This window comes from Chelonoidis abingdonii, chromosome 4 (genome assembly GCF_003597395.2).
Source record: "Chelonoidis abingdonii isolate Lonesome George chromosome 4, CheloAbing_2.0, whole genome shotgun sequence".
NCBI lineage: Eukaryota > Metazoa > Chordata > Testudines > Testudinidae > Chelonoidis > Chelonoidis abingdonii.
In genome coordinates this window covers 107,622,673-107,694,761 of record NC_133772.1, presented here as the reverse complement: position 1 = coordinate 107,694,761, position 72,089 = coordinate 107,622,673, and the positions used below count along the sequence as shown (strand labels likewise).

Here is a 72,089-nt window from a genome sequence, read left to right as displayed (position 1 = left end):
CCAAGGGAGAGAAACTGTTTGTCAGTTGAGAAGCATTCACCAGCTTTGTGTTAATCCTGAGCTGATGGTATATCAGATGAACTGAGTCATATTCTCTCTGAAGTCTGGTCTTGAGTTTTTTTGCTGCAAAGGCCCCTAAGACTGCTATAGTGCCCCAGGAAGGTTAAGTGTTCGCTACAGTTTTGTATATTGCCATTCCTAAACTGAAGGTCCGTTTATCCTTCTGTAGAGACTGTCTCACGTTTGGCCGATTAATAGCACGAGGGCATGCTGGTACATATATGTGCGTATATTACATTGGTGACATGCAGTAATGAACTGGTTATGGGTGTTGCTGAATCGGTTAGGTTGTGATGGTTGCGGTGTCATGATGTGCGAGAAGTGGCTCGAGGGGGACGGTTTGTGCATGATTGGTTCCTGACTAGAGTTAGTCGCTATGGTGCGGTGTGCAGTTACTGTAGAATAGCTTAGGTGTAAGGTTCCTGGGCGAGACTAGCCTGCACCCCGCCATTGAAAAGGTGGGATCATCGCCAGGATGGTTGTGATCCGATGATGCTTGAGAGTTTTAGCGGGGCTGTATGATGATGCACCATGGAGTCCTGTTGTTTCTTTCTTGGGTTTGTCTTGCAGTCGAGAGGCGTTCGGTACACGTCTGGCTTCTGTTAACTGTTCTTATTTCCTCTGCGGTATTGTATTGTGAGAATTTGTAGGAGATTTATGTGTGTTGGCCTTTCGTCGAGGTTGAGCCGATGCAGTTTGTACCTCAGTGCTTGGCTGTAGACAATGGATCATGTGATGTGCCCGGGATGGAAGCTGGAGGCATGAAGGTAGGCATAGTGGTCTGTAGGTTTTCGGTATAGGGTGGTGTTAATGTGACCATCACTTATTTGCACCGTGGTGTCTAGGAAGTGGACCTCCCGTGTAGATTGGTCCAGGCTGGGGTTGATGGTGGGGTGGAGCCTGTTGAAATCGTGGTGGAATTTTTCCAGAGTCTCCTTCCCATGGGTCCAGATGCAAAACGTCTGTTAGTCTATAAGGTGCCACAGGATTCTTTGCTGCTTTTACAGGTCCAGACTAACACGGCTACCCCTCTGATACTTTTATTAGGATGACTTCAAACCTTTCACCACATAATTGTGGAATTTTCTGCATTAATATGTTTGGGTTCTTCAGTTGAATGTGTACATGTGGGAGGACTTCCTGTGCATAATATTGTTCATTGGATTTTCTCTCTTCTTTGTTTTGTTTTCTCCAAAGGCTCCAGATCAATCTGGGCCTTAGCCTGCCATCAGTCATTATGCAATATTCCCATTCACTTATGTAGGTATTATGCGTGTGTAAAATGATAGAATGTAGCCCCGTCACATAATCCTAAAGATCTCTTGGTAGTGTCCTGCTGTTATCAACTTTGTGGATAGAAATGAGACAGTCACTGTCTCTTAAAATTATTGAATATAACTAAGAAAAACTATGGTTGTATTTAATTTGGAGCTGCAGTACAGAGTCTAAGGTTGAAATTTTGAAACCCTCCTAATGACTTGGATCATGTGCCTTTTTTTCTTTACATCAGCTTGATAAAAGGTGATAAAGTCAGTCTGATGGTTGCTTCTGAGCACAGGTATATAATTAGTAAAAGAGTAGTTTAGGCATTGGGTTATATTCCAGTACTGCCAACCCCAATCATTCAAAAGTCATGAGTCAGACCGGGCCCAAATGATGAGATTGTCTTAAAAATCATTACAAGTTAAAGAATAATGAATGTGAGGATCTCTCTGCCCTCTGTTTTTTTTAGCTGTTTTCTACATACTTTCGTTAGTCATGAGAGCTAAAACATACACCTTTTTGTTTTTGCTAAATGAAGGCTGAGATGCTCACATAATAACATGATTCCTGGTGCTGAGGCTTTAAGAAAAACACAAAATATTACAAGAATCTCAGTAAAATTGCAAGAATTGGCAATGCCGAGATCCTTGGCTTCCCTTAAGTTCCTTTGCATGGCTCCTGTGCATAAAAGGATCTAAAGGATCTAAAGCTGCCTTCATGCCGCAGCAGTATTCCACAGAGGGGGCATTTCAGTGGCAGGAGCGGGCAGGATAGGAATGCAATGTGCTCCAGATATCCTGGCTGATGGAGCACTTCCTGCAAGCTGTTACTAGACAGCACAAGTTATAGCATCCTGCTTAGAGCTCTGTGAAACCCATGGCCATTGGGCTAAAAAGAATCTAAGTATATTCAAAATTCCTTTGGCTTTTCTTAAATATGAGCATGAAACACCAAGGAAGATCACTGTTTTTTTAGATTCTCCTTCCCTTCTTCAGTAGCCCCCACTCACTCTAACAGGCCTCAGGTTACATTCTTCCCATTCAGGTATGCTGGATTGTGAAACTGTTGGTGATCTGGACCACAACGTCCATGCAAAAGACTTTGAGGCTTGAGCAGTAACTAGGGAAACTCCAGCTTTTCTCTTTCACCATCAATGAGGGAGCCTCAACAGGGGGAAGGGCACTTTCTGGTTTCTGGCAGTCTGGTTTCTGGTTTGGTGGTGAATATTTTTCACAGCTCCAATTGTACAGGAAGGGTGACTTCAATTATGAAACTACTGCACTGTTTAAAGATCACCAAGATAAACAAACAAGGCAGAGTTCCTGCTGAGAAGAAATGTAGCATTGTCCACATAGAATAATGTGTTAGCTGGATACGTGTATTTGCATGTAAAAATAAAGCCATTAAAACCAAGGTGTTCTGATGCGATAGTTTACTTTAAAGCTAGGTGTCAGAGACCTGGGTTCACCTTTGAAGAGATTTGATTCTTTGTCTGTCTTTTTCATCTCTTTCTCTCCATCTCTCTTTTTTTCCTTTCTAAAAAGAAAGCTGGTATTTCTGAAGGATGAAAACTTTATAACCCTGAGTTAGCTTGGGCTTGCAGAACAGAAATCAGTGGTGCCAGTACAATGGTTAACAGATGAACTTCTTGGGCAAATGTATATTGTGCATCTGTTCCCAAACATCTTGTTTCAAGTATATTTTTACCTTAAAGTTATTGAGACATATGGCAAGTACTTTGGCTTTTTTCTGTGTAATGTGGATTTAAGTGTATCTTTGCCAGATGGGCAGTATTAGTTATTGTTAGATGTATGAATGCATATATTTTAAATGCACATTTCTTTGGATTTTGTGAGGATAGCTATTAACTTAACATAATTGTATAGTAAAATAAATGACATCACTCAGTGTTATTAAAGGCACTTCAGATGCTCATCCTCTTCAATGTTTGGGGATATAAAAGCTTGTCTATCTAGTTTGAGCCTTTTGACAAAATTATTCACACACAGAGTCATTTTGTTATGTCCAACTAAATTTTATATTAAGTTTTTACCGGCATTGATTATTTTTCTTTTAAAAAAAACAACCCTATTCACATAATGTGAAACAGAGTGACTATTAAGTAGTTCTTTTATTTAGGACTTTAGGAAGGTATCAGTACTTTAAGGTAAAAAAAATTTAAGACCAAAACATTTCTAGGTAGTATATTTCTTCTCTTTTTATGGCCATTTCACAGATTTGGGAGACTATGAAAAATATTAAGGAATAGCAGAAATTCTATGAAAGGTGGGAAGGGTAGCACTCTACAGAAAGACATTGGAGAGAGAATAAAGCAACTTTACAACAATAAGAAATTAATTTAATTCAGTATCATAATGGACCCTGCTGTACTTACAAGTAAAATTGACTTTGGAAATTATGGCATACTGTATGAGAGATGTATTTCATGGTTATTTAACTGAGCAATAAAGATAGTTATAGGTTTATGCCTAACACTTTTATCTTGTTTGATTATTGACAGACCTATTGCATTGATCTTAAATATATTTGCACTAACTATGTGCTGTAGATTGCTGTTAAGTCAATACAGTGTCTGGAAAGCAATTACATTCTAGGAGCTGAATTCTCCTGCTGGGGTATATGAGTCATTCCTGCTGAATACAGAGGAAGCTGTTTGTATCCTGTGGCTGGAGTATCAGGCTCTAAGATTTCACAGATTTAACAGTGTGTGACACCGAGAGATCCCGGTCATCGTTGGGCGGGATTGAACCTGGGGTCTCTAGAGCTTAGTGAATGAGCCTCTACTACATGAGCTAAAAGTCAACTGGCTATTAGCTAAGGCTGTAGAACAGACTCATTAATCTCTAAGTGGTCTTAGTGCCACTAGAAGGGACAGAACATCACACCCAGGAGATGTGTAGATTACATTTGCATCATAGATATGTAATATGCATTTTCTTCTAGCTTTAAGTTTAGCATTGTTACGTTAGCCCATACATGTCCGGTCCTTTGTTGTACCTGACGTGGTTCTAGTAACTTTTCTAGAAATTGAAAAACAGATCTGGTTCAGAAAACACTACCAAATTTGCTGCAGCACAGGACCCTGAATCATGGAAGTCCCCACCTCACCAGGAACAAGTTGAAATGCCAGTGTGGTATTTACTACTCATGCTCCAGTGACGTGTTGTAGAGTAGGAGCTGTTTTATATGCAGAGCTCTGTGATAAACTAAGTCCCTGGAGAATCAGGCTCTCTCCTTTGGCTAGGGCACATTAAAGGTCAATCACCTCCTTGTGTTTAACAGGAAAAGTCCATTCCCTGTGTCTCTCAAGAAACATACATCCGTTCTGGACTCATTTCCCATTGCTTCCCTTGACAGGGCAGAACAGTTTGGCTGCAAGTGAAGGGGCAGGAGAAGATTCCATACAGAATCTTGGCCATGTGGTTGTAATCCAACTGAATAGCTGTCCAAGAGATACCATGTTGGCTTGAATCAGCTTCATAAAAATAATGGAATGCTAGGGCACATTCAGCACTGGAGCAGGAACATTGGGCAGCAGTCCACAAGATAAGAGGTTGTTGGTTACTCAATTTTGAGAGGTGGGTAGGTGGTAACTTTTGCCCCATGTTTCTGATAAATGTTCAGAAAGTCCCAGAATACATCTGTGGTAAAGCCCTGAGAAACTCCATTTTTCATTGCTTTGTTTTTTCCCCCAGTACTGAAAGCCTTATGTCAAAGTCACCATCCTTTGACAGAGAAGTACTAGACACTTGTCTGATATTTATGGGAGACTCAAGTCTGGTGAGCTTTATAGTCCTTCTAAGTCTTGCATATTCTTATCTCTCTCAAAAATATAAAACCATGAAACTTATATGGAATATTACATGTAATATTTTTAGGTTCTGCCTGAAACTTGGACCCCCCTCCTGCCCTCTCTATCCCCGAATGTTCTCTCCTGTCCTAGCTTATCATTCTGGCAGGAGTTTACAGTTCTTAAAGTAGTTACTTTGGATGGCATCAATAGCAGTGATCATGAGATGGTTGAGTTCAGGATCCTGACAAAAGGAAAGCAGCAGAATACGGACCCTGGACTTCAGAAAAGTAGAGTTTAACTCCCTCAGGGAACTGATGAGCAGGATCCCCTGGGAGGTTAATATGAGGGGGAAAGGAGTCCAGGAGAGCTGGCTGTATTTTAAAGAAGGCTTATTGAGGGTGCAGGAACAAACCATCCCGATGTGCGGAAAGAATAGCAAATATGGCAGGCAACCACCTTGGCTTAACAGAGAAATCTTCGGTGAGCTTAAGCACAAAAAGGAAGCTTACAAGAAGTAGAAACTTGGACAGATGACTAGGAAGGAGTATAAAAATATTGCTCAGGCATGCAGGGGTGTAATCAGGAAGGCCAAAACACAACTGGAGTTACAGCTAGCAAGGGATGTGAAAGGTAACAAGAAGGGTTTCTACAGGTATGTTAGCAACAAGAAGTAGTTCAGGGAAAGTGCGGGACCCTTACTGAATGGGGGAGAAAACCTAGTAAGAAATGATGTGGAAAAAGCTGAAGTACTCAATGCTTTTTTTGCCTCGGTCTTCACAGACAAGGTCAGCTCCCAGACTGCTGCACTGGGCAGCACAGTATGAGGAGGAGGTGAGCAGCCCTCATTGGTGAAAGAACAGGTTAAGGACTATTTAGAAAAGCTGGACATGCACGAATCCATGGGGCCAGATTCAATGCATCAGAGGGTGCTGAGGGAGTTGATGTGAGTGTAGAGCCATTGGCCATTATCTTTGAAAACTCATGGCAATCAAGGGAGGTCCTGGACGATTAGAAAAAGGCAAATATAGTGCCCATCTTTAAAAAAGGGAAGAAGGAGAATCCAGGGAACTACAGACTGGTCAGCCTCACCTCAGTCCCTGGAAAAATCATGAAACCATTTTGAAGCACTTGGAGGAGAGGAAGGTGATCAGGAACAGTCAACATGAATTAACCACCAACCTGACCAACCTGACTACCTTTTGTGATGAGATAACTGGCTCTGTGGATATGGGGGAAATGGTGGACGTGAGATATCTTGACTTTAGCAAAGCTTTTCATAGAATCATAGAATTGGAAAGGACCTTGAAAGTTCATCTAGTCCCCTGCACTCAAGGCAGGACTAAGTATTATTTAGACCATCCCTGTCAGGTGTTTGTCCACCCTGCTCTTAAAAATCTCCAATGATAGAGATTCCACCACCTTCCTAGGCAATTTATTCCAGTACTTAACCACTCTGACATTTAGGAAGTTTTTCTTCATGTTCAACCTAAACCGTCCTTGCTGCAATTTAAGCCCATTGCCTCTTGTCCTATCCTCAAAGGTTAAAAAGAACATTTTTTCTCCCTCCTCCTTGTAACAACGTTTTCTGTACTGAAAACTGTTAGCATCCCCTCTCAGTCTCTCTTTCCAACACACAAATCACATTTCAATCTCCTCTAGGTCAGTGTTCTATACTTTAACCATTTTGTCTTTTCTCTGGACTTCCCCAGTTTCCCACTTCTGAAATGTGATGCAGAACAGACACAAACTCAGTTAGGCCTAATCAGCTGTGGGTAGAGCGAATTCCTCTCGGTCTTGCTTCAAACTCCTGCTAATACATCCCAAGAGGTGGGTTTTTTTTTGTTTGGGTTTTGCATCGACAGCATTAACACGTTGATTCAATTTAGCTGTGATCCACTATGACTCCTAATCCTTTCCACATACCCTTCCTAGGCATACCCATTTTGATGGTGTCAGCTGAATTCTTCCTTCTAAGTGGAATACGTTCTTCATTCTCATTAAGAATTTCATCTATGTACTTCAACCCATTTCTCCATTGGTCCAATCCATTTTGAATTTAAGCCTGTTCAAAAAAGCACTGAACCCCTCCCAGTTGGTACACCCACAAATCTTTAAGAAGTGTACTTTCTCATGCTCATATCTATATCATGATGACGATATTAACAGAACTGGCCCAGAACCGGTCCTGCGACCGCCACTTGGTTTGTCCCTCAAAATGACTGTGAACCACTGATAATGACCTCTGGAAATCGATTTTCACAGTTAGCACCACCTTCTAGTACCTCCAGCTAGATTGTGTTTCCCTAGTTTGTTAGAGAAGGTCCAGCGACATAGTTCAAAGCTTTACTAAAGTGAAGATATCACAATCCTACCACTTTTGATACGTCTCAGCACATATTCTTGCCAGCAAGGCAAAAAATTATGGCATTGGATGAATAGACTATAAGGTGGGCTAGAAGCTGCTAGATGTCAGGCTCCACAAGCATCAATGCTTGATGTCTAGTTGGCACCAGTATCAAGCAGAGTGCTCCAGGGCTGTCCTGAGCGGTTTTTGTCAACATCTTCATTAATGATCTGGTGAATGGATGGATGCACCTCAGCAATTGCAGTGACACTCAAGCTGGGGAAGGGTAGACTACTCGGAGGGTAGGGATAGTCCAGAGTGACCTAAGAAATTGGAGGATGGAATTAATAAAAATCGATGAGGTTCAACAAGGACAAGTGCGGAGTCCTGCACTTAGGCCACAAGAATCCATGCACTGCTACAGGCTGGGAACCAAAAGGAAGCACAGTTTCGCAAAAAGAACTGGATAAGTGGAGTGAGAATTGAATTATCAACGTGTGCCCTTGTTGCCAAGAGGGCTAATGGCATATTGGGCTGCATTAGTAGGAACATTTCCAGCAGACGAAGGGAAGTGATTATTCCCTTCTATTCAGCACTGGTGAGGCCTCATCTGGAGTACTGCATCCAATCCCTCCCTTCCCCCCCCCCTTTCTCCCCCTTCCCCAAAAGGATGTGGACAAATTGTAGAGCGTCCAGCAGAGGGAAACAAAAATGATTAGGGGATTGGGGCACATGACTTATGAGGAGAGACTGAGGGAATTGGGCTTATTTAGTCTGCAGAAGAGAAGAGTGAGGAGGGGATTTGATAGCAGCCTTTAACTACCTGAAGGGAGGTTCCAAAGAGGATGGGTCTAGGCCAAGGCCAGTGCAAGGAAGTTTCATGCCCTAGGTGAAATTTCCACCTTGCGCCACCCCTCCCCCAGCTAACCCCTCCCCCTCCTGCGGCAGCTAACCATGTCCTCCTTCACCAGAGGAGCCCCCTTGTGGCAGCTAACCCAGCCTCCCACCCGGGGAGCCTGCCGCCCTCCCACCCGTGAAGCCCCTCCCCCCACGACAGCTAACCCCGCCTGGGAAGCCCGCCCCAGCTCACCTCAGCTCCGCCTCCTCTGCTGAGTACGCCGGCACCGCTCTAATTCTCCTCCCCTCCCAGGCTTGCAGTGCTGATTGGAGAACACTTAGAGCAGGGGCTGTGTGCTCAGTGGAGGAGGCAGAGTGGAGGTGATCTGGGGCAGGAAGCGGTTCCCCTGTGCGCCCCATGTTACTGTGGGCAGCCCTCCCCATGCCACTCCTGCCCCAGCTCACCTCCACTCCTCCTCCTCGCCTGAGCAGGCTTTTAGGCGCCCTCAATCACTAGGTGCCCTAGGCAGCCTCCTAGTTTGCCTAGTGGTTGCACCGGCCCTGGGCTAGGCTGTTCTCAGTGGTGGCAGATGATAGAACAAGGAGCAATGGTCTCAAGTTGCAGTGGGAGAGGTATAGGTTGGCTACTAGGAAAAACTATTTCACTAGATGGGTGGTGAAGCACTGGAATGGGTTACCTAGGGAGGTGGTGGAATCTCCATCCTTAGAGGTTTTTAAGGCCTGACTTGACAAAGTTCCTGGATGGAAGGATTTAGTTGGGGTTGGTCCTGCTTTGAGCAGGGGTCTCAACTAGATGATCTCCTGAGATCTCTTCCAACCAGGGCCGGCTTTAGACCAATTCGCCCGATTCCCCGGAATTGGGCCCCATGCCTAAGAGGGCCCTGTGCCAGGGCCCCATGCCTTAGGCGCCTTTTTAATTATTTTTTTTACTCACCCGGTGGCGGTCCACTCCGGGGTCTTCGGCATTTCGGTGGCGGGGGCTCCGCTCTGGGGGTCTTCGGTGGTCCCTGCTGCCAAAGTGCTGCCAAAGCCCCGGACTGCCACTGGGTATTCGAATTGGGCCCCGTACTTCTTAAAGCTGGCCCTGCTTCCAACACTAATCTTCTATGATTCTATGAAACATTATTTCAGCAGTATATTTGCAAATGTAACAATATGGGGAAATTTAGATGATTTGGAACTTTCTGAATTTACACCCAAGAAGTTGGGAACTGTGGCTGAAATCCGTCTCCATTAAAGTCAATGGGAACTTTGTCAATGACTTCAGTGGGGTCAGGGTTTCTCCCTGTGTATTCTTCTTCCAAGAACAAGGCCCTCCAGTTGTTCTGTCTTTGAATCTGAGAACACTGAACAGTTGATGTGCTGAAACAACCAAGGAAAGTTTTAGGAGGCAATGGCTATTACTCAGTCCTGGATGGCTCGTTACATGGAGGTGCAGGAAAAACGTAATTTCCCATCTCTCCCCTCAAGTTACAATACAAAAGGGCACTGATTGTGAAACTGATCCTCAGAGGAGTTGCAGACGCTCAGCTTTTCTGAGGACCAGCCCGTTAAGCAAAAGTAGACAGTTCTGTGTGAGACTTATTTTTAAAGCCAGGTAGAAATTGAAAGAAAAATATCAGTTCATGGTGGAAGGCTACAGAAAAATACACAACTTCCATTCTGCAATTCTATCTATTTGCATCTCTCTGATGAGAAGTGTACTAATATCAGACAAAAATGGAAAGTGTGGTTAATTTATTACAAAAAAGATTACGTTCGCTATTCTATAACTTACATAAAAATGTCTGAAAATGAGCTGTTAGAGCAAAGGTTAGTAAATTGAAAGCAAGAACTATGTATTGGAAATCTTCTCTTGTGTACAATAGCTCATTGTCTTTATTTCCATTTGTGTTAACATTATTCCTTATTTCCTAATGAAACCATTTGAAGGGCCTGATTCTCCACTACCTTGTAGCGTAGGTAGTCATTTACACTTGTGCAAAGTGTGTGCAATGGTAGTGCTCTGCACTCTCTCTTTCCACAGGTGTATATGACTACAGAGGGTATGAGACAGTGGCGAATCAGGCCTTCATTGTCTCTTTTTTTCAAAATCAGATAAATAACTTATAATAAAATCTTCTAAACAATGCTGAGTTTTAAATGTATTTGTATTTAATTTATAGTTTTTCACCTTTGAACAATACAAGAAATTACTAGGACATGCTTCACTGTCACCAGGATTGGTAAGTGTAAATACATAATTAGGGTTTTTGTTCAATTATGGAAATATTGGATGTATCTCTGCCCCTCCCCAAAAGTAAAAGGACCAAGATACTTAGTGTGATGCCAGAGAGAAATACAACAGAAAATACATGCCAGGTATCTGAGCTGCAGATAACAGATATGGTGTGGCCTTGGAAAACATGGGAAGAGTCCAAAAGCTAATGTATAATGTGTAATATCCTGGAAACATCAATAAGTTACCACAGTAAATACATTTCAGTTGCAGCTGGTCAAAAAAGGAAAAACTCATTTCGTAAAAAAAAATTCAAAGTTTAAAATTTTCAAGTTTCAAAGTTTTCATTTTGAAGTGGTCAAAATGTTTATTTTTAGATATTTTGGGAAATATATTTATTAAAGGCACCATTGAAAATGGTATTGAAACGGTTATTGACATGTTTTGTTTATCAAAACCCAGCTTTTCATTAAATGAAAATCTTCCTAACCTTTCAATAACTTTTTTTGGTTAAAAAAAAAATGTCAACAGCTATTTTTATATAATTTTCTATAATATTTTCAATAACAAATGTGAAAAGGGGCACAATTCTGTTTTCTGGGAAAAATAAAGAATGTCAACTATTCTTATTTTTTAAAAAAAGGCTATTTTTAATAGAGTTTTTGTCTGAAAAAATGTCAACCAGATTTCATTTCAATGTTTCTACTTTTAATCTCTTGCCTCCTGTCTACTCCCTTTTTTTTAAAAATATTGGCATGCATAAAACACCTCACACTTTGTAGAGACACCTGTGTTCTGTTTATAATAATCCACGTATCTGAGTTTTAAGCAAGACTAAAAAAATGTGAATTACTTGGAAAAGGGTATGTAATAAATAATAAAATCCTGAACATCTGGATTATAGATTTTGTGGTCAGGTGAGTTTGGGCTTAGAGCCTAGTTTGGGCTCTTTTTACAATTTTGGTTCCTGGGATGGAAGTTTGTAATAGACAAAGAAAATATCTGATCACTTGTCTTGTAAGAATATGTACCTGTATTAGACTATACTGTGCCTACCAAAGGGTGTAAAATAGAGAGGAAACCTTTAGTTTATCATTACCCCAGGTACTGTCTGTGTGACACAACATGCTGCTGTCCTTCTCATGCAGGACGGAAAACTCTTCAAATGAAACTTCCTCCTCTTAAGTACTCCATTGATGCTATGATTGTTTATAGTCCCCTCATATTGTCAGGAGACTCCCTCTTTCTTAATGTGCAATGGAGAAGCTGTCATTTGCATCCCTGGCAAGTGGAAAGAGCAGGTTTCAGATTTTTTGGTGTATTGCCACCCTTTCCCAAGAACAGCATGCTGAAAACTAGTGAACATACAGCATGTGTTCTTAACAAACAGCAGCTTTGATTGGTATAGCAGCTGTACTGGGCAACAAACATCCCAATAATTTTTTTAATGAATAATGCCGCTTTCATTATATTGCTATCATTTTCAGTTACACTTAGAGCTCTCTTGTGGCTTAAATGCTATAGCCATGGCGGGGAGTGAGGGACAAGGATCTTAGAGGTTTTCTGTGTACCTCGAGGCTGAGGCAGGCAGAATACCTCCAGGTCTTCTGGCGGAGCTCATGTCAAGGAAGCATGTCCCTTTGAAAGGGAGAAACAAGTGTTTCCACCTTCTTCCTCTTGGGTTCAGACCGACAACTGATAATGAAGGAGTGGGACCATGCTCCCATCCCATGAAGGGAATATAGTCCTACCAGCAGCACAGCCAGTATTCCAGGTGCAGAATGGCTGGGATTGAGACTGCCCCTGTATAAGTGAACAAAGAGTTAAACGCTCCTGGCACCTTCTCCCTTCTTGAACACTCATTCAGAGTCTGGCCCCATGTGAGCTGAATGGAATGTTTTCCTGACTATTGCTTTCCTCCCACCATGGTTCTTTTCCTGTTTCAGACAGTATACTCCATATACTATGCAGTGGCTTTAAGGTGGTAGAGGAGCAGGTTGATCCTTATAAGTGGCTGGCACTGGAGACTAAAACAGAGAAACAAACAGCCCAAGATTAATTATTTTGAGTTTTCTTAACTGCTCTGAATATTTAGCTATTATTTATCTTCACTTATGTATCATAGATCATTAGGTTTGGAAGGGACCTCAGGAGATCATCTAGTCCAACCCCCTGCTCAAAGCAAGATCAATCCCTAAATGGTCCCTCAAGGATTGAACTCACAACCCTGGGTTTAGCAGGCCAATGCTCAAACCACTGAGCTATCCCATTATGAACAAAGTAAACCATTTTTATCCTTCTAAATATAGCGTATTCTACCTGAGTGCAAAGCACAGGCCTCACTCAGGGCCATACTGTACCATTGATTTTTGAGCAGATGGGGTGAATTCACCCCAGTGAAGGGGGCCAGCACCAGCCCTCTGCACCACTTAAGTCCCACTTAAATCTTCTCAGGATTGAAATTTACCCATGGAGAATTTTCCTCCTAAGTGGGCATTCTGCTTGAGTAAGTGCTTCACAGTTTAGCCCGGAATATTCATTACTTTTACTATATTTTAAGCGCAATTGATTTAATGCTGAATACACAGAAGTTTTTTTAAGTATTACATAGTTGCATCTATATTTTAAAAAACCAAAATTATTATTCATTGCGTTCAAACTCCACCCAAATATAACATGGGAGTATTATAGTATTTTTCCATGTCTGCATCCTAAATCAGTAACACAGCTTTCCTTCCAGCTAGAGAGAATTTGTTGTTGATAGGACTTCGACGTTTTATTTTGAATGTTTGGAATGTGGTTTTGGTTTTTGTAATTTCTTCTTCATGAACTGTCAACATCTAATCAAGGGCTAAAGCTGTTTAGTAATGGTATACTGCTGCTTTAGTGTAGATCTCTCCATTTTCATCATATCATTCAGCTTCATCATGTGATGTATGGGACATTTTACCACAGTGCACATGAAAACTTGATCTTTAAGTATTGATTGATTTAATTTCCCTAGACGTTTGCAGTTGCTGGTCTGGGATCTGGATTAACAGAAGCGGTTGTGGTTAACCCTTTTGAAGTAGTAAAGGTTAGCTTACAGGCAAATCGGAATGCTTTCACAGAGGTATGGTAACTGTTCCATTCTTTTTTCAAAACTTTGTTAAATATAAGAAATACTTTAAAGTTAATTTTAATATTTAATCAGAATCTCTATGCTTATTGTAGAAAACTTTCTCTGAGGCTGTTTGAATGAAATAATGATATTCCCCCTAAGCAATGCTGCTTTAACAAAGATGGAATAGGAAACTTTGCTGACAAAAATATATATATATATCTACACAGGGAAAGTCCTTACTTGCGCATTAGGAGCCAGATGCTTTACTTCTCTTTGCGATGCTCTTACAACACTCATATGAGATATGAAAATACTGTTATCACCATTTTACAGATGGGTAACTGGAGCATAGAAAGAGGTTAAGTGACTTACCTAAGGTTACACAGAAAGTGTGACAGAGCAGGGATTTGAACCTATGTCTCCTGTAGCCTAGATTAACACGCTAACCACTGGACCCTCCTTCCTCTCTGGTTAATAGGACCACAGAGAATACTGTAGGGAAAGTAAACCGATTAGGGAGCTGGAAAGGTGATCCATGAGACGATCTTTCTTTCTCTCATTCTCTCTTATGACATGGTGAGTAATATGAAAAAATTGTGAACCAGTATTATAATCTGTCAGTTCCGTGAACGAAAAATCAGACCTCCTTTATACCTCTGCAGATACAATTGGCCTGCCTCAATACAAACTTTTACTTTTGAGTATAAATGTATTAAAACCACATTGTGAGCAAACTAGTTCCAGCAGCACTAAATGGGAACACAACATCCTCTCCACACACAAATTCCAGAGACTTTATTCTCCCTCACAGGGTTTTTAATCCACCTCCCTGCTTTTTTTTTTTTTGCAGTGAGTTATAATTAATTATTTCCCCCACATGAAACCTAGATCCTCTACGCTTTTCTCGTCTGATCTTTAAGAAAAAAAAAAATCAGTGATATTCTGCATTGCAATTGTTCTAGAAAATCAGAGCTCTTTGAGTTTAAAAAAAGGAATCAAAATACTCTTATGCTTAATGAAAATGCTACCACCACCCTTATTGCAGTACTATGGTTATGTCATAGTCATTCATGTAAAATTTTCAAAAGCACCTAAGTGAGATCTAATTGAGCATTTAGGGACCTAATTCCCATTGAAAATCAAATAAGTTTTTATTTGTCCTATGGGAAAAAAAAAAGTCAATGGGACTGAGTCACTTAGGTACTTTGTAAATTTTACTAACATTTTATGTAACTAAAAATATAATGCCAGATATTCCACTGGTGTCAATTGGCTGAACTCTATGGACTTCAATAGAGCTGTGTTGATTTCTACCAACTGAGAATCTGTCCCATTCCTGCTTAAATATGCTAAAGAATATTCTAAGCTAAAGGAGATGTCAGAAATACAAGACATTATATTTTTTCTTTTAAAAAATCCCAAGTTACCAAAATTCAGACTTACTTCCTCACGAGTAGCATGTGCTTGTTACTGCCTTCTATGGGTATGTCTACGCTACGAAATTAGGTCGATTTTATAGAAGTCGATTTTTTAGAAATCGATTTGATACAGTCGATTGTGTGTGCCCCCACTAAGCACATTAAGTTGGCGGTGTGCATCCACAGTACTGAGGCTAGCGTCGACTTTCAGAGCGTTGCACTCTGGTAGCTATCCCACAGTTCCTGCAGTCTCCGCCCCCCATTGGAATTCTGGGTTGAGCTCCCAATGCCTGATGGGGCAAAAACATTGTCACGGGTGGTTCTGGGTTCATGTCGTCAGGCCCCCTTCCCTCCGTGAAAGCAACAGCAAAAAATCGTTTCTCAGCTTTTTTCCTGGGTTACCCATGCAGACAACATACTATGGCAACCGTGGAACCTGCTCAGCTCACTGTCACCATATGTCTCCTGGGTGCTGCTGGCAGATGTGGTACTGCAGTGCTACACAGCAGGATCCCCTTGCCTTGCTTTGCAGACGGCAGATGGTACAATATGACAGCTAGCCGTCATCATTGTCCCGTGGGTGCTCCTGGCTGACTTTGGTTAGGTTGGTCGGGGGTGCCTGGGCAGACATGGGTGCTCCTGGACTGCCTCAGTGAGGTTGGCTGGGGGCGCCTGGACAAAAATGGGAATGACTCCAGGTCATTCTCTTCTTTAAAGTTCATCTAATGGAGATTCAGTCCTGCCTGGAATATCATGCCTGCTGGAGGCTTCTGCCTCAGGCTGCTCTCCCAGTTGGCAGCACCATAGGCTGAGCAAGTGCAGAATGGTGGTAGAATGTGCCTTTGGACATTTAAAAGCTTGCTGGCACAGTTACTGACTTGGTTAGACCTCAGCGAAACCAATATTCCCATTGTTATTACTGCTTGGTGTGTGCTCCACAATATCTGTGAGAGTAAGGGGGAGATGTTTATAGTGGGGTGGGAGGTTGAAACAAATAGCCTGGCCGCTGATTATGCGCAGCCAGACACCAGGGCGGTTAGAATTGCACAGCAAGGCATGCTGTGTATCAGAGAAGCTTTGAAAACCAGTTTCATGACTGGCCAAGCTACGCTGTGAAAGTTCTGTTTGTTTCTCCTTGATGACCCCCGCTCCCGACCTTGGTTCACTCTACTTCCCTGTAAACCAACCACCCTCCCCTCCCACCTTCAATCTCCACTTGCAGAGGCAATAAAGTCATTGTTTCAAATTCATGCATTCTTTATTAATTTGTCACACAAATGGGGGATAACTGCCAAGGTAGCCTGGGAGGGGTAGGGGAGGAGGGAAGCACATGGGTGGGGTAGTTGTAGGGGCATCCCCTAGAATGCCATGCAGCTCATCATAGAAGCGACATGTCTGGGGCTTTGACCTGGAGCAGCCGTTTGCCTCTCTGGTTCTTTGATAGGCTTCATGCAGCACTGCTGCGGGTCCCTGTTATAACCTCTGTCCTTCATACCCTTGGAGATTTTTTGAAATATTCCGGTATTTCGTCTTTTGGAACGGAGTTCGGATAGCACAGATTCATCTCCCTATACAGCGATCAGATGCAGTACTTCCCATTTGGTCCATTCTAGAGCTCTTTTGCAATTCTGGGACTCCATGGTCACCTGTGCTGATCAGCTCGCTATGCTGGCCAAACAGGAAATGAAATTCAAAAGTTTGCGGGGCTTTTCCTGTGTACCTGGCCAGTGCATCTGAGTTGGGAGTGCTTTCCAGAGCGGTTATAATGGAGCACTCTGGGATAGGTCCTGGAGGCCAATACTGTCGAATTGCGTCCACACTACCCCAAATTCCCACATCAGGGAAGAGTACAGAAATCAATTTTAAGAGCCCTTTAAGTTGACAAAAATGGCTTTGTCGTGTGGATGAGTGAGGGTTAAATCGATCTAAGGCTTCTAAATTCGACCTAAACTTGTATTGTAGACCAGGGCATATGATGCATCCTCACCCTGTAACAATGCAGTGTTTTTCTAAAAGGATTAAGCAGTGTCTGCACTTATCCCATTGTGTAGTTCATGCCATGTGATGAAACTTACTGCAATTTACATGTTATGTTGGCTGTTACCTTTAAATAAGAAATACAGCCTATTTCAAGGAGCAAGAGAGACTGCACACCAATAGTGTGCTGACCATTGGATTGTTCTGTGATATCTGAGCATCTTTCTAGGGTAGATTGGTTTAAAGAGGAAGACCCCCAGATTTGACACAACAGCACTCTGACATCATGGAATTCCCCTAATAAAAACACTGCAGTGGGTATTTATCAATGGCCAAATCCTAGCAGCCGTACCACCTTGGATCTTTTTCAGGTTTCAAAAGCTAACCAAGGCCAGACCAGTGTTTTGCCAAGGAAAATCATCTGCTGCCCAAACTGGCATCAGGTGTTCAGCAGCTGGTATCCCTTCCCCTCTGCATTATTAGTAAATCAATAATCCAGCTTAATGCCAGTGGGCACTGTATTGTTGAAGTTGCCTTCTTTAGCAGAGACTTGAAACTGAGTTCATGACTGCTGGTTATCTTTAAAGATCCAATCCTAATTTTTCCAAGAGCAAAGACATTAATCCTAGTGTACTGATCAAATTCTAGTTTGAATATCTGCATTCAGTGTATAAGCGGCAAAGAGTTCTGTGGCACTTTATGGACTAACAAACATATTGGAACATGAGCTTTCGTGGGTGAATACCCACTTCGTCAGATGCATCCGACAAAGTGGGTATTCACCTACGAAAGCTCATGCTCCAATACGTTTGTTAGTCTGTAAGGTGCCACGGAACTCTTTGTTGCTTTTACAGATCCAGACTAACACAGCTACCCCTCTGATATCATTCAGTGTGTAGATGCTCATCTACAGTAAAGAGCTTTGATATCTTTGCGTGTAGCTGGAAAAGTAAATCATGATCATAAAATAGGGTTTGTTTGTTTTTTATTTCTATAGACAGAGATGGATAGCAGAGCATCAGCAGGTCAATATTAGTTACTAAATATGCAAAGGACAAATGAACCTAAATAGTACAAGAAAAGAAAACTTGGCTGTAACCTAAATAAGCAGTAACCTGTTGTGTTGGATATAATTGGGATCATTTGGCTGATGATGTTGATCTGCCAGAGTGATATTTTCAGATGGAAGCCCATTAAACAAATAAGTATATTGAAATCAGCAGTGTTTACAGAGTTCTAGTCAAAATTGTTCTACATTTTCCTGTTTAAGCATCCTAGTGGAAGTAATGTTTTGCCTTTCTAATTAAATATTTGGTTATACAAAGGTGGCATTATGTTTTAGTGAAAACCAAGGACAAGTCAGCAAACAGGCTTTTTCAATGACCTTTTTAATACATGTAACTTAAAGCAAAGAGCTAAAATGTCATTGCTGATCTGTGAAAGTAATTCACTGTACCAAATCTAGTACAGCACATTTGGGAACATGGGACTTGCCATGTGGCATCAAATGTGCATCTATTCTGATGGCCTGTCAAACAGCAGCCAGTACTAGATACCTCAAAGGAAGGTGCTAGAATCTTTGTAATGAATGGATAATTAGGTAATAACCTGCCCATAGAAGAAATGTCTTCTTAGTGGTTGTCTTATGCCCTGAAGTAAGAGGGTTTCTATCCCTAGTGGCCAGACTTTTCAGAACAGGATATCTTAAATGAGATTCCTAAATCTAGATTAGGGAATTTAAATAAGTGGCCTGATTTTCAAAATCCAACAGCTCCCAATAGAGTAAAGTATTTCATTAGAGAGGCAAACCATGATTTCCATTAGGACGTGTAAGCAGGAAAAAGGAGAACCATTTTGACTAGATCTCAAACACTAATTTCAATATACTTCTAATAAATATAGACCAAGATTTTCAAAATTATTTGCCTAAAGTTAGGCTCTTAAATTCGTACTGAGGCATTTTCAAATATACTTTGTATGTGGCTTTTCATCTACTGCAACCTTAGCAACACAGCGTCTCTGCTGATAACAGCATTGCCAACCGTACACATTCAAAAATTATGAGTTGGACAACAAAAATTCATGAGATTGGTGAAGGATCATGAGATTTGAAAACATATGAATTTTTCTTCACCTGCTGGTTTCTGAGCCCTTAGGACACATTTGGGTCATGGTTTCAAGCTTTTCTCTGAAATCATGAGGGTTAGAACCCTTTTTTTTAATGGAAGTTGTGATTCTAACATAACCTCAAGATTCCAGGGGCTGGGGCTTTAAGAAAACCCACCAAATATTTTGAGACTCATGATAAAATCACTAGAGTAGGTAACACGTTGATAGTTGTCTGGTTTGAAATGAGGCTTTGTGGATAATTTACTACACTGTTTGTAAAGATGAGTTCTTCTTTCTTTTGTTTTACATGTGCAGCAACCGTCAACCTTTGTCCAAGCACGACGAATTATTACAACTGAGGGCTTAGGATTCCGTGGACTCAACAAAGGCCTCACTGCAACATTGGGCCGCCATGGAGTTTTTAATATGGTTTACTTTGGATTCTACTTCAACGTCAAAAACGTTATTCCAGTCAATGAGGTAAGTGCTTTGTACTGTATAAAAGACAAAAAGATAGTCACAAACAGGGCAATTTAACTGACATTCTACCTTTCCTTGCAAAGCTGTGGTCTTTTCAGAGAGACATTTTGCTCAAGTTGTCTATTTTTGGAAGTCCTACAAAGTTTTATTTGCTGTAGCAAAACAAGAATTTGCAATTCTCATTTTTTAAGCAAAGTGAGCTACAAGAAATTCTGTAAAGTATGCAGGGCCTGAATTCTCATTTACGCAAAGGCCATTTTGTGTCGTTCTGGCAGCGTAAAGCTGCTAGGAAATGGGAGTAAATTACATTTATAATAACATGAGGCACCTTAGTTTGAAAATCTTGTCTTAAGTGCTTATCGGTGGTAGTCGATAGATATTAGTGCTACATGAAGTAACATCCAAAATGGCTCAGAAGGGTGAAAATTAAATTCTGTAGAACGTCTACCTTCAATATGAAAAGCAGACGGAAACGAAGTATTAAGAGAAAACTAGACTAGATTGCCACCTAAATAAGCAGTAACAGGCTGTACGGGATTTAATTGGGATCATTTGGATAAAGCTGCCAGTCTGCAAGGATGATATTTTGAAATGAAAGTCCATGAAGCAAATTAAGTATTTTGGATATAGCAGTGTTTACAGAGTTCAAGGGGCTCAGCTTTGTGTGGTGCAGAAGCTGCAAAAGGTTGTGTCTGCTAGCTGTACACTGGACCTACTTATTCCAGACACAGATCAGCCGGAGCTCAAGGATAACAAGATAAATTCACTTGTGTATAGAAGGCCAGACTCACAATAGTATTTAAATGGGACTTTCAGTGGTGTATAGACCTTGTGTTATCTACATCCAGGGCAAATTTCACCATGATGAGTAAACTAAACAGAAAGCCTGTGTAGCTGGAACGGCACATAAAACTATTTTATTAAAATAGGCTTACAGACTTCGGCGTTATATAACAAAGAGAAAATTCACTAATGTAAAGAATGATTGTACCAGCAATTTCCTAAAGAATTGTATGAGCAACAACTAATGATTTTTGAATAGCTTCAGTGTTGTGCTTAATGAACTGTGTTTTCACTAATGCAAAACTAAAGCTATGATGACAATTTAAACAACCACAGGTATAGTGTCTGGTGATATTCATATAAGAAACTGTATTTTACATCAAAAGGTACCTGTTTCGATTCCCATATAAAGCAACACCCCATTTTTCTGCACTTTTAAGTAGCCTGGTATTTTTGTTGGCAACCAAATGTAAACGAGGAAAAGATCAATTTACTTATTTGCAAATTCTTACTGTAAATTGAATTGGTCAGGAGCAAGTAACATGCAAGTTTCCACAGGTTTCTTTCAGTATGTTTAAACATAGTCTAACAATACACATTCAGAATGTATTCCGAAAGCTCTAAGTACATGCATACCTTGACATTAATGTAGAAGTATTTTCCTTGCCAAGAAGATTAAAAAATTCTATATAACTAGTGGATGTTTTTCATGTATATTTTTCATGATACCTTTCACCAGTTTACATATTTTTAGAGTATCGTAAATTTCAAAATATGAAAAGTCAGATACTCTTAAGGACATGGAGGGTCAGGCATACCTTCTAGGAAATAAAGAAGAGTTCCTGCCTGCTAATCAAGGGATAGTGATAGGGTTTGGCATAACAACCATTTGCTAACCTTTTAGAGTATAGTAAAATGTCATAAGAAGCTGTTATTGCATTATGAGGGAGAGGAGAGTTCAGAGTTTATATACATTTTGTATGATGCAATAGATTATTCAGATCTGGAGACATACATTTTATGTACGATTTTAAATCTAAGGGAAGTGAGTTTGGTGGCCAGAATCCACCTACTTGTCCTCAGTGTACAAGTACACTACAATCAGAAGACAGATTTCTTCAAGGGTGTAGCCAGTGACAGGATTAGGTTGCATTAAGTGCAATTGTGTAGACAAGTTTGCACAGGGCCTGACAACAATAGGTCTGACCCAACTCTCATTGAAGTCAGTGAGGATCTTTCCACTGATTTTAATGGGAGTTGGATCAAGCCTCAAATGCCAACTGTACGTCTAACGTGCAAGCATTATGTCTCACATATTCTTGACCACAGAACTCCACTTCAGCATTTGGAGAAAGGAAAAAATCAATAATTCTTTGTGATCTGTAATCTAATCCTTTTTCATCAGTGGAAAAGCAATATAGATGCCAACAATTATAAATATCTGACCTGGGCTTGACAGAATAAGCTGTATCTCAGTAGGAGCAAAACAGATTAGACTGTTTCAGCTTTTCAGTTATTCTCAAGTATTTCATTGCAAAAACCAATTTTTTAAGTTTATATGCTTCCTAAGAAGAAAAATTCAAAGTAAGTCTTGCAATGCTGACAAGCATATAAAAACTGTGAAATAAAAATGGTACACTTTTTAAATAGCTCTGGCTCTTTACTATGTATCTGCTGCTTACCATCTGTAACGTAAGTGGGAAAATGTATTGAAATGTCCATATAATCCTTTTAGCTGTCAACAGTGTTAAACTATGCATTAAATTTGCATCCCAATTAAGGATGTTTGCAGCTTATTTTGCCAAAAACAATAAACTTTTTGTGCTGAGTGCCTGAATGATATAAATGACATATGTGGGTTGTAAGTCTTCAAAGTGAATAATTTTTCATATGTTCAGTCTATTTTGCTAAACACAACATTTACAATCAACCTCCTGCTCTGTTTACTAAAAACAGAATAAACCAGACTTGTTCTCTGCACCACTAACATATAAACCACAGAGTATTAGCTTCTTTACATCTGCACTAGCAATTGAAGTGGTAATTTCTTTCACCTTGATTTTATAGCAGTTTTTTTATGCTACGCATTTCATAGACTTCCAATAGGTTTCCCTTTGCTATTTTTATCATAGTTAGATTTGTTGGTAAATGTTAATTTCAGAATAACAAGTAAAATATTTGCTCACCACTACCTCTAAGTGGCAGTCACCCACCTTAACACTGCATTCCTAACACTTTCATAGTAAGTCCTAAAAAGTGGCCACCAAAAAAATTCATTTCTGGGCACAAGTTGATCTATCCAGCTTCTGCAGATGTATGCTGTGTCACCTGTTAAAGGGGCTTTTGCACCCAGATGTGGGAGCTGATGAGTCAGTTGCTATGTCACAGAAAAGGCTCTCATATCTATTCTATTCTATTCTATATAGGTTCTTATACTGTGCTCGTCACTGTGGTATCTGAGCACCTTCCAATAGTGCATTAAGCAACGTGATTACACATCTGTCATGTGGCATTTTTTCTATCTTTGGCTTTCCAGAAGGAAAATTGTGTTCAGGAGAGTGTCTGGTTTTGATAATGTGTGGGGGGTTCTTTGTAATATAAATATACCTGTCGCAATGTGCTTATATTAGAGAAGGCAAGGTCAAACAAATGTGCTTTGCAGTTGAAGCAGAAAGTGGTGACATTTGTGACAATCCTTAGTTTGAGGGAGTTCATTCCACAGTCTCGGACCACCTCCAGAAAAAGTTCATTCTTCTACACAAACCAACTTTACCGTTATTGTTGAGAGTTCCATTGTGGCCAAGAAGGGTAGTTGTTGACCACAATCTTCATCACAGATCTTTTAGATTCTCCAGACCATGGAGAGCTTTGAAAATAAGGACTGATACCTTGAACTTGATTCAAAATTCTATGGAAGGCCAGTATAGAGGGCAGAGGACAGGTCTGATGCACTCACAGTAGCTTGTGTTGCTGAGGAGACACTCTGAAGCATTCTATATTAGTTGGAGTTTCCTAAATGCTGAAGGCTTGATGACCAGATATATTGCTTTGCTGTAATCCAGCTGGGAGGTGACAAAGGGATGAATGACTGAGGCCACGTCTTTGTCCTCCAGGATGGGACAGAGTCTCCTAGCCAAGTGAAGAAGATAGTAAGCAATATTTGTGGGTGCTGCTATGTGAAAGCTCAGTGCCAGCAAGGAATCCAAGAATTTTCCTAGTCAATTGACTAAATTGATCATTTGTGGATGTGTGTCATCAATCAATGGAGCCACAAACTCTGCAAAATGCTTTCCTCTGCCCACCAGCATCAGCTCTGTCTTGCTCAGGTTCAGCTTCAGTTTCAGCCAGCAAAGAAGAAAGAAGAGAGGCAGCAAAACCTGAGTGCTAAATTTGAAAAACAATAAAAGTCATCCAAGAATATGAGAGCAGAAGAATTTTCTTTTAGTTGTACACTACCTGGGACATTTTAAGAAACAGAGAAGCCTTCTGTGGGGGGAAATTCTTGTTGGTGCAAGGTGCTGTAAAAAAAATGGAGGAAGAGGATGATTCTGAGGCACGTTGGAGAAAACTGGGAAGCCAAGGAATGGTATTTCTCAAAGTTACAGCCCAGCCTGAAATTTCAACATGAGATGTGAATTAGCAGGATTAAGACAATGTTGTACCTGAAACATATTTACCCACCATCCCATTTGTCCAGGACTGTCCCAGCCTGTATGTCCTGCGAGCTGTGACCGCTGCAGCCTGGGTTGCTTTAAGTATGCAAACATGTCCTCCCGCCACCAGGAGATGCTATATTGAAAGGGAAGAGAGTCTGACTCATGAGTGCTTCTGCCTCAGTTACTCCAGTTCTGATGTCTCAGCACAGAGTTACTTAGGCAAGGAACATGGCAAAGCAGAAGAATAAGAACCCCATCCAGATGGGGGAAGGAGGGAACAAAGCATAGCTGGGGATACAGGAGAGAGAAATTTTGACAGAATAAAAATGTGGTGCAAACCGGACCCTTTTAAAAAATGTTGTCTTTGTTTTCTGACCAGCTGCACAAGGGGGACATTGGAGACAGGGACATAGAATGTAGGGTGACGAGGTGGAAAAAACAGGACATTTTTTCTACTGCAGGAGACTCACAGAGACTGGTTTTGATGGGCCCAGGGAACAGACACCAAGAGGGTTTTGATGGCTGTGAGAGCAAGAGGTTGCCCACACCTGCTTTTTATATTTTCTATGCTCCCTTCTTCTATTTTTCCTTTTCATTACTTCCTATAAAAACTTGACAGTGGTCCTGATGCTGGTGCATTGATACCACTGCCAACCCATGCTGACCAGTATTGTTTCCTTGTACCATCTCATCTGTCTGTCTGTATCCATTTCTTGTCTCATCTTATACTTTGATTGTAAGCACTTCGGGGTAGGGACAGTTTTTTTTGATCTGTGTTTATACAGCACCTAACATAATGGGGTCCTTGGTTCATGACTAAGGCTCCCAGGGCTCTGCAGTGATATAAATAATAAATTGAATTCATAGCGAATCTGGATTAAAAAGAAAGGAGTTTTGTATTTCCCTGGGAGTTTGCACTGTGGGAAACTCCCAAGGCTGAAAAACAAATCACTCTGAGTGGATTGCCAGCAAGCTGCAGCTGTCCACCACAGAAGCAAGTAGAAATGTTACTCTCAGGATTGTGACAACAGCTTTGTGTCTGCAGTACATTCATCCTCCAAGGTTGTGGTGCATCTGTTTAAACAATTAGTTATTTTTGAAGTCATTTCAGAGTATTTAAACGAGCAACTTTAGCAATGAGATTTTCAAAGACAAGTTCTGAAGTGGCACAAATGTAGCAAGGGCATTCATTGCAAATAAAAGTGCAGTAGTGAGCATTGTAGGAGATCTTATGCTACCAAGTCTCTTCCATGATGCTTTTACTTATTATTATATTCCACTAGTTCCTAGAAGCTCTGACTAAACACATAGTAAGATACAGCCTGTATCCGAAAGAGGTTACAGTGTAAATAGGCAAGGCAGACAAAGGGTGTGAAGGGAACCAACATGCAGAGACTTGTCCAAGTGCAATGCTCTTTTCACTAGATGACGTTACCTCCCTATTATTTAGGATGTTATAGGGTGGGCATGGTAGGGACCTGAGAGACTAAAGACAAACTTTTTTTCAGAGTTGATCAAATGTTTCCCAACCTAATTGGTTCATTTCTTGGTTGAATTTTGTTTAAAACTTTTAAGAGTTGCTTGAGCACATTCTGCACTGATCACACCTCTGCAATCCCTTGGAACTCAATGGAAAAATTTGTGTGTAAGCCAATGCAGAATTTGGTCTCCTCCATTTGTATTTAAAAAATCAGAAAATGTCCTTCTTTTATACCAATAATTCCCTTAAATGGTGGGTTCAATTTGACATGCTGCCAAAACTGTTCCCTTCATAGTCAGGCAACAGCGATTAGATGGTGCAGGGTCAGTGTACTGATATTGCAACTCTAGAAACTTTGATTCAAATCCTGATCAGATCACGAGTGAAAATTAATTTGATGGACTCATCCTGGTCCATAGTAGAGTCATACCACCAAGTCACAAATATAGAGAGAGAGACAGTGTAGTCCTATGTATAGAGCAGAGAATGGGGGGTCTGGCCTCTATATTCTATTCATGGATTCTCCACTGATCCATTCAGTGACCTGGGGCAAATGTATTTAGTGTATGTTTTTATTTCTTATGACTTATTTCAAATCACTTAACCCTTTTGTGTCTTACTTAGTTCTTGAATATTATGACTAGAATTTTCAAAGATGTCTAAGAGACTTAGATGCCCAAATCCCATTGGAAATCACTGGGTTTGGTGTATTATTCCTTTAGACTCCTTTGAAAACATCAGGCTGTAATACTAATCTAGTCTTATAAATGTACATAGTTCTTTACAGCAGAAAACCCTTTCTTCCACAGTTAAATCAAGAGGGGTTACAAATTATTAACTGAAGCTTGGAAAGCATGTTGACATCCTTGCATATGAGGTACTATGTAAATGCAAAGTATTATTTATTCTAAGCTGTTTATCCTCAGCACCTCAGAAAATCAGTGAGGAACACCCTAAAATTGAATCACAAAATCAGTGACAATTTAAAAAATATTGGCAGCAATTAGACAGGTAATAAGAAAATAACACTTCCCACAGTTACAGTAAGGTCCATGTCCTTTGCCTAGAAACAGGATTTGATTATAATTAAAGATTCTTTGGCACAGATTCTTCCATCTTTACCCACACTGAGTAGGATGTTTCTCCACAAGTAGTCATCATGGATGCAGAATCAGAGTGTCTGAATGCAATACTGCTGAATGCCCATGATGTTTAAGTTTCCACACCAGTTTCTGAACACCATTATACATATAACTTTTAGTATTCATTGTAAAACAGGCAAATGTAGTCTAATGTGATTTTTCAGTTATTCCATTGGTACATCCAGAAGTGCCGCATTTTGAATTAGATGTCTCCCTCAATAGTTTGGATCATCTCAGTCAAGGAGTTCTTTTATTTTGAAATAAAAGTGTCATATTTCAATTAGATTAGCATTGTTTTAACACTCTGGTGCATCATGGCATCTGTGATACTAATAATCCCAAAGCATATAACCCTGAAATTCAAAGCACCCCAATACGCATGAGAACGCTCAACATTTTGAAAAGAGCTGACCTGCCAGGACATAGTACAAATGCAGTAGGCCCCAGGTTCAACATTTAATATATAATAATTATTGCTTAACATTTGTATTACAGTAGCACCTAGAATAGCAATTCACTGTGCGAGGTGCAGTGCAAACATGTAGTGAATGACACTACCTGCCCCAAAGAGCTTATCTCCCCAAAGGGGGATTCAGACTGTTTTACAGCCCTGAATACCAATGTGCCACTTGTCGCCTCCTGGCTATAGTTGGTTTTAAAAGTTTTGTAAAACCTGAAATGTTGCGGGGTTCCCCAGCCTTAATTGTAATTGCACGCACACAGCTTGGATTTGTACAGATAGTCTAGACAATAATTTGCTGCTAAGCATTCTGGTGAGGACTTTGTGTAATGTTTAATTATAACAAAAGCTGTTTTACTCTTTAGTTTAAAAGAGATTATCCAAGTAAATGCCCTCTATTGTGAAATTATAGATTTACTTTTTCTGTAACTAAATATAAGCACCCTGTTGATTTAAAAGCCTCTCTTTAAACTTACAACATACCTGCATGGAAGTCCAATGAATATTATGAAGTTTTAAGTAATTTTCCTAGCTGCATATCTGCGAAGGAAAACCTATTGACTGTTCCTACTTCAGTAACAAATGTAAGGCCACTATGTACCTCCTTTTTAGAATTATTTTCATCAGGAACTTGTATGGCTCAAATAACACCTTTACAAGAAATCTTTGTTGTTGTTATTATTATTATTTATTATTATTACATTTTTAATATTAAGCTGAATGTATGACATGGCATGATCCTATATTGTTTTACTATTGATTTGCTGTATGTTGGGTGCCTTCTTGCAAGACATGAATGCAGTGTATGGTATGATATAGAAGGATTTTTGCTCTGTTGGCGTAGAATGGAAGAACAGGGGCATAAAAAGTTATATGGACAGCCTAGGAAATTCATTGTGACAGAGTTCACTGTGACTAACACTGTTCACAGAAATGGGATTAGACTTTGTGAGAGGAAATTTGACTCTCAAATAAACTGAGTACTTTGATATCAGAGAGAATGCCAAGATAGAAAGATTTTCTAAGGGAATCTAGTGAAGCACAATTGGATCATCTAGATTCAAACAGAGAAAGAACAAAATGTTTTAAGGTCTGCTTTATGATCTGTTTCTCTCTTTTATCATGAAAGAATAGTAGGGTTTAGAAACAATGAGTTGTAAATTCTTCAGCCAATTAGTTCAGTGAGTTACTACTGTTTATAATGCACAGAACGTTAAAGGCTGTTTTGCAGTTGCACCAAGTTGGATTGTTAATAACAGGAAGCTAGCACTTCTCAGTACAGTGGATCAGCTACACGTGAAAATAAATGTAAAAAACCTGGAGGGGAATGGCAGCAGACTGAGATTAGCCTTTATTTAATTTAACATTTAGGGGTCCAACACACAAATGAGCATTTTAGTAAGCTTCATGGTGGAAGCTGCTGTCATTTGTAAAATATTCTGGCCAATTAGCTAATAGTGTGCTTGGATTTCTCCTGTTTTGATACAGTAATACTAAGTACATTGTGAAGCCCAATTATACAAATCATCCCCATATGCCATACCAGTCTTTCTTTATGAACTGTGTTTATAAATCCTGTGTGAGGAAATGTGTACTTCAGCAATTTAGACCATGTGTAAAAACATAGCCAATAGGATTGTCAAGAAAACAAGTTCCAGCCTAGGAAATCCTAATGTGTTCCGCTAGAATAACATGAGTGTGTCGTGTTGTGCAAGTTTTCTGATTAAATGCATATTACTTTGTAATGTTTAACCTATTTAAGTGCTTCCGTTTCCTTTTTCTTTCTTTCTTTCTTTCTTTCTTTCTTTTTTAGGAGCCAACTTTGGAGTTCTTGAGAAAATTTGGAATTGGGCTAGTCTCAGGGACAATAGCCTCAATTATTAATATCCCTTTTGATGTTGCAAAAAGTAGAATTCAAGGGCCACAGCCAGAGCCTGGAGAGATCAAGTATAGAACCTGTTTTAAAACTATGGCAACAGTCTATAAAGAAGAAGGGTAAAACATTCTTATTTTACTAAAATGTCCAGACCACTGTTTTAGTTCATGTGGGTCCATAAAACTGTGTTGTAATATGTCAGATTTGATGAGGGACATGAAACCACCTTGCACTTATGTGTCGAGAGAGTGCAATATAACGTTTTAGATGTGTATTTTAAATGTAAAAAGAAACGTCTTCCTATTGCAGCTGTCAGGTTTTTCTTTTTTGATATTTGCAAAAATATTGTTATGTTGTTGAAATGTATGTCCCACAAATAAGGGCCTAATAAATTTCAAGCACAGCATTTTTGGTTGGTAACAATAAAACTGACTCTTCACTTTGCAGATGCAAAATGTCAGTAGAACAACAGAACACTTCACAGTTAAAATCTCTACTTGCAGTCTCTGCATACATTTACACATTGAGAATGATTGCTGAAGTGAGTGAATGGAGGACAGAACCTTTTGGCAATAACTTTCTCCAACTTTTTAAATATTTCTCAAGTGAGCCATGAGTTGTGGCTTTGATATTCAATTATAGCAGTCATTTTATCCATGTAATGCAGCTGTTAACAGACTTGTCTTGAAAGTAAAAACCATCTCACTGATTAAAGTCATATTTCTGATTGGATGGGATCACGGCATAGCTTTTGTACTGAACATTGATTAACTTTTTCTTTTCATCTGATCTGCCTCAATAAAATGTTAAAATCCAGATACTGTCTGCTGTTGGACATGTGTCGTTCCAAATAATTGCTTAAAAGTGCTGTGCCAGCATCTTAGCAAACATAAGATAAGATTCCATTCTGTTTGTAGAAAAATAATATTGTTTGAAACTTTTTTTCTTTCTGCTACAGGTTTCTGGCTTTGTACAAAGGGCTGGTTCCCAAGATCATGAGACTTGGCCCAGGTAATTTTGCCTCCATTATTTTTGTCTCTTCTTTATTCTTGGTTTCTATTACTTGTTTCCATTTAAATTTAAGACCCAACAAATAACAATTAAACAAATCTGTCCCTTAATATTTACATTATTTATTTATTTATATTTTAAAAAATTGGATTTGTTGGGCTAAATTTGCCCTCAGAAAAGCATATTTGCATGTCTAAATTGGAATCCTGATCTGTGAATAAATCATGAGGCAAGTGGAGGTTTGGTTGTATGTGCGAATGGATGTGTCCGCATATTTTTCAGGCACACTTTCGAAGACCTTTGAAGGATGTGCTTATGGGAACAGTTAGTATCAGTCCCTCACCCCTTGGGCCTGATTTTGTTACACTAAGGCTACTTCATGTTCTTTGTCAGTGTAAAGGTGCCTTAATGTTGGTGTAAGTGGCTCCCTGAGAACACCCTCTGTGCAGGCAGTACGGGCATAAGGCTCTGTATCAGCCTACCATAGGGGGTGAATCAGAGGCATGTAGAGGCAGAGCCAAAGGGCACTGTACTCTAGTTATTTTCTGCTTCCACTGCCTGTAAGGGACGATGGGAAACAGAGTATAAGTTTGAACAGACCTGGGGTCTTTTGAGTTTTGTCATTCCAAGTGGGCACTGCATGGCTGAGAGTGCAGGTACCGCAGATAGACCAGAATCTCATTCTCATGTAAATACGTGTTTCCAGTTGGAGTAGGTGGTTTAATAGGCAAGGTTACACAGATTTAAAAGCCAATAGGTAACTGTGTCTGTTAACAGGATCTCTTCTGCCTACATTTCATGTTTTTCATTATTAAAAAAGTATGACATTTTCCTGTAAATGCTTGCATGTTCCTGTAAATGATTTTCTCCAGCCAAAAGCCAGATGGTGCCTGGCCTTTGTGCAGTTTCAGAGAAGGGTGGGACACAGGGAATCCAGATACAATCCAGGGAGCACATAGCCTTCGCCTTCCTAATGCACTCACAATGGGCAGGGAGGAGGAAGATCCCCGCTTCCTTGTCCCAGCCAGCACAGCTAAGTTTGTAATGAAGAACTTGATTCCAGAAGGTGCTGGCCACTCTGCCCCACATCCAGGAAAGCAATTAAACATGTGCCTAACTTTAAGCCCATGAGTAGTTCCATTGACTAATATATAGATTTTGCTGTCTGAATGAAATAAGAAAACAATTTTAATTGTGGCTGAAAAGGTAAGTCCGTCTGTCTACAGCATAAATAGTTTGAGTAAGAGAGCTGTACAAAAAAACTCACACTATCTAAGCACTTGAAATCAGCCCACAGTTCAAACTGGGTCTGCAAATGAGTATGGCTTTGCCAAACTGTCTGTGAAAGCCTTTTGCAATTCTCCCCCCACCACAGCTATCTGTGAACTTTATTAGGCTGCTATTTGTAGTGTATTTCAACTCTGAGCATGGTTTGCTGGAATAAGTCACGTGGCATTTCTATGTCCCTGATTGTCTGAGCCTATCCCATGGGAACAGAAAGGTCAGCTCAGTTCAGTAGAAGATGTTTTTATTTGGTTTTTCAGAGATGCTGCATTCTAATTAAGCTATCTGATCCAACAGACAAAATTAGGGGGAAAAGAAAAGCTTTGGGCCCCACTTGGTTATTACAATCGAGATTGTGCTACATTTACTTGTATGGGGTAGAACCTTTCAGTTATCTTTCATAATTTCCCCAATGTGTAGGCCTCTTCATATGCTACGTAGAGGCCTATATATGCCTTCTGAAAATCCACCTTGTTAGAAACTGTGTCAGGTCTATTTATTTAACTTGCATAATAATTATAGCCCAGTCTTAGAATGGCATACTTGTTTCTCTCAGATCAGAGTTCCCTCATTGCATTAGAGCTGAGGCTTAGTCACACTTTTGATTCTACCAGTATCAATCCATTAACCCCACATTTTGCCTGTGGATTCATGAGATAGAACTGGGGGAAGTCTAGATTCAATTCCAGTATCATGATTTTCAAACTACCGGTCCTGTAAAACCATCCAACCCAAATTTCAAACAAAACATTTGATAAGCCTTTTCAAATCTTACTTGCAAGGATTTTCACAATTCTCGTGAAGAATTTATGTCTTTTCATTCAATTATTTTCATGTCCAAATCTTTCTCCCTCTATAGATATATATTTTGTAGATCAAGAGTTTTGTCTGTACCATAGCTACAAAAATAAAATAAAAATCTGCTGAACATTTTTAGAAAAAAGTATGAAAAAAGTAAGAAAATTGCATTTAAAAGCAAGGGTGCTCTTAATTTAATTTACAAGCTTTTCACATTGACTTTGTGTTCCAGTGTTAGGTAAATTTTGTATAGTTTAAGAACTGGTGATTGGGTAGAATCCAGAGAGTTTTTGCTAATACAGTTTCATTATATTTCAATTTACAATTTCAGTGCAGGAGAAATGACACAATATATGTCCTGCAAAATATCGAAGGGATCTAATTTGATACTTAAGATAATGTCCTCTTTTCTAGGTGGTGCAGTGATGCTTTTGGTTTATGAATATGCTTATGCGTGGCTTCAGAAGAACTGGTGATCAGAAGTACTGCTTCTAAAACAATGTACTGTTTGAAATGATGTACCTGATAAATATAACATGTTATGATATAAAGGACATACGTAAAGCAAAATATAAGAAGTGCTCATGCTACAGTTCTCTTTGATATGAATGAGAGTTGAAGGCACTCATCAGTTTGCAGGATTGGGCCCTATGGCCCTGATCCAGCAGCGCATTTTGGCACAGGCTTAGCTTTAAGCACTGATGTGCTCCTTTGCTTAGCTGGATCAGGGCCCTAGTGATCAAGAAAAAATGGTAACACGGAAACAAGTTAATTTCTCAAGAACAAACTAAATGTAATGGACAGGAAATTATGTCATTTAGTAAATGCATCAATTTTTTAACTAGTGATTGTTAAAATGTCAGGTTAAGTTTCTTAATAGGTGAACTCAGCAGGAGAAGAGCATTAATCATGTGGAGCCAAATCCTGTGCTGGTATAAATTGTCATGGCACCATTGACTTTCAAGTTGAGGACCTGGCCCATGTTTTGCAAATCTGAAGTAAATCCTGGGTCTGTTCATACGGTTCTAACACAGCATGGGAGTGATGCTTGGAAAAGGATGGCCAGCTTGCCCCCATACCTCAAACAATACCTACTGCCAAACAGTCTGCACAGTCTCAGTTATACATTGAATATTATCCTTATTTCAAATGTCATAGAAAGATGATGAGCATAATTCAATTTACCTAAATTCTGTCCTCACACAGAAGTGTACAACCACCATAGAAGTCAGTGAAGTAGACAATAAATAAACAAACAGGCAATTTAATTCATTTTGGACGTATAAGGCCAGATTTGTGAACCAACATCGTGAGCAATTATTCACATGAGTAGTCCCATTGACTCCTCCCCAACAGTAATCATTTGAAAACTACACAAAAATGTTCAGAGGTGACATCCTAGCCCTACTGAAGTCATGCAAAATTCCCATTGATTTCAATGGGGCCAACATTTCGCTCTGTGTGTTTTTATTTCCAGATTTAAAAAACCAAATAAAAAGATACAAGAGAAGAATGTATGATCATCCTTTTATTGGCTATGAATGTGAGAATAAAAAATATATCAGTCAGCCTATATAATTCATTTCAGTGTGTGTGTGTGTATGTGTGTGTGTGTGTTTCAAGAAGCTGACAGAATACTTTACCTTGAAGGGTAAAGGTGGGTGAGGATTGGGTAGCAAGATTTTGTTTTCCTTAGATTGTAATACATTTCCAACACCTCACGACCACCCTGACTGCCTATCATGACCCCCTTGGGGTTAAGAAACAGTGTTCTGTACTAATATCCCATATGCAGTCTTAATTAGATAACCATAAGCCTTTCTGAAAAATAAATACTGAATGTTCTTATGAGGTTAAATATGTTTGCTTTCTCAGATATTCAGTATAACTTAGCTCATATTTCAAATATATTTTCCTACTTTTTTCTGTTTTAAATTGCCGTTTGAAATAGGATATACTAAATTTCTGTCACGCTTATTGAAGACAATGTCTAACTTCATGTACTGTACCACCTCTCTATTGATGTTCAAGTGCTGTCTTCTTAAATACTAGAAGAGCTGTATTTCTTTCACAATAAACAATTACCTTTATCTAGTCCTGTTTTGCTGACTATTGCCTATATATTTTTTAATGGCTGGAAATATTTATGTTATCACCGTACACATTATTTGTACTGGCTAACATTAGATGTTCTTCCTCCTAGATAATTGCAACACTTTCTCTTCAGCAATCCTAGAAGAATATCTTTCCAGATTATTTTTTTTAATGACAACTCAGGTGTGAAGTCTGGTGTCTGCAATGTTTTAAAAAAATGCCTTATAAAAGGAAAAAAAGTTAGAATAGAAATGCATTCTCAGCATTTTCAAACATTCTTGTACTGACATGCACACAGAAAATGTCTCTTTTGTCTGGATTTGACCACACTGACATCTCAAAGCTGTGTTACTTCAGTAGCTAAAGCCAACAAAATAAGATATGTTCCTTTTTGTACTTTTATTACAATTCCTAGGCAAGTATTCCTCATTTGATCATTTTATTATCAACCCTTACGCAGTGTAAGAGATAGTGCTTGGAACAATTTGAAAAAAGAAAAACAAAATACATTATAATTATTCTTTTATTAATTTAGAGCATTCAAAATATAAAAATAAAAGGCTTTTAACATTCAGTATATACATACACAGCCTTCTGTTGTACATCCTTTTCAACATGATTTATTAGTTTTAATTATCGTTCAGCCTGATCTTTTGATAAAACGAGGACCATTCCCAGAAAACATGGTATCTTTTTTTTTCAAACTTGTCTTTTTAACCTCTTCAAGCCCGCACTGTTCACTATTCCTGCTGCTCCACTAGACGTCTCATTTACACTAAGGACATTTTACACCACCACTCTGGAAGCATAGTATAAACAAGTATTAAGTCTCATTGTCTTTTGAAAGATTTGGGTACTGTGCGAATGCAGGATTGGGCCCTTCATGTGCACAGTGTGGGAAAATATTGTTGACTATTAGAGAACTAAATTCTGCTCTCAGGTCTGCTGGTGTAAATCCAAATTAGCTCCACTTGGATTACTCCAGATTTACATCTGTGCAATTGAGAACAGACTTTGACCCATTTATCATTAAAATAAAAATGGAGCTTTAGTTTTTAAAGTGATTTAAAGGTGTTATGTCATTAAGCTAATAGGTACCATCTTTCAGTTTAACCAATATGTATATTCTCTAAGAAAAGTCCTTGGATAAAGAAAAATTCTGCTTGGTAATTTTACATTAAAAAACATGTTAACCTCCCTCCCACCCAAGAAGCAATTATAAATAGCTCAATAAGGATCAACATCAGATACCTTTACTCACCTTGAGTAGCACCTTACTCCATATATAGTCCTACTGACTTCCCACTCACAGAGTAAGGTATTATTCATTGTGAGTAAATGTATCGAGATCTGGCCCTAAACAAAGGAATGCAGATACAGGGGAAAAAGTTTGTCATTAAGTTGCATTTCCACACAAGGAATAATTACTTTGGGCCGTATCATCAACTGAAGTCAACAGAGCTTAAAGAGCAGCTGAGGATCTGACCCTTTAAGTATAATTTACAGACACACTCATGCCTCATGAGAGACACAGGAAAGCAGATTCTTATTTCAACTGGGACACCATCTTGGACACTATGGATCAGAAAAGGAAGAGAATCAGTCTTTTGAAACAAGGGTATTTTTATCACAGACCTGTTAATGCTTTGGGATGGAAAATTTGTAGTTCAGGAAGGCTTATCCTCTTTTTGTCTTCCTTTCTTGTACCTTGTTTGTGTTAGCATGTTGCTGATTACAGATCGGCTTCTTAATTCAATGTTTATAGTACCTTGTCTAAGAATTAGTTTAAAAGTTAAAAAACTTGGAAAATCTGACATGTTGCCAAGAAAATCTTTTATTAATCATTTTCTCCTATTTTTTAATTCTCTCTTTTAGTTTTTTAATAGGGAGTTTTCCTGTAATTAAGACGCCATTGTCTTTAGCATGGAATTAAGGATCTTTGAGCCAGATTCTGATCTGAGCTGCAATGGCATAAATATGGAATAACTCCATTTAAGTCACTAGAGTTCTACCAATGTAAAAATGGACGAATGAGAGCAGAATCAAGCCCTCTCAATTCAACAAAGCACTTAAGAATATGTTTAAATCTCATTGCCTTCAGTGGGTCTTAAGCATGTGCTTAAAATTAAGTGCATGTTCAAATGCTTTTCTGAATAGAGATGGATTTAAGCACATTGTTAAACTCCTGAAGTCCTTTGCTGAATTGGGGCCTAAATCAGTGGGCATTTTGCCGAATTCCAAGATCTTTGTTTCTTTAGGGCCAGCTTAGATCTGTGTTCCGTGTGTAGAATTCCTAATGATTCAACTGGCTTTTTATGCAAAGACCAAAGCTAAATACAGACCTTAGAGTCCATCTGCCTTGCTGATTATTCCTAATCTGTAGTCCTTGTTATGTTTATGAAATTACAAATAGTTACTGTGGAAATATGTTTTTCTGAAAGCTTTCCACAAAGTTTCAAGCTGCTTGTTAGGCCCCGATCCTGCAAAGACCTACACACTGTGAGCAATCCCATCGATGTTAATGAACTACTCAGAGTATGTCCCTCCGTGTACTGGTCATAAGGCATGATGATAAGGCATATGTAGCTATTTACTCATTATTTCCTTTACAGTGCCACGGAAATCTGCCTATGGCCATCTGAGTTATAAATAAAAGCTTGAAATTCCCATAATAGATACTGGATTTTATTGTGCCATTGAAACAATGTCTAATATAGCTAAGAAGAAATCAAGATGATTTAATTAATGCAGTCTTTTAAAGTCTATATCTAGTGAAGTTCTTTTAAGTTATTGCACAAGAATTCTAAAAGTACACAATATATTAATATTCTATTAAGGATATGAAATGTCACACCAATTTTCAAATCTTTCTCTTTCATGCATGTGTTCCACACATGTCTGGAAGCATGTGGAAGACTTACTGGAGTAATATTCAGAACTTTATTATGGCCCTTGGAAAACAGGTAAGTTTGAAAAGACCAAAATATTAGCTTTTGGGGGGTTAATGTCAGGTAGAAAAATTAAAAGCAAAATGATTGGGACAGAATGCTTGCCAGTAGATACAGAAATGGCAAAAGGGAGTTTAACATTAAATAAATTTGTATTTTTCAGACCACCACCAGTATACCTACGAGTGAGACTTGTTTATGTACAACAATGTAAACTTTACCGGGAGCCATTTTTACATTCATTAAAGCAGAAATTTTAAGACTGCTTTTTCTGTTCAAAAAGTTACAACGCAACCTTGGGGCTGAAATTGCTGAACACAGGGAAGCCAACAATGACAGTACAGCTTTGTTTCACAGTGGTTTTGTTAACTTAAATTTCACATTAAACTCAAGCTTCTAAATCACTTTCCTCTACAGTTCTTGGTTTTGTTCAGCTATTTTCCACCTGCTTCTCTTTTGTACACTTGGCACATGTGTGGTTGTGTCATGACTCTGGGAGATGGATATGACCTGGGACTAGAGTTATTTGGTCGATTGCCTTTGAGTCCTCTGCTGAAGAAACAAAATGTCTTTCTTAAGATGCTGAAGCCTCCACTGTCTGCACAAAACATACCAAAAGAACTGTCTCAACCTCAGCCATCTGAGGCCCTGGCCATCACCAAGCAAGAAACAGAAACGACTTTTTAACATGAGAAAAGAAGCAGAAACGTACTGTGGAATGGAAACACACATGCTGGCCAAAGCTTATATTTACAAATAGATAGAAAATACAAACACCTTACTGTTTTTGTAACAGGCTGAAATACAGGAAGAATGTGAGAGCCGCATATTGCCTTGATAAACAAACAAAAAGCAATATCTTAACAATAACAGTGGATCACTTAACCTTGTCAATAAAGGATTTGTTCTCTAGAGACAGATCATCAGCAAATAACTTCTGTTTGGCCACTTTTGTTGATTAGAGGCATAGCATATCTTTCCCCATTGATTTCTCTGTATTGACTTTTACACAATCTCAATGACAATTGCACATTTAAAGAGTTCTTGTTGACTTAGAATAAATATGGGTGGTTTTACCAATGAAAGTCCCATGAGCCCTTTGAGGGATGTAAGATCTTCTTTACTTAACACAATGCCAGGGCAACAACCCATGGATCAGTTTCTTATGTTTTGGCTAGTTCAATCCAAAAATGTTGTGAGAGGAAGGTCGGGGGGAGGAATCTATAAATGTCACCAACGCAAAAGATCAGTCTCTGAGCCAGGGAGGGGAGGAAAACAGTTGAGCTGTTCTGGAATGAATTGCATATCAGAGAGCAGAGGCTGTGACAGAGTGACTGCCTTCTCGGGCTGTCTGCATGCCCTTGAATGCCAGCGACGCAGGAATATCACAGTTGTGAGGGGAGAGCGGAGTGCCTCCAGCATGCTGCCAACCATGGCCTGTCACATAACCAGAAGGGGTAGCACTGTATGTCATATAAGGCGACACCTGGGCTGGTGTAGGGTAAGGCGCCATAGTTGATGCTGAGACAAAACCGCTGACGGTTGGAAGACCATTTGGTGCCTGAAAGGGAAAGAGGGGAAAAAAGTTTCTAAAATATAAAGATACATTTTTTTCCTGCTTCAGAAAGAATGAACTCCTAATAATCATGAATTTGTGCACATGTCTGTATAGCCAGGGGGCAGGATACTGGACTGAGAGAATAAGGAGATTTTGATTCTATACCTACCTGATTCTACCACTGGCTTGCTGTGTGACCTTAGACAATTCACTTCAGCCTGCTTTGGGTGAACTCCTGGTCCCATTCAAAAGTCAATAGCAAAACTTCCATTGAATTTGATGTGGCCAGGATTTCACCCTTTGTGCCTCAATTCTCCCATCTGGAACATGGGGATAATTATACTTACCCACCTTTGTAAAGTGTGTTTAGATGTATAGCTGAAAAGTGGTATCTGTGTGAGTAGTAGTATTATTTGTGGTGTCTCTTTAAGCCTCCTTCTACATCTTTGGGATCTGCTCTTGCAAATGATCTTTTCACAACTCCCATGAACGTCAATGGGACTTTTGTGAGCAGAACAATTACAGGGCACTTGCAAGAGCCTTACCATTTTTTCCGAAGTGTTTATATAGGCTGATGGCAGGGGTGCTGGAACAACTTTTATAGTGGGAGTGCCAAAAGCCATTGAACCAAACTGTAAACCATGTGTATGATGGAAATCACTCAGGCCCAGGCATGTGGCAGCTCCCTTAGTTCCAGCACTTATGGCCGATGGTTAGGATGTCTATTTAAAATAAAAAGGGAGAGACGTTCAGTCTGTCACAGGAGGAATTCACAAGGGAATGCCACCCTTTTTAAATGAAAAAATGGTCAGTGTTTTAATTCACACACTGCAGATCCCTCCTTACTAGAGTACATGCAAAGCAAAGTCATTTATCTTGCTCAGGTTTTGATTCATGTAGTGCTATTTTATGTGTCAGTGTTATTTTTTTCAGGAAGGAAGTTTTCTATTCAAATACAAAGGCACTGCATATAGAATCCTGATTCAGCAAAGCACGTAAGCATGTGTTGTTCTTCAATCCACTGCACTTAGATTTAAGCACAGGCTTAAAGTTAAGCTCCTTTGCAGAATTAGAGCCAAGCTGTGTAACAGAGATGTAAGAAAGGGGGCAAACTTCTGTTTTGGATAAATCTTCACATAATTTAAAATTTTCTACTTTGCCTATTTTTCTTTTCTCTGGATTTCATCTGGCCAAATTTCAGATTTATATCCACATTTTAGGTCTTTCTAAATCATAAAGGTCTGGTTATGATCTCACATATATATACTTCGCACCAGTGTAACTCCATTAGGACTGATTTTCCTGTCTTTTACACTAAACAAATTCAGGAATGAATCCACTGAAGTCAAATTAAAGTTTTACAACAGTAGAACCAGCATGAGAGAGAGGAATCCAGCCTTGTGTATTTAACAGGCATATTAACACAAATTATACAGCTGTGGAAATAACATATTTTTTTTTCAAATTTATATATGTTTAACTGAAACTGAATTTGCAATTTTTTTTCCAAATCTAAATTGTGATCTGAAATTAATGTTCTGGTATCTGAGAGCTCCCATGCCTGCTCTGGTGTTATAAAAATCTCTTCTGTGCCAGGTTCTTGGGCTTTTCCTAAAGGTAACAGAAAGCACTTTATCATGCCAGAGTGACACAGCCAGGGGAACCCTTAGCTACATATTATAAAGCTCTGAAACACAAAGATACATAATTTGACTATAAAATGAGGGAAGGAAATTGTGCCTGACATGGATCCAGGGGGAAGAAAAGCTCTGAGAATTGTCCCTCATGGAGTTTCCTCTGAATTCTTCTTATGAGAGTGCGGGGCTTGCCCACCACATGGAAAAACCAGGTCATCCATCCCTCAACTCCCATGAAACCACTAAATGTGGATATCCTATGCCTCTACACTGGCTCAGGAACCCAGTGAGCCTCTCACCAGTTCCCAGTCAGAACAGCTCCAAGTGAAGCTGCACTGATATGGAATGTTGTCCAGTGGGCTTCCTCTGGAACTCTCCCCTTTAAAAGTATGAGTGGCTCTGTGCAGAAGTTATACATCAAAGTCTGTATTATCTTTTCAAGGATTCCCCACAGATTTTGGAGGGTGATGGGTGCCTCCCACCAGTCCCCCACTTTACTCCCCTGCACCCCTCTTCTGCACGAGCCAAGGCAGATTCCCCACAGTGTGCAGATCTGGGAGAACAACTGGGCTCCAATTTTGTGAAGGAAGGAAGACAATAGAATGTTTATCATCTGCTGTACAGAATATCATTCTATAGAATGTTCTCAGAGAATGTCAAACACTGGCTGCTTCTCTCTGTGCCTCTTAAAGTACATTGAAAATTCTACTGCATGAGGCATTATTTTACTTGGGGGGAAAAGAAGTGATTAGAATTCAAAGGTGTCATTCAAAGATGTGCTCTGATATTTTGTCATTTCTATATTAATGCACTGTTTGATTTACAATGACAATGATTCTTTTCACACCACTCACCCACTATTCAAAATAATTATGCTTGGTAGCAGTGTAACTTTTGGTCTTCAAGAACCACTGTCTGTTGGGTCCAGTCCTACAGGCTTTACCTAGGCAAAATTGTAATTGAAGTCAGTGAGAATCTTGTCTGGCCTGGCACTTCAGAACTGAATACTGTGCACTGTGTGAGGCAAATATGGCACTGTAAGTAGAAATGGAACCAAATAAAATATGCCATGTGTCATTAAAATAAGGTTGTCAGGCATTATTCAAGAATAGGTGACTGCATGTTTTTGGATAAATGCTTAGACCCAAAGGCACACTTATTTCATCTTCTTACATATCTTTACATTGGCTTTCCCTAGCATGATACCATGCCAGTGAATAAAACAAACAGCCAGAGATTTTAATTTTTGGAAGAGTTCCAGTTTTTTATTGAATTACACTGCATATTTTATCTGGGTGGTTCATTAACAAAATTTGACTACAGATTCATTCATTTTTATAACAGATAAATAAAAATATACTCTGATTTTGTAAATGTCAAATTAGGCCTGCATCCCCCCATCCCTTTTCTTAACCCCCACCCCCACTGATGATTTGAGATATTTTAATATTACCCAAATACATTGCTTTGGGATTTAAAATGTAATTGCTCTAGTGACTTGTAGTCCAGTATGGAGCCTTTCACCTATTGGTCACCAGTTCAAATCTTTCCTAGGGGTTGATAATGACTGAAAAACTGTTATCACCTGATGACTCTTTGATTAAATGAATTGGCCTCATTTTAGTTCCTAACTAACCAGTCTTTATCTCACAAAACCATCATCACAATAGGCACTAATTGGCACTCTAATTTGAAGTTTCAGCAAAGAGACCAAGGACCAAACTGTCATGCAAACAGGTCTACTCTCTAAATTAGGTTTGAGGCACATAGGTGGGGCAGTGAGAGGAAGCTTTCATTGATGATGATTCTGATGATTGTATGGGTTAACAGAGAACTTGAATCTCCATCTGTCAATCTGGCACTTCTTACAAGCACTAACATTCACTTACAAAATAAATGGAAGGGATTACATTCCATGACCCTATATGCATTGGACAAATAATTCAACCTATGTATTTCAGTAGGAGGAAATGAACACCAAAATCCAAACATATATAATTAGGAGTGGGAGAACCCTATGGTGTTTATGAGTTTGCAAAACCTTTAAAACTTTAAGGACTGAGTTTCGTGAAACATTTTTAAGTTTCAAAAATATTTTTCTCTTAATTTAAACCATTGTTTTTCAAGGGAAATTTAATTTTAAAAACAAATAAATGTATTTCTAACTGAATGGAAACCTGTGCTATACAAATAATATAGAATCTCATTGGAAGGTAATTACTGTTCTGTTTCTAGGAAGACCTGGGGAAAAATTTGCTTTCCACTGTTGCATCTGCCCAGAACTCATGTTTTACACAAGTGAAATGAAACTAGAACCTCAGCAGTTTTGAGTTATGTTCGAAATATAGAACCCACAATTTTCTAGTGGTTTGTAAATTTAGCAAAACAAGTTCTTTCAACTGTGCTTGTAAGATTCAGGGCCTGATTCTGCTCTGGCTTCTACCAAATTTACACAGGTCCCGCTCCACTGAGTTACACCTGATTTACACCAGTGTAAATGAAAGGAGAATCAGGTCCATAATTTAAAAATAGTTGGCCACATAGCACTTCAGCTGTTGCAATTCAGAATTTCTCCAGTGAAGTCAATAAAGCTGCACTTATTTTTGCCAGCTGAGGATTTGGCCCAATCATTTTATTTGCTATCTACACCTCTACCTCGATATAACGCTGTACTTGGGAGACAAAAAATCTTACCGCGTTATAGGTGAAACCGTGTTATATTGAACTTGCTTTGATCCACCGGAGTGCACAGCCCCGCCTCCCCCCGAGCACTGCTTTACCGTGTTGTATCCAAATTTGTGTTATATCAGGTGGTGTTATATCAAGGTAAGGTATATTTGAGATTACATTGGGGCCAATGACTGACACTTGACTCTCAATAATCTTTGGAACAAGTAGCTTACATTGGCCATCTGGCCACTTAGGGTATGTCTACGTTGCAACTAAAAACTCGCGGCTGGCCCATGTCAGCTGACTTGGGCTCACAGTATTCAGACTACGGGTCTGTTTAATTAACAATGTGGGACGGTCCCAGAGCTTGGACTCCAGCCTGAGTTGAAAGTCTACACTGCAATTAAATAGCCCCTTACTTAGTCCAAGCTCTGTGAGCCTAAATTGGCTGGCCTGGGCCAGCTGCAGATGTCTAATTGCAATGTAGACATACCCTTAAGAATCAACCCTATTCCTACTGAATTCAATGACAAAAGTCCATTAACTTTGGTAAGGCAGGGTTGGCCTCTAGCTTGTGTTTTCTGAGGAGACAAGGAACAAACTCCTCAGACAATCCCTCCTATTTACCTCACAGTCTCCACCATCTCCATTTAATGGTTTTCATTTTTTCCAGTCTTGGCCTGTAGAAACCATAGGGGCCAAATTCTGCTCTGAGTTACCCCAGTGTAAATCCAGTGTTCCATCAGTGAATGATTCCTATCACTTTGACTTGATTCAATCCTTATCCCTTCTCCCCTTACCTCCTTGTTTGTCTGTTACACATATGTTTTATGGGTGCCTGCTTTATTGCCTGATCCTGCAAAACCTTCCTCATTGAATTCTATAATTGTAAGCTTTTTAGAGCAGGAACTGTGTCTATTTAAAATTTATGCAAAATACCATGCAAAGTTATGGCAGTACATTCATGTCTATTACTGTAAATCATAATATTCTGGATGGACAGTGTAAGTGGTTATTATTTTGACAGAGTTGCCTCCATTATTCTGTCTCATTAACCCATTGTTCTGGTGCTTGCTGTGATATTCCATTAGGCTAAGGTGTTTTTGGAGCTTTCATTCTGAAGAGGTGTTTTAAACATCTATGAAAAACAAATTGTAACTTCCTTGAGAAACAACATTTTTCATGGGCAAACAGTGCCTTCCTCAACTACCAAGTTTATCAACATTAATGAGCTCGATCCAGTAATCTTGTTTTACACCAAATTTCCCCACTGGAATCAGTTGGAATTTTGCCTATGTCAGGTCAATAGGAATGGACCTCTGGTAAACAGTTGCTAGCTCTCAACCCTAATATCAGTGTGGATGTAATGCCTCTCTTTGGAGCAGCAAGCTTCACATCTTAACATTATCCTCCAGTGCAGAGCCATTGCCCAAAAGCAAACCAAACGAACTATCAAAGTTTTCACACTAGTGTTACTAAGAGCAGCGGTTAGCCTTTAGAATGGAGTGTTGCCAGCAGCCTTAATTATAGGCACGCTGCCGTAACTCCACAAATAAGACATTTTCTCACTCCTCATTTTTCAAAATGAAAAGCTGGAGCAATTTCTGCAAACTGGAAATGTGCATCCAATGTGCTGAAAACACATTTGCAAAGTAGCTGCTGAACAAGTAAATTTTTCCACAGCAAAGGAAAACTACAGCAGAGAGCACGGCTGCATATCTAGTCTTTCGACAGTAAGAGTAAATCATCTTAAATGCCGTGAATATGTTTAACATACTTCGTGATGTACATATAACTAGTCAGAGAGGTTACAGGAATATGACTAGAAGCAATCAAAAGTAAACTGTAAATATAAAGGAAGCAAACATGCTAAATCACTCCCTTTAATTGGATGGTAAATATGATTTATAAATCAAGCAAACATATTGATCCCCAAGGGACAGGTAAACAAATCTTTCACGTAAAACATCGTCAGCAGGTATGTAATGGAAATCTCTTTTAGGAAAGTGGATTGCCTAAAGATGCAATTAATACACATGCATTTCTTCTAACCATTTAAAATAAATAACATAAAATAATATTTTGGTTGTGATTGTAGTTAATAGAATTAGGGCTAAATTTTCTGCAGTCATTACTAAGGCCTTTGGCATCAGTGGGAGAAATTACATGATCCTACAAATGCTCATGAATGTTCCACTGATGTTAATGGGGATACTCATGTGAGTCAGAATTACTTGCAGGAGTAAGAGTTTACAGAGCTGAACTCTAGGTAAGGACTGCAGTACTTGGCCTTTTTGCGGCAAAACTCTTCATAAAAGAATGTTTCTGAGAAACAATTTTGATCACAAGTTGTGTCCAGATATAGCTTTGTATAGCCAGATATGTATGAGTAGTCTAGTTAGAGTGAATTCTGCAACCCCGTATTTGCTGAGTTTTCATTACTATGCTTGATCCAAAAATCTATGCGTATTTTATAATGTACTGTATCCAGCATACTGGAAATAGTTACCTTTACTAGACATGCTCCTGTTTCCAGCTGAAGTCAAAGGCAAATGCTCATTAATTTCACTGGGAGCAGGATAAGATTTATTTTTAAAACTGAGGAAGGAAATTTTCATTAAACAACTTCAATGTTCAAAAGGAAATTTCAACCTGAATAGAATGTGGATTATCTAGGAGGAGGTAGAACACTGTCTTCAAATATATTACCTCAGTTTCAGCATAGTAAATATATTAGACTGCAATACATTTGAAATTATATTATTTAAAAATTCTAACAATGTAAGTGTGGTAGCTTTTACTTGGTTTATTGCTCAGGGGAAATGTAATTGCACTGATTTCCAAATTATCTGGCTGTGAAAACTGAAGAGACCTCTTCGGGAGCTGGGATCTAGTTGGTTTACTCTTTATATATAAATGACATGGAGCAGAGTTAACAATCCTACATTAGAATTGAACATGATTATTCAGATGAATAAAATTATGCACATGATTAAATGTTTTAAAGATCAGGGTCCAAATATTTAATTAACTAGCTGTCTACACACCGTGGATCTCTCTGAAGTGAGGTCATTTTTTTCACAGAACTTTACTGTCAGTTTAGGTTCATGGTAACTAGAATTCAATATGCAGTGTTTTGTAATGAAACTCCAGAAGACATTCACACTACTTCACTATAAAATGTGGTCCACTCTCTTAATAATGAGTAGGTTCTGCCCTCTATATTTAATGCACTTTTGTATTAACTTAAAGTTGTTTCCCTTTTTTCATAGACAGCTCCAGCTGCACCAAATAACACACAAAGTTGGATCAGACTAATTGAATTTTGTAACTACAGTTGTAATATTCATCAAGACATATCTTAATTATGTTTGGTTATCAAATTCCAAATCTGGGTTTCTTTAGGGGAGCAAAAAGCTGTTCTCAGAAACAGTAATAATAAATTTGATTTGCCCACCAACAACAGCCCCCTCCCAAAGGTTCCAGAGGCACTGCACAACATCACCAAAACAAAATATAACAGAAATAAAAGTGAAAACACCTTCTTTAAAAGCCAAAGACATTAAAAACAGTCTCAAGGAGTCCATGACAACAACAGTGTGGTAAAAGAGAAATAACACATATGAGACCCAATAATGGTCATATAAACAAAACAAAACTTATTTTTTTGGAGGCGAAAGAAAGGGGATTTAATATTGTCAGGGTGTTTTGTTTTGTTTTGTTTTTTTCTAGAGAGAAAATGTGGATTTCATAGTGGAGTGGATTCCAGATGTATAGTCCACCACAGCTAAGGTCAATCATAGAAATGTATGACTGGAAGGGACCTCAATTGCTCATTGAGTCCAGTCCTGTGCACTGAGGCACGACAAAGTAATATTTAGACCTGTGTTTAATCTGTTCAGAAAAACTTCCAGAGACAGAGATTCCACAACGTCCCTAGCTAATTTGTTCCACTGCTTAACTACCCTTACAGTTAGGAAGCTTTTTCCTAATGTCTAACCTAAATCTCCCTTGCTGCAATCTAAGCCCATTACTTCTTGTCCTGTCCTCTGTGGTTAAGGAGAACAATTTATTACCCTCCTCTTTATAACAACCTTTTCCATACTGGAAGACTGTTATCATGTTACCCCTCTGTTTTCTCTTTTCTGGACTAATCAAACCCCATTTTTGTTCAACTTTTCACTGTAGGTCATGTTTTTTTAGACCTTTAATCATTTTTGTTGCTCTCCTCTGGACTTTCTCCAATTTGTCCACGTTTCCTGAAGTGTGGTGCCCAGAACTGGACACAATACTCCAACTGAAGCTTTATCAGTGCTGAGTAGAATGAAAGAATTACTTTTCATGTCTTTCTTCCAACACTCCTGTTAATACAGGCCAGAATGATATTTGGTTTTTTGAAACAGTATTACACTGTTGACTCATATTTAGTTTGTGATCCACTATCACCCTTAGATCCTTTTCTCCAGTACTCCTTCCTAGACAGTCATTTGTATTTGTGCAATTGATTATTCCTCTCCTTGCATTTGTCCTTATTGAATTTCATTCTATTTATTTCAGACCATTTCTCCAGTTTGTCAAGATCATTTTGAATTCTAATTTTCTGTCCTCAATCATATGCTAACATAAGACGTGGCAGTGGCATTCTTAAAAGACAGGTGAGATATGAGCACTGTACATTTTCTCCAGTGTGCATTTTCAGTTCAAAATCTGATTTATAGAACATGATACAATATAAGTGGAGGTCATTCTCGTTTGAAACTATGGTGAGTGCTCTACTAATAACTAAGATGGAGCTAGTAAACCCCCTTTGATGCAAAGTTATATAAAATTTTCTACATAAATTCTATATGCTTTAAGTTTAATACTCCAGCCTCAACTATGGAACTGCAACTGGCACCTCCATGAAATCTATATAATATATGGTAAGGAACTAATGTTTTGCTTGTCTACATTGATCGATAAGAGTGTATTGTTCTCACAAGTTCTATAGAAAATACCTACCTAATATAGTATATTTAACAATATAGTCAGACCATGCTGGAGTCAGCAGGATGGAGAAAATAAGGGTGTAGGAGCTACCTCAAGACTTGCTGGCTCATAGGGAAAGCTACTAATAGTGCTAGTAATTTGCCCTCCCAGTGGAGACCCGTCACCCAAAGCCAGCATTCCTATTGTCCATCAAGGCTCCAAGCTCGCAGGAGCAATTATCAGGTGCTGGCAAACTGATGAAGTTGACATCAGAGCCCATTGCCTGTGACTGGGAATACAGGCAATCCCCATTGGCTACCCAATTGCCATGGCAGCCATAAAGCACCAGGTATAGATTCCTGCTTCCATTCTCTTGCACTCCAAACACAGGAAGGCTTATGGGAAGGGTTTCTAACAAATTCCCATGTTTCTGAGAATCTGGTCCTGATGAGGATCACTCAACACTCAAGCTCCTCATTCCTTCAGAATAGGTGCCATGATCTTGACTACCATGACTGAGTTCCCAGACAGTGATGTCCAGGCAATAAGTAGCTGGCACACAGGAGCCAACCTGGGCGCCAATCATTCACTCACCTCTCTGACTTTCTTTATTAGTTTCATCCCGGTAGAGTGCCCTGAAGCCATGTGGATTGTTGGGCAGGGCACTGTGTTTTGGGCGTGGAAGCAGGTGGCCAGTAAGAGGCAGGTCTCACAAATAGGATTCGAATGGGGTGCGATCCAGATCACCTGGGAAGGAATCAGGTGTATGTAGTGGGATCAGCTCATGCCGCTCATCCACAACATGCAATGACATGGATGCCTAGACCTCATCATCCACCTTGGTGACAATGTCCTGATGGTGTGAACCAGTGTAGAGCAATTAATCAGAGTACAGCAGGACTGGTGAGTCCCCAGGCCAGACTGTTCTGGTCTAAATTCCTCCTTTTTCAGGTGTAGTAGGCAACATAATCCCTTCAGCTAACTGGGTAATTAGGAATTTTACTTGGCACCTTGGCAGGGAAGCCAATAGGAACATATTCTTAGTGCCCAGAACACTTGATGCCTGGAGAAAGTGCATTTCTAAGATATTAGCAGGGACTTGTTTATCCCTGGACCTTCACTTATGAATCCAACTGTTCAGAGTCTGATTAGGAGTGGAGGATGCCAGCTAACTAATTTGCTAGTGGGGTTTTGTGGCAAGTAACCCTTGTAAGAGGATTAGATAATAGGCCAAAACATTTAGGGCTAAATATTCAGCTCACTCTTACTAGGGTCACCATTTTCTGTGGGTGCAAATAATTGTGGATGAAAATAATTAGTGGTGCTGTGCCTACTGCACCCACAATACATTGTCCATTGTAACCAAAGAGTAGGATCTTAAATATTTACATGGTCTAAACTGTTGGTGCAAATAATTATGGGTGTAGAATTGCACCTGCAGTTATTTGCCCTCTATTGCCCTAAAATGGAGGCCTGGATATCAAAGTCTCCCCCCATTATATAAGAGGTTGGAGTTCATGACCTCCTAATCTCGGTGCAATGGGGAGGAAGGAACAGTAACTCCTGAAAATTCCAAAAGTGAATGTTCATTAGCTGATAAAGGGTCGGGTGTAGGAGTGAATGCTCAATAGCTGCTAAAAGTTTGGCTGTGGGTGAGTGAAGCTCTCAGGATGAGAGCAGGGCTTCTTACATATTAGCATGCATAAGCTCTAGCCATGAATAGTGTCTCTGATTTGCTAGAGTGGGGCCTCATTCAGGGCCTGATCCAAAGCTCATTTAAGTTAGTGGGAGTCTTTTCGCTAACTCCAGTAGGTTTTGAATCAGATCTTAGAACAGAATTAACTTGCAGGATACCTGTCCTTAGACACTAGTTCTTAATGTTGGCCTGTTAAGAAAGTAGCAGCCATTCTAGTCAAACATGCATGTCTTCTTCCTGCAATATCCACGACAATAAATTCTGAGAAAAATATTGTGATAATATTTGCCTAACATTCCACTAATTAAATGTACACATAACCCAAATCCTTGAATTAATTATAGACATGCAAATACGAACTTCAGTACTATTCAATTTATGCTTCCATAAAATTAGTCTATTCAATACCTAGTCCTTTGAACACTGCAGTTTACAAACTGTTCATACGTATAAAACATCTTCATTTCAAATGCAATGTACAAATGGAATTCTATTTATTTTAGCTCCACAAGGATTTCAATTAGTTTCCATAAAAGCAACTGTGTATACAAGCGGCTTAACTCTGAAATCACTTTTCTTTAAATGCATGGTATATTCATTTTTTCATATAAATGTTCACAGACAGTAATTACTCTCACAAGTACTCCCAACACTTAATAAAGTATGTTTTCAGGCATATATGTGGTTGTGTTGCTGAGTTTGAAGATGCGAAGCATTTGTGAACCAAAATTGTCATGTTCCCTGAAAAATCTAATTTCCGCTTCAGGTTCCTCTTTACTCAGACTGCGCTGTCTGCAACGTGGCTTTGGCTACAGAAGTGTGTAAAATGATGCACTGGGAAAATATAATGCAATTGCTTGCATACAATTTAAGACTGGAGGTATCTGTTAATTAAAAATCAATGGGAACATTACAAGACATCTCTCTGATTTCCTAGGGAACTTTTGATGCAAAATCAGAATGTGCTAGCCAAAGTTTTCAAGCTGTCGAAGCTCAAATATAGGACAAAGTTTGGGGCTCCAAAGACACAAGAAAATTATTAATGTGGGGAGCTTAAAATGTTGTACATGTGAAAGGTAGATTTTGTGTCAAGTGCATGTGACAGCATATTGCAAAGACAAAAAATCTGGAGATTTTTGGCATGATTCTTTAGTCCTTACTCAGGCAAAATTCCCATTGATGTGCGGCAAGTGTGGAGTGAAGGGCAGTATGCAAAGGAGTCTGTGCACCACCTACATATTGCAAAGGGGGCACTGCCTATGCACCCAAAAAACTGATACAGGAGTCAGTGAAAGAGTTGCCTGCATGATCGGGCCCATTAAAATGACTGTGTTGCTTATACAAGGTTGGAACAAGTAAATATAGCAGAACTGTATTAAAAAAACCTTATTTAGGGCTCAATTCTGCCACCCTTTCTCACGTGGAGTGACTTTCTGTTGGGCTACTTGTATGTGAAGAACTCCACATGAGTAAGGGTAGCCAAATCAGACTGAGGCATCTGTGTGCAGCATTCCCCCCAGTGCATGTGGTGCAAAGCAGAACCACCTGTGTCTTGCACATTGTTGGTGCATAACAAATTATAAATAATGATAATCAGTAATAGCTGTATTCTCATCTCCCACTAAACCCTTGTTTGAAGTGCAGTGTGGCACATTCTCCGCACCCTTGTTCTGCAGTTAGAACTCTCATTAGAGGCACAGAGCCTGATTCCTCACTGTTTTACTCTAGTTTTAGGCCAGTGAAGCGGTACTGACTTTAGTTATGTTGGCGTAAAACTGGAGCACAGGGTTGAATCTACTATTTTAGACCAATCACTTCTGTTCTATGGATGAAATTCCACATTCATCCCCGTCTGGATAGAGCTTCAGTAAACAAGATTTGTGCAGGGAATCCCTTGGAATGGCATTCACCCAGTAGCCCACGGGCAGCGCACATATTTCACTGTAGTCTCTGTGTAGTATGGATACTGGCTGAAACTTCTTACTCCATCAATTCTAGATACTCTTACCCTGGATCCACACAAGTGCAGACCCAAGGGTCTCTCCTTCCCATGTCAGTCTACCAGGCAGTTCCCCCTTTGCAATGGGTGTGGAGACACCTCACAGTCTTGCTGTCTGATTTAACTGCCTCAGAATGTTTACCACAGACGCACTGTGCTAGGGTGAATTTCAACCCAAATGAACAAACTGATAAGAAAATTGCCTGTGCATTGAGCATTCAATCTGAAATCCATTTTGTACCTTGTTGAAAAGTTCTATTCAAACCATGAATCTTGTCAAAACTGAAAAAAATTTCACATTCTTCTTGGGCATTTATTTCCTTTTGAGAATATTCTGGGTCATACAAGTAGTCAATTTATGAATTAAGACAGTTATATACATTTTAATTAATATTATAGAAAACAAGCAAGAACACTATACTGTAAGTAGCCCAGAATATAAATTAGAGCTTCCCTGAGACAGATTTAATCTACAAATACTATTCTGGAAAAAAGGTGTTTTTAAAAGTACTCAGCAGTACTTTTTATTTTATTTTATTTTTGAACATGCACAGCTCTGAAAATGACATTTTCCACAACTGATAACTATTTTTTGGCCTTTCTATCTTGTGGACAATATACATGTGTTAAGTGAACACAATTTTACTAATAGTGTAGCATTTGCCCCCCTTTTTTTTTTCTACATTTTACAAGTAATTTTTGTAGTCAACTTTCTAGGTTGTATGTAATGTTTAAATAATATTAGTGTTGCCACAAGAACATTTATATAAATATAAAATGGATATATATTGAAAGGATGAGATGTAAAATGCAATTTCCTACGCTCGTGTGGAAAACAATTGTAACGTTCAATTTATGTTACACTGTTCTTTAGCTCATCTGTTAAGGTGACTGAAAACCTATGAGATGCAGCAGTTTACAAGGCAAGGGTCTAATCCTGCAAATACTTCTGTGGATTTATTCACATGATAAACTTACCCATGTGCATAAGTCTTTGAAGGATTGAGGGCCTAAGCAATTATATAGAGGACTGTTCTTAAAAGGACAATGGCAAGGTATTTTTTGCTAACTTCTTTGCATATGCACTATTTATTTTAATAAAACTAGAAGCTTGGAAATTAAATTAATTCATTAAAGTTTTTTTCATTAATTGCAACTCTTAGTTGGGCTGCTAGCATTATTTGTAATTGGGAAAAATAAGCTAGTTTTATATAGTCAGGAGTGTTGGAATCATTTTTATATTGAGGGTGCTGATGATGGAAACCACTGAAACCATTTATTTGGTGTTTGTTGTTACCATGTCAAGCCAGGGAGTGCAGCAGCACCCTTAGTTCCAGCACCACTGTACACAGTGTTAGCAAACATAAAAAAAAGGTTGCTCACATTTGGGGCCTACCACATTTTCCATTACACCTATACAGTTATGTTTTCAGAAGTGTTCATTCATTTTGTGAGCACTGTATTTCAGGTGCCCAACTCTAGACACCTTGTGCTTGATTTTCAACAGGGCAGAGGACTTTCAGCTCTGAAAATTAGGCAAAAAGTGACATCCAAAAATTAAGCCATACAAATTTACTGAACACTTCTGAAAATGCTGCCCTCCAATAATAACAAAATTTGAATACAGGACATGAATTTCCCAAAACAAAGTAGAACCACCCTCTGAATGAATTTCAGACTCTGCACAGAGAGCAGAATTAACATGTTATGGGAAATATGCTATGGTTTTGAAATGTATTTTTACTGTGTGTAAAAAATGTTGTTAAAAATGTGCTACACAAGTCAGTCATATTTAAGTCTGTTACATCTTATCCCTGGGGGCATGATTTGATCCCTTATCAGCAAATGTAAAAGTTAGACAACTGTTTCTAATATTGTTCAGTAAGAAAAATCATAGGAATTAAATAGACTATTTAGGAGTAAAATTGCTTAACAATATAAAAAAGCAAAGTATATACCCTGTTTCCAAGCTATTCGATCACCTGCTGAATCTGGTGTGAATTTTCAATGTGTTTAAATGCATATTGGGAATGATTCTTTTTAAAGCAGTGAGCCTGAATTTTAACCAAGCTACCCTTAAAATACCTGGGGTCAGAAATCAAGCTCTGTTCTCTAAGTAAATTCACTTAGTGAACATCCAAATGTGAAGTGTATTTCTAGATGCACAGTAGGAAATTGGCCTCAGTCGCTGCTGCTATCTGTGCAGTGACAGTATGGAAGTTCAGGTAACTGACCTAAGCATCTCCCCCAAACCAGCTCACACCTCTCAACAGCTGGTGAAGCCGTTGGTGGCTATACAAATGCCCACAAGCTGATCTGGCTATTCCCAGGTTCCCTGGGGCCTGGCTGTGGGTGGCTTTCCCACGTTCCCAGCAAGCTTTGGGACGGTTATTTCTTTTCGATTCCTTGCAAGGCTAGGTCTCTGCTGGAGTGCCCCGGGTACAAGCAGGCTCCCGCTCTGTGGGGGCTGCAGTGGAAAGAGGCAAAGGGAGCGAACGGCTCGGAAGCGGATAAAACGCGTCTCGGCGGGGGCGGGGGTTGCAGTGAATACGGAGCTGGGCTGGAGAACCCCCGTGCCCGGCTTGGAGCGAGCTCGGCCTGTTCGCTGGGTGGCAAAGCGGGCGCGGTGCGCAGAAGAGAGCGGGAACCTTTGTGCCAAAGGCAGGAGGAGGGGAGTTAAGATGTGGCTGGTTCTTTTCGGTAAAGGGCCCGTAAGCGCTGCCGGGGGCCCGCGGCTGTTCCCCAGCTGCCCAGAACTGGCGGGCAGGAGAGGGAAGCAGCTGGAGGCCGCCTTAACACCATCCCCGAGAGGTGTCAGGCCAGCATCACCCCGGAGCTCAGAAGGGCGCCCGGGATTTCCGCGTTCTCGGGCCCGATCCTGCGCCCAGAGGAGATTTCCCTGGGGCTTCGCTAGAATCAGGATCGGGCCCTAGGCCAGCTGGGTATTGCAACCCGGCACCGAGGAGGGGCATCATGAAGCTCTGCCAGCTGCGTGAACGGGCCCTTCCCCGGGGCTCCTTGTGGGGGAGGCAGAGACCGCATCGCCCGTGCAGTTTATTCCCCCGCCCACCTCCATTTGAGCGGGCCTTGGATTTGAGATTCAATCGGAAGAGTGCAAACGCCTGGGCAAAGGCACTTTGTTCATTATTATTATTTATTACTGCAGCGATCGGCTTCTCCCGACAGAGCCTAGCCTGTGCCACATACAGCGCGACACCGCCTGGGCCACGCTCCCCTGGGAATCCCGCACGTGGTAAGGAGGCGGCTTGGGAAGCAGCGCGACTCCAGTCCAGGCTCTGTCAGCTGGTTTACAGTTTGTTTGTGGAGGAGAAGGGGGTCCTTCTTCCTGTACAGATCGTTATAATTGCTCTTTACCGGGCTTTTTATGCACCTTTAAACAAAGCAGCGGCTAACATGGCAAGGGTACGAAGGAGGGCTCGTCCCAAAACCCAGCCAGGCCAGGGCACCGGCCCCGTACAGAGCACAGCAGTGAATAAGCAGAGAGCAGCACGGGGCTGGGATTTGGAACTTGAGGCTGTAGCTAGGCTGAGCCCAGAAGCCCGTCCGCAGCCAGCCATTAGAAATCCAGCCGGGCAATCTTCCTGCAGCCAGAAAGGAGGAAAGCTCCCCCAACAGTGCAGCCCTTCCCCCTGAGGTTAGCAAGCGCGGTCTCTCTTTACCTGGCTGTACTTGGCCTCCTGCTCCAGGGAGCTCTTCTCGAGTCCGTTCACACCATGCTGGGCTGAAGGGGGGAAGCTATTTCTGCTCAGGCTGCTCCATTCTTCCACTTTGGGGCTGTGGTAGGGCGAGCTGTCACTCACTGTTGGGAGACACCGGCACGGCTCGTTAGAGATTCCGAAAATGAGCTGGGAAGTGCCAAGACAGTGTGCTTGTGGCAAGCATTGCTATGTGTGATTACACTGAGGCTGTGCCTTCCCCCTCACCACCAACACACACACACACCAGACAACTCTCTCAAACTTTACCTGTGACCCAAACCCTAGTAAAACTGAGGCCAGAACTCCCCCTCATAAGTACTGGGGGGCTGCAGCACCCGCTTATGTGAAGTGGTGTCCATCATAGACAGGGTTTACACATTGGTACAATGGCTCTCAGAACCCCCACTACAAAAACTGTTCCAGCGCCCCTACTCCAGCTCCTAGCAGGACTGGCTCAGCTGAGAGACAAATCCTCCCTATTGCTATCCACGCAATCAAGGAAAGTAACCGATGACGCCTGAATGACACCACCGGACACCTATTTTTAATATTTACAACAGCTTGATTTCCTTCTTCTCCCAGAATAAAAACCTGTGGAGAAAATGGAGCTCCATGTATGCTGGTCTCCTGTTTTATGACGTTAAACCTCAAAGACATTTTAATAGCAGTTCAATTTCTGTACTAAATAGACTGTACTCATCTTCCCCAAATGGCCAGAAACTGAGTTACCGGTTTCGGTAATTTGAAGGAGACTTCTGGTGCTCGTTCAGAAAACTGAGTAAATCCCTATAAAATTTTATTTTAAAAATACTTGATGTGTAAATTATATATCATGTGGGTAATTTACATATCTTTTTACTTACATATTATCGCTATACATGTAAATTGGTGTGTGTGTACACACCTCTGTGTGCATACCCGCACCCTGCTACCTCACTCTCTAGAAAATCGGTTGGGTTTCTCTTTGGAGGCAGGGGTTGAAGACTGACGAACAGGAGAGACAAAGGGAATGGAAGACAATAGGAGAAAAGATCAAATCATAAGTTAGAGGAGCGAAACTTTCAAAGTTTCCTTTTCGTATTTAATCGAAATACAAAGAAATTCACATAGTATATATCGATTAGCACAAACGCCAGGGTTGTTTCGAATCATTCATCATCATCTTTCCCTGACACCAGGTAATTTAGAGGAGAACATTGCCTAAGAATAACTATGTGCTTGACATAATTATTTCCAAGGTAGATTTAACGAACAATGTAACTTTTTTTTTCAAAGGGAAAAGATAGCTGCGTTGTTCGCAACTCTGGCACTGCAGAATTATGAACACACACACGCCAGTAAAAAAACGTTTAAAAATCATTGATTTTAAACGCATATGATTCTGCTAGGGACTCGCGGGGCTGTAACATTTACAGGCAACGAAAATTGTTCGCCGTGAACCGGAGTACTGAGGCGAGAATGGTTTCTCCTAAACCACCTCGACCCCGAGCTGTGAAGTGTGCTTGCTGGGAGCCCGAGCCTGTTCCCGCTGAAATCAAAAGCAACCCCTTTGATTGACTTGAGTGGGAGCAGGATCGAGCTCTCGTGTTAAACTGTTTCTGTTCAGAAGCTACCTCTCTAACCTCCTTGCAAGGGAAAATGCAGTCCATGGCATAAACCTGAAGTTGTCTTAAGAAACTGAGCTCTCTCTGCAAGCCCCCTTTTCTGCTGATCTCACACTTTTCCATGAATAGGGGCTTCCTTTAAATGTCAGCAAGGTCAATTTATCCTACAAATCAAGCGCAAACAACCCTCCAATGCAGTTTCTGCTGTTCAGCAGCCCAAACCTTGGCTTGGGGGAGAGGAGAATGTATATTGTAGTAAATCTTGTAAATCCCCAAGTCTGAGATAGAAGAGGAAAGAAATTTAAACATTCAGTGGGACCTTAAGAGGCCCTGTTGCCAATATGATGTTAATAAAGGAGGATTTCATTAAAACCCTCTCAATTTCTAATTTAATTTTCCCTGTTTAATGTTCATTTCAGACATTCCACCCACCGTGGAATGAACATACCCTAGCATGTATATTTTCTAAATCCAGCTCCACACGCACATACGTTTGGTTTGATTTTTGTTTTGTTTTGTTTTTTTGTTTATGGGGGTTATATTTTGAATCTAACATAGGGGAGGGGGCTGCCCTTGCTTGTAAAAACCTTCTAATGCCAATGCATTTGGATGTTTGTTATACTGATATCTTGTGTAGTTGAAAACATACAATGAGAAAATAGAAAGCCAAACTCCAGTTCCAAGACTAGGACCCAGAGAGAGCTACAGCCCAGAGTCATTTGTAAAATATGCTCTTTTCATCACATGTAATGTTTGTTACTTGACAAAAACTAAACTTGGAAGTGTGTTTTGCTGCAAATGGCAGAGACTTGTTCAGCGAGAAGCCACCGTTTCTAGCCAAAACAAAAGAAGGGGCGTAGAAGAAAAGCGGTCGCTTGGAAAGGGACAAACACAAGTAAAGTATCAGTGGTTTCGTTTTTCTGGACCACCACTTCGGAGGAAAACAAAGTCAAACATAAGAGTGAAAGCAATTAGGTGACATTTGAACTTCCTGTCTGAGCAAATTTGGCCTGATTGCGAAAACTAGGGAAACTGAATTTCTCTGTAATTTCAAGATGCTTTCACTTACGAATGCCTGATTTGGTAACAAATATACGTAATACACAGAAGGCATGCGAGATCATTATATCATTAATGACTGAAAAGGAAGACATAGATGAGATATATAATACAGAAAAAGAGCGTTATTGTGGATGTTCCATATTTTTTAGCCCACGCTCTGTTCTTCAGCTAAATGATCATTGCTAGAGTCAACATTTGCCATTGCATTATGTGTTATATGTCCAAAAAGCATAAGCCCACAGAAAATGTAGTAAGACGAGGCCTTGAAACATAAACCCTTAACGTTATTTATAATGTTCCTGATCTTTAGTACGTGCTGGGGAAAATAGCTCTGTAGTTTACAAACTATGGAGATAAAGAAATGAAACTATCACTAAACTTTGAAAGAATTGAAGATTTCCTGCTTTGAAACAGAAAAGTCGGAATATTCTAAGAAAACTGCTCAGAAATTAGGCGTTAAGGGACCCCTCTTTTGCTATCAACATAGCGTTCCTATCTGAGCAAGAAGTGTCTTCTTGGCTCTTCTCTTACCTTGGTCTGTTATGGACCTGATCCCCAGGATATCCGTGACTGAATGGGAAGAGGGCCAGGTCCTAGGCATAGCCATGGTGCTGGGGATTGCGGGCACTCCCGGCGGGGTCGGCACTTTGGCTCCTGTAGCAGTGATGGGGCTGGGGTAGGAGTATATGTGGTTGTAAGGCAGCGCAGGCTGTGGAGCGGGTTGATGCTGTTTGTAAGATTCGTAGTGACCCTGCTGGGAGAGATTTCCAATTTTGTTCCGGAGGATCCGGCTGATGGAGCTGACGGAAGGCACATTGTACTTGTCACACACGCCATCTGCCAGCAGTCGGTCTCGGATCTCCCAGGCAAAGATGCCCGGATCTCTTTGTTTGTAGGTCCGGATATGTTTCACCACAGTGGGGGTGGTGACCCGAGGCTTGCTGCCTCCGATCGCCCCTGGTAGGATGGAGCCAGTCTCATTGTAGCGCGCCAGGATTTTGCTCACACAGCCATGGGAAACCCGCAGTTGTCGGCTGATGTCACAGGGTCTGATGCCCAGTTGGGCCAATTCCACAATCCGGAGCCGGATGGCGTTAGGTAAGGGTCTCCCATTCACAAACACCCCTCCGAGCTGGTTCACTTCCCCAAAGGCAGGTTCTGCAAGCAAACACACACATACAAACACATTTGACATGGAAACGGTTCACGGGGGCCGTTTGAACCCACCCAACTATTAATCATCAAAACGCAGATGTCACCGGTTAGAGGGAACGCACCACAGTCACTTCATTTACAAGGGTTTTAATCTAATGCGGCTGAAATTTAAAAAAACAAAAACGTGGCAACATTTTCAAAGCTCGTTGATTTGTGCCGTTAAAAATAGTCCAGAATGTACATTCCAGAGGTGAAAAGTGAGATCACACAAGCAGACAAGTCTCTTTATTTCCCCCCAAAAGACAGGGGAAAGCCAGCGAAATTGGTGGACTGAATTCTGCAAAAACGTGAGAGGTGAGGGAAACTGAAAGTAGTAATTAAAGAAAAAGATCAATTCTAGTGCTGTTTGCTCCTGTTCATGCTTCTTTGTTAGCAGCACCACTAGCCCCACATTGCGAAGCAAAGGTGTTAATTTTTAAACTGCTGTGCTATCGATGTCAGCAACAATATATAATGTGCCACACAGGCTCAAATCATCCGTTAGGCTCCAATCCTCCAGTACTCTCATAATAACATTAATAATAAACCAACCAGTCATTAGCTTGCTCCATTCTGTGCTGCTGACCCTTAACATGTTCCTACAACTTGTAGGAACACGAACAAAGTCAATAAGCAAATTGCGGCGGCACATGATCTCACACTGGTGCTCTCTCTTTTGACAGCCCTTGAACCCTCCTGCAGCTTCCAGCCACTTACCCATTGCGCTAAGCAGGACACCAATCAGACTAAGCTTCCAAAAGGGAATTTAACAACAGATTCAGTCTCCCGGCCTCCTGCAATCCCGGCTGGAAAAGTCCACGGGCCCCTCTGATTTCCACTCTAGGAGATAGCAAGAACGTAAGGAAAAAGGCTAAAAGGAAGTCTGTTTCCCGATGAAAGAGACTTGAGTTCTGCATTTCAATCTCACAGCAACGTGGGCTGGGCTGGGCTGGGTTGGGCCGGGCGTCTCTGTCTATCAGTCACCAGAGGCACCGCCCCCGGAGGGCGGACTCAAGGAAAAGAGGCCTCCCAATTGGTGCTCGTTGATGATAGACAGCATAATCCAGGCAGGCTCTTCCGCTTTCTTTTGCAGGCATGCTCAGCACCTGGATTCCTAATACAATAGAGACGAATATTAAATACCTACGTAGTGGTAAGTCGCACTGAGAGTGCAATTAATATAGGAAATATGCGGAATAGTTGAATGATAGCGCTGTAGTAAGGCATTATTTTGTAGAAAAATCAACTGATCCTGTCTCTACCTGTGTATGAGATCTATTAGTTTAAGTATACATACTTTCAGGGTTGGTAATATCTTTACTAGGCTATTGTCAACGGTGCCAATATTTTGGTCATATCGCTTTAGAGAAAGCAATCTGTTCAAAGTTTGTAGAAACGCCTGCCTTTTAGTTCATTCAAGTTTCCTCTGGCTATTTCTATTTGCACAATAAATGACAGACAGAAAAGTGTGTTGATGTTTATAGCCAATAACTGGAGTCAGCAGCTTCACACGGGAATAACAGCGACGTCGTGAAAAATGCAGAGTTCTTTATCCTTTATTTTGCAGGTAATGGGGATTCATGTGTCTTTACGTGGTCGTGCTGTAATTTTAAAATAAAAACGTTTTAACCAGTGAATATGTTATTTAGCATAAGTCCCAGAGAGTTGTGATTGTTAAAGGTAAGTTTATTTTTGTTATGAACTAAAAGCGTGTACGAAAGCCAAATGAATCAGTGAGTTGTGCAGATGAAACGAGAATGCAACTGTCTGTGTTTAATGGGGGGGGGGTTGTGTGTGACGTCCATACAATTTATATTTTATTTCCTATCTTAAGTGTTACATTATGTTTAATTGTAAGATGTAAATGCTTGATTTTGACTTTAATAAAAACACTAATACTGGTATTAGCAGAAGAAAATCGTCAGAAAAAGTTGGTAGGCGCTGAAGTGCTTGCGTTTCATGCGGTGTGTGTGTGTGTGCGCGCGCGCGAACGTGTTTTGTTTGGCATCGTTGCCTGTATCATTCACTAGATATGTTTGTGTACGTACTCACACACACTCCACACATATGTCATACTACACACATAGATTATGGACTCCAGTTCCAGACAGGATTTTATAATATTTTTCTTTCAAATTTATGTTTAAAAGTAAAATCTGCAGGAATAGGATATGTAAATACTATGTAATCGAGAAAGAATAGAATCCATTAATTAGAATGAAATATAAACTCGGGAAATAAAAAAAATCTGATCGGCCCAGAAGGGAGTGAGTTGGAACTGTTTCCAAATATCATTTTCAAACGAAATATTAAAGGACGCGGATTTTTTAAGGAGGCAGGTTGTTAGAAGACAGAATTGAATTTCCATGAATATTAGCTCTTCCTTTACAGTATTATTTTAAACCCTAGTGAATCCGCGCAATCAGGAATGAGTAGGATACTACCGGAAACAAGACCGGAATCAATTGTATGTTGAAACTATTTCTTGATGAAGGGAAAGGCGATCATGGTCATTTTGTGGGCTTTTTCGTAATATTGATACATTTGATCTCCGATACGTATTTTGCACTGCGTTTCTGTGCCAGCAACTTGATTTGGACGTTCAAAAATATCTTAGTTGTAAATTGTGGAATTTCCTCAGTTTGTAAAAGTTCACCGATACCTCACAATACAATTCTCACACATTTACCATCGCATGCTGTTAAATTAATCTTTCTAGAGGCTTTGGTGTGAATCATAAGTCCTTTTGCCACTGTATGTTAATGTGCTCTGTGTATTTTTTTAAAAGAGACGGCAATGATGTGTGGAACACTTATACAGTATTAATCAAGGCTAATTATGTAATTTAACAATACACCGGAGTGCATGTACAGAAAACTCCCGATCTGAATTAATTACATAATCCTGTCCGAAATCTAATGTATAGACTAATCCATTACTAGACTGGCTTTTCCTTCAAATACAGTTTTCATTTTAACCAACTGAATGTATTTTAAATATACTAGATCGTTGCTAAATGACTCTAAGCAATGACCTAACTAGGGCCTTACACAATGCATGTCGAAGTGCACAAATGATGTTCAGGTTTCCTCGCATGTATGATCTTTTTCTGTATTATTACGATTAGTTCGTGGTGTCTTTTCTTATTCTAATTATAAAGACAATGAAGAGTGTCAGACTGAGTTGTCCTAGCAGTTAACTTTAAGATTTGGGGCCCAATCCTGCATTCCTTGAGCACCCAAAAACTCCCATTGGCATCATCAGAGTGTTCTCCCCAACCCTGCCCGTCTCTCTCCCAATCTATGCCTATGTGTGGACTATTCTGTCTGCATTGTGCCTTTTTCTCTCAGTGTCTTCCAACCTGCCTAACCCCCCTCCCCTCCCCTCTGACCCCGCCTCTGATCCCTTGGATATTCGGTTTCTTTTCCTTTCTCAATGTGTGTTCCTGATGTGGTCCTGTCGGAAAAGCTCGTTTACTCTGCTTGGGTCTCCAGTGGTTTAAGGATAATGTTTATCAGCAGTGAACGTGCTCAACTTGTTTCCATTTAACTGCTGAGTGTGGGCTGAAATAACAAAGGTCACAGCCACAGCGAGTCGGTAGAGGGCAGGGGGAACCGAGAGGAATAGGAAAACATGATCATATACAACAGCCTGTTGATCCCTGCCTGGCAAAAAGATTAATTTCAGGTGCAAAATAATTAAATAATTAAAGGAAGGGGGCTTCCTTCCGAGCAGGCCGGCCCCGGCAGCAGATACAACGGCCGCTGGCTTGGGAAGTTTCCCCGGCAGTTGTGCTGCGCCGCAGTGGGGCTGAGACTAGCAGGCTGCACACGGGAAAGCAAACAGAACAAGTGGTTCTTGCTCGAGTCAGATCACTCCGTGGGGCGCCTGGGGGAAAGCGCAGGGGGCTTCCAAGAGAAATAACTGTGAATGTAGGGGGAGCGTGAGACCCCCAAAGCGGATAGATCCCGTTGTTCCCAGTGGGGTTGTGCAGTCGGAGAGTCCCAGTTGGGCAAACCTGCATCGGTGCAACACCCCATTGAACCAGGTTAAGAGCAGAGCAGATTCCAGGGATCTTCCTGGGAACAGTTAACAGGGAGGTGCGGTAGAAAAGTAGCCGGCACACGGACCTAATAACAACGGAAACGCCAAGTGGGTGCATGCGCTGGGCTGACACGCAAAAGCCCGGCCGGTTAATGCAATAAATGTGTTTCTTTTTAACTGCACCGCACTGTAGCAAAGCGCGGGCCTGATCTTGCCTCTGTTTCAAGTCCAGGGGAGTTTGGCGGGTGACTTAGCTCAGGCCCGAGCTGTTGTATATTATTTAAATATTCTCTAATAAACATTTATATCTGCAGATGACTTGAGACTGAACACTGATTTTCTTTGCATCCCACCCGCAGGTTGTTGACGGGATCCCTGCGTTTAAATGGATGGTTTTCCCTGAAAGGTCAGCGTCTGTGCATATATTATACTAATATCATACTGTAAAGGTTTCCATGGGTCTGCTCAGTTGAGCGATTGAGCTACAGGCTGCCTGGGGTGGTCTTGTCTAGCTACACCTGGCTCTCTTGTGGTGTCCAGTTCTCAGATCTCTTTTAATGTGTTTCCAATAGGAAATGGGTTTTACAGAATTAGCACTAGTGCATGCCTGACAGTATTTCTTACCATCTTTTCCCGTGCACCGTGGCTGGTGGATTAACTCATGGTGCTGCTATGTATCTGATTTTGCCTATTTTACCCCCATGTCTGTCTTAAGTCTGATCCTTCTCAGTTAAAAATTTAGGATCTAGTCCTGCTATCCGAACTCGGGCAAAACTCCCGCAGGAGTCAGTGGGCGTTTGGAGGGCACAGGGAATGCAGGATCTGGCCTTCTGGTTTGATCCATCTTTAGTAGGGGACGGATATGGGCAACCGTAGAGTCACTGGCTGTCAGTGCCTTTGGGAAGGGCCTTCATCGATATCTTTGGTACAGAGAAGCAACCCAGGAGTCCTTACTCACCTAAACTCCGGTGGCTTAGAACAGGATCCAGTCACTGAAGTAAATGCACATCTCCCCGTGATTTCAATGGGAGTTCGATCAGGCCCTTAGTGAATGCATTTCCCTCCTGTTTTCACCTCGAGAGCCTTCCTCCGCCTGGAATTGCACGAAGAATTTGCTCTGGCTACTAAAGACCAAATGCACATCAATCCCTAATATTGGGGCTTGCTGAGTTTTGAATGGCAACCCAGACGCGTGTGACAAAAGACACATCCACTCACACACATCTGTCATTTTCTGTAGAGATCTCAACCGGAATCTACGTGCATTGCTTTAAAAAGATACTTTTCTCCACCGTGACATTTCAACAGAGACAATGAGATTTAAATCTCAAACTTTTCAACCACATTACAAATTAAGCATAATAAAACAATCCCCCCCGAAATCCATTTAAAATTGCTTTTCGTCGTTCATTATGTGTTGGTTGACTTTTGACGGAAACTCCCCCTCCTCCAAACGTAGCGATTGAAAAGCACACTTTCAAATAGGGATAATTGGATGGTAAGTAGAACATTTTTTGTACATAAAATGCCTAAATCTGACCCTTCAGCAAGGACAAAGCCCCCTGTATGTGTGTTTTAACGGCTGGATGTCATGGGGCCGCAGAGAAAAAGTGTAGCATGTGGTGTCATTCCGCTAATACCGAACCTCCTGGAGCGCATATAGACACATAGATATTATATTCATGCCGGGGAGTGAGGTTATTCCAGTGAAATGCTACTCAGGACGATTGATTTGCACAATCAAAAGGGCACACTTCACCCAGCCACTGCTCGATGAAACTAACAAGGATGCGTGTGTATTTGGGATCTCCTAACAGACATTTTCCTAGAGCTGCCCCGGCAGCAGTGTTATTACAAACTCCACAAAAACAAGCGACCTCAGGGGAAGGTCTGGAAGAGCGTTTGTGGAGTCTTTCGGCACGGTTGGTGCCGGGTGAAAGGAAAGGCAAACCTGTGCTCAGGTTAGCTTCCTCAGGTACAGGGGGAGAGCCACACCTGAGATTTTGTCATTGTCAGTGGGTGAGTGATGTGAATATGCCCACAGTGTGCAGATGAATAAACAGGGCTGGTATTTTTAGCGAACAGGAATACAACAGTTATAACCCTTAAAAAACAGACAAAAAAAAGATGTGTTGCCAACAAACTAGAAAAGCGACCGAGCCCTGAACGAATGGGACTGTATGTTGTATCAGGTCGCAGAGACAATGAAAAATATGTCTATAGTGACATAGAAATAGAGACTTTTCGTTTAAATACCTGTGTAAACAGTGCCTCCCTCCCTCTTATGATCAGGATTTTCTGTTAGATACGGATTGTGATGAACTAATAGTGTGAACATTTGCTTCGCCAGTGACCGGAATGACTAGTGTATAAATGGCCTTCAATGTGTGTGTGTGTTGGGGGGAGGGAGATAGCTGGGGAGCGGGGTTAAAATCAGATGTCTTACAGTATAGTCGCAGGATCCTTGCTTAAGATACTGAGGAATCTATTTCAAGCGGGATCTCTCTGGATGCCCGCATGCTGAGTGCGCACATGCAGAGAAGATGACACCTCGCTAATCTGCACGATCTGATACAAGGTGCATCACAGGGTTTGCTGTGGAATCGCACAAGGCGTCTTTCGGCTGCAGGCTGGAAACTCCCTGAACTAGGTGTTTTTGCAGAGTTCTCAGAGGTACTAATCCTCCTCTGCTGTCTTTAGACAAAATGCACTTAAAGAAAGCCCCTGACAGACCCTTGCTGCTGAAAGTGGCTTTCAACATAATGTAGAGGGAGAGGTTTTCAAAACGGAGTTTCTCTCTTTGTCGGAACGCTGCAAACTAGGCATGTACTACAGTGAGCACTCAGTTCCCCCAAACGTAAAGTTCAGCGGCTCCGGCTAATACGGCAGTGGGATCGCTTTCTGTTCTTATGGGGAGAGGCCTTCATGCTGGACAAACATTAATAGTAATCCTGGTTGCATGTTTCAGATAATTACTTTTGTTCTCTTGTTGGTTCTACTGTACAGTAACCTTTATATTTTTGTAGCCCCCCACCTTTGCATCAATGAGGACTACACACGTGTGCATGTGCAGTTTCTTTGTTTTAAAATGAATACATATGCACTCTCTTTATACACGTGCATAGAGGAAAATAGTGTACATGGATGATATACACACATGACTCACTGAAAACAATTTAGTATTCAAATGTGCAAGCAAATATTTCCAAAGACTGGGGAGTACCAATTAATGAACTTTAGATTTAACAGGCCTCTAAGCATCCGTTTTAAAGAAAAAGTAACCCCCCTCCACCATTCAGGGCTAAGTCTCATAATGCGACTTAATATGATGAGCTCACAAAAGGCACAAACCAGATCAGATCTGAGCAATAACCTTGCATTTTCCACCCTCGTGTTACAACGCGAAGGAAACTGGTTTGCATTCGAGAATAATCAAAATCGAATTGGAACTTAAACGTATCTATTTAGTCACAACGTTCAAAATGGAGGGAAAAGTAACTGCCAATAAATGAGGAGTCTCTCTCCCTCTTGTCAAAGAGTTCATGGGTGTAAAGGTCGCACTTTGCAAGTTCGCGAGGGGATGGTTGTTTTAAAAGAAAACTGAGGATTTGTTCCGCTTTTTAACAGTAAATTTGTTGCATATGATTTTTGTCGGATTTTTAGGAAGCCCTCAACCTGTGCTCTCGTGAAGACCATCTGTATGGGGCCAAATCCTTCCACCTTTGATTGGGCAAAGCTCACTTTGACTTCAGTGGGATGCTTGCCCGAGGAAGAGGCTGCAGGATTTGCAGGCTGGCGGGTCCCCTTGCCGGGAGGGATAACCCAGTGCTTTGAGCACTGGCCTGCTAAACCCAGCCTTGTGAGCCCAATACTTGAGGGGGCCACTTACGGATCTGGGGCAAAAATCTGTCCTTGGTCCTGCTAGTGAAGGCAGGGGGCTGGGCTTAATGAACTTTCAAGGTCCCTTCCAGTTCTAGGAGATAGGTATATCTTTGCGGGTCTGTTTGCTAACGAACGTGAAGTTCGTCCCACCTAGGTGCGAGGACCGAAGTTTCTGATTTTGTGATTCACAGGAACATCTCCTGGTTCCTTACTCTGCCCTAAACCTGAGCCCTGCCGTAATGTCCTTAAAGAGCGTTCCAAAGAGGATCTGGGTAGAATCGTGGTTGTGAGCAAGTGAGAAGGAAGCTTAAAAGCCCTCCTGGGAAGGCCAGTCCATATCGATTTGATAGGGGTTCGTTCATTTCAGCCGTGCTATTGTGTGTAATAGATCGTCTTGATCATTCCTCGGGGACACCGTTTGTGGGTATCATATAAACCTTGATGAAAATTAAGGCTCCTTGTGGCGAACGCAAGCAGGTAGCGCTAGAGGAAGTTAATTGGTTTCATTCCCCAGGAGTAAGGAGATGGGAAAATAAAGATGATGCGGGGGGGGGGGGAACTCACTGCGACCCATTCGTTTTATATTAGAACGTCGTCCTGCCTCCACTGAAAGCAATGACAAATCTCCCTTCGATTTCAGTGAGGACGCAACCAGGCTTTTCCGTTGTCAATTGTCTTTATTTATTTAAGAAAAACAAGCGGGTAACGTACGCCTAAAACATTTTTTTTTTCGATTGTAAATTGTCCACGCGGACGGCATGGCCCCTCTAAGCTTATCGATGTCACTTTCCCTTCCAGCTGCACAGGCACCGTGGCTACAGCTAAGGAAATCATTGGGAGTCTTTCCATTGATTTCTGGGGGCTTTGGATCAGGCTGTTGGTGCTTAAGGCGCGGCTCCTGGGGGAGCTAGTTACTCGGTGGGATCCGGGATCTTACACAGCTCACTGCCAGGATATTACCTTCTCGCATTCTAGTTTGAATATCCAGATCAATTTGTCGGTTTCTCTTAATGATGTGTTAGTTTCTTTGGCCCTTTTAATCACTTTGCCGCCACTTGTTCTCAGCAGACCCTGTGGAAACCAGACAGTGCCTCATTAGGGCTTTCCTTGTGAACAAACATTTGACTTAAATGCTCAGTGCTGAGTTAATTTGTCTTTGCACTAGGATTTTTTGTTAAAGACACCAGGGGAAATAGGCAATTCTAATCGCTATAAAGCAGCGGACAGATTTTAAAAGCATATTCTTTTCAAATAAAGAAATCAGGTTTGCATTTGTTACGTTATATTAATTTAGAATAAATGAAAATAATCCCTCTATTGTTCTGTACCACATTACAGTAACCAGTTGGGAATTTCTAGGTAATTTCCCCCAAAACTCTACATTTGCTTCCAGAACACCTAGTAAGAGCGCCATCTACAGAAATACATATGTCAAGTTGTTTTAAAAACAAAACTGAAACATTTCAGATGAGCATTCTTGCAACATTATTTCAGGGCACGATCCTATAAATTATCGTTCAGTTCTACACATACACACACACACACACGCACACAGATGCTGATTCAGAACACTGATGCTGCAGAAAATGTTATTTACCTTTGTAGCGTTCCACCTGGGATTCTCCCTCACATTTGTACCGTGACAGGTGGAAAGGTATGTACCATTGACTAAGTCAAAGGCAAAAGGTAATTACTTGGCTTGAAGTACCACACTTGTATCCCGTGCACAAGGTATTCCAGAAAAGGAAAACACAACTATGCGGTGAGGTTTTTGTGGGTAACTGGGATAGACAATCAGCTCTGACAATTCCAAATCCTAAATGAGTAGACTACACCTTTAAAACGTGTGACTAAGAGTCTAAACAGGAAGAACCCAACAAAACCAGCAGAGCAGGGAAATATCCGTGATGCAGAAGTCAAACGTGTACATTTATCTACATCAATTTTTCTATGTTTTACTTTAAAGGGGAACTGCAAGGAAAAAGTGAAAGAAGTTTTAGGCCTTTACTCCTTCTCTGTTATATATAAAGAATGTCCCAAAATCCAGAGGAAAAAAAGCCTAGTGTGTCTTTTCAAGTCTTTGGTGGAGCAGGCCTTGACTATGTGCAAAATTCTGCCTTTATTTACACCCATGTAGTCCCATTGACTCAGATGGGTTTGCCGGTAATTAGCAGACTTTAGCCATATATTCAAAATCCCTATACACTGAGACCACTAGACTTTTACGGATTTTACAGGGAGCAGGTATAGTGTTTTTCCCCCATGAGTTCCCACGGTGTGAAATTTCTCTCCCTGGACTTTTATCTCAGTTTATCCTTTCCAACTGTTGTACTTGGCACCTTAAAACTATTTTCAGCTGAGATATTTGTTTATTATGATCGTCGTTACTCCATTATTTATTCTTATTTTCGTCTTCTTTTATTCTATTTTCTATTTCTCTAATTTGCTCTTTATAGTAATCGGAGGGTTTTTGAATGGTTTGCATTATATTTATACTCTTTAAAATATAGATATATCATTGCATTTCAATTCTCACTGTACAGTCCCTCTGGAAGAGAGGCGTTTTTAAAACAAAATTCTTAGTATCTTAGCCAGAAAGCCATGATTCAGCATTTCTGGTGTTTGTCTACAATGACTAGTGTGAAGTGAGCTAGCACGAGGTATGTATGCACTCTGGGGAACAAGAGTACATGTGCATCTGAATAATGCTGCAGCGTATATAGATGGGTATTGTGGGGAAGAGTAGGAGACAGAAAAGGTCTGAGTACTTCAACAGAAAGAGATTTGTAGTGGAAGGAAAGGCAGTAGGAAAGCAAGCAGCTTTTCTATCTTTGTCTTCCACCTATTATATGCACGTTGTAGAGACTGTGCATATATAAAGTGCTTCTTTATTAAATCGAGATTAATGGGATATGACTTGAAAGGTGAATTGCAAGCAATTTTTTAAAGAACATTTTGGCCTGCAGGCCCGGACTTTTAACCATTGTAGTGTTTATAGCACTGCTACAGTTTAAAGTTTTACAATTCTTCCCGATTTAAGAGATGGGTTAATTCTTTTTCTCAATGAGGTAAAAAAAGTCCTTCCGAGAGCAAATAAAATCCTGTCTCTAGCTATGTGGAATCATACTTGCCTTGCATGGTTTACCTGTTATGAAGTGAGCTCCATATCACCATTGCACTCACCTGAACTCCTCCTGTGCCGTTGCTTTTTTAACCATATATTTACTCATTTGTCGTATAAAAGAGGAAAGGTATCACTGGATGTGAATTCCAGTGTCAGTTACTGTTTTCATAATAAACCAAGTGCCTGGACCCATATTTTGAACAATTCCGAAGTTAGATTCCCGGTGTTTTCCAAAGCTGCAGTGCAAAGTACATTTGTACTCCGATTTAACTGGGGTTTGCGGGGGGGATGGGAATGAGCGCTTATTTATGGCTTTACAGATAGATATTCTGTTTAATTTAAACTTGCAACCTGTTCGGTTGGTTTCTCAGAAAAAGTGCTATTGTCGAATTTACTTATCTAGGGTCTAAATGCTTATGTGGCTTGTAATTACAAATAATCGAGAGGAAATCGGTTAGACAACCAGCTCGTGTAAAGTAACACATTTGGCCCAGCAAGGAGAAAACACTGATTTTAGTGCAAATTCTCACACCGGGTCACCCCAATCCATTTACCAAATACCCTTCGTCTCCATTTAAAGTACATCATCTGGAAGCCTCTATGTCATAAATAATAATATAATATAATTAATATAATCAAATAATTATAACTAATATTGAATTCGAGGTTCATTCCATTGCAAAAGATTGGCTATTGCCGGACGGATAAAAGAAACTAGCCCTTTTATGTTGATGGAGAAAATAATCTTTGCGTTAAGCTTAAATTTGTCCTCCTGAGAGTTAGTGTTACAGTTATAAAGAGAAAAATAGTTTAAAATGGCAGCAAATTAAACCAGCTATCTTATATGTGAGAGTCAATCTACTTCTTACAGCAAAAGAAGGAAATAACATCTACACTAATTCTTTTGGAAAGGACAGATCTCTCTCTGTCCAGCTGCATCAGCGAATCTACTGATGAAACGTTCATTACAGCTGCATGTTTTTAATTACATAAAGTGATTTTTCATCAAATGTAAATAACTCCTGGGTGGTAGCATAGTACTATATCATTGCGAACACGAGTCAACCATTGATTCAATATAGAGATTATTTGCTGCTCGGATTTCTAGCTGCTTCAGAAAACGACTTTTATTAGCAGGGCCGGCTCTACAGTTTTCGCCGCCCCAAGCAGCGCGCCGAATTGCCGCCCTGGGCAGCGGGGGCAGTCCCTGCACCTTTAGGGCAGCAGGCAATTCGGCGGCAGCTTCTATGTTTAGCTGAAGCCGCCCCGGACAGCTAAACATAGAAGCTGCTGCTGAATTGCAACGGAAACGCGCCTACCGCCCTAGGGGCGCACGGACTGCCCCCGCCGCCCGGGGCGGCAATTCGGCGCGCTGCGTGGGGACAAACAGGGACTGCCGCCCCTTGCAGAATGCCGCCCCAAGCACCCGCTTGGAATGCTGGTGCCTGGAGCCGGCCCTGTTTATTAGTGGCTTCTGTTTTATGTTTGCTTTACACAAAAGCGCAGGATATTCCCTTAAGGATAAATCATTACATGAAAGGAAAAGACACGGAACGAACCCTTCACTTTGTCTGTCTAGGTCCAGGGACAAACAGCTATACGTGTCATGTTGGAAAATCGGTGTGACCCCATGTAACGATTTCTGTACAGTTTGACCCCCATTAACACCAGTATTGAAATGCTTTTTTGTCTGACATCTTTCTTACTGTTTCAACCCATAGGATCTAAAGGCCGAGCCAAGCGGTATTTTGTCCTT

General features: G+C 40.5%; 2 protein-coding genes across 6 annotated transcripts in view; one reads left to right on the top strand and one right to left on the bottom strand.

Annotated features, from left to right (window-relative positions):
- SLC25A21 (solute carrier family 25 member 21) overlaps positions 1-34,228 on the top strand; it is a 387,007-nt gene extending 352,779 nt beyond the window's left edge. For 3 of the 5 annotated variants that reach the window (XM_032789978.2, XM_075065532.1, XM_032789980.2), the window contains 6 exons: positions 10,505-10,564; positions 13,562-13,669; positions 19,480-19,644; positions 28,979-29,160; positions 30,000-30,052; positions 32,549-34,228. In XM_032789978.2, coding sequence (XP_032645869.1) covers positions 10,505-10,564; positions 13,562-13,669; positions 19,480-19,644; positions 28,979-29,160; positions 30,000-30,052; positions 32,549-32,610 — 630 coding nt within the window. In that variant the 3' untranslated portion in view covers positions 32,611-34,228. The remainder of the gene's footprint in view (positions 1-10,504; positions 10,565-13,561; positions 13,670-19,479; positions 19,645-28,978; positions 29,161-29,999; positions 30,053-32,548) is intronic. The other 2 variants (XM_032789983.2, XM_032789984.2) reach the window with 2 other exon arrangements.
- Positions 34,229-38,338: 4,110 nt separating this feature from the next.
- On the bottom strand, positions 38,339-60,004 carry PAX9 (paired box 9). The gene is made up of 5 exons (XM_032789959.2): positions 60,001-60,004; positions 58,621-59,247; positions 57,046-57,048; positions 55,385-55,524; positions 38,339-38,737 (listed from the first exon to the last, which is right to left on the bottom strand). The coding sequence occupies exons 1-5, from the start codon at positions 60,002-60,004 to the stop codon at positions 38,483-38,485; spliced, it is 1,029 nt and encodes a 342-aa protein (XP_032645850.1). The 3' UTR covers positions 38,339-38,482.
- Positions 60,005-72,089: the final 12,085 nt, after the last annotated feature.

Coding starts and splice junctions, on each gene's coding strand:
- PAX9 (XM_032789959.2), bottom strand. Junction 38,738..55,384: donor AGGAGGCCAAGTACAGCCAG/GTAAAGAGAGAC, acceptor TTTCCCTTTCAG/GCACCAAATGGTCTTCCAAC.